This window comes from Dama dama, chromosome 22 (genome assembly GCF_033118175.1).
Source record: "Dama dama isolate Ldn47 chromosome 22, ASM3311817v1, whole genome shotgun sequence".
NCBI lineage: Eukaryota > Metazoa > Chordata > Mammalia > Artiodactyla > Cervidae > Dama > Dama dama.
In genome coordinates, this window is record NC_083702.1 from 6935339 (window position 1) to 7004747 (window position 69409).

The following is a 69409-nucleotide window of genomic DNA, read 5'->3' on the forward strand; positions in this document are numbered from 1 at the left end:
CAGAGCGAGGATTCAGCACCACCCACCTGCCGGCTGCCATGTGGTGCAGAAAGGGGCCCCCAAGGCCAACCCGGGTGTTGCTAGGAGGGGAGGGAGGCCGCCCTGCACACCACTCTCTCTCTCTCCAGTGTGCGGGGTACCCGAGGCAGAGGATGGAAGAAAACAAGATCCATCTGCCCCTGGTGCCCTGGGCAGTGGGGTCACGGTGCCCAGAGGAGAGCCACATTCTCCATCCCGATTACCAGGTCACTTCAGAGGTTGCTCTCAGGGGCCCCTGGCAGGCTCCTCCTGGTGCGAGGATCTACAGGGAGGAAGGAAATGACTTCCTGCGGGTGGGAGAGGAGGAGAGTGGTCCCCTTCCGCTTCCTGTGCCCCCACGGCTCACAGTGCAACCTGGAGAGGACATGAGGAGGAGACATAGCAGATCCTGAGCCAAACGCGGCTCTGGGGCCCCACCTCGCTCACTCACTCACCCTTGTTTCACTCACTTGGGGCAGCTGGAAATCCTGTCTGGGGGTTCTGTGTTCCTCCCTAAATGGGGAACACCTTGAGGGCAAAACTGTGACTTATGTTTTGTACCCCTACTGCCTGGCACACAGTAGGTACTTAATAAGTGTATGGAGGCCAACAACATGTGGTCTCATTGGGAAAGCTTTAGTCTTTGTGTAAGCAAGGCGCTTTAGGACTGCAGGGGACCTGTGTGCTCCCCCATGGCCTCCTCCTCCACAGCTGCCACCTCCTCCAAGAAGTCCTCCTGGTCACCCCTTCCTCCCTCCACCCCGAGTAATTCACTTCTTCCCCTGCCTCCCTCTTTGCTCTGTACACACTCTGCTATTGAGGCAGGCTGGAGCAGAGGCTGGAGTCATCCTCAAAGTCACTTCCCCTGGATGCATTTCTTAGCTGTGTGACCTCGGGCAAATTTTAACTTTCTTGTGCCTCATCGTCCTTATGTGTAAAATGGGAGTGACTATAAAATCTGTGTGTGTGTGTGTGTTAGCTGTTCAGTCATGTCTGACTTTTTGCAACCCCACAGACTGTACCAGCCAGGCTCCTCTGTCCATGGGATTCTCCAGGCAAGAATACTGGAGTGGATTGCCATTCCCTCCTCCAGGGGATCTTCCCGACCCAGGGATTAAACCCGCATCTCATGTCTCCTGTGTTGGCAGGTGGGTTCTTTACCACTAACACCACCTGGGAAGCCCGATTATAAAACCTACCTCATGGAATCGCAGTGAGCATTAAATAGATGTGTAGATTAAAATCATCTCATACAGTGTGTCTGGCATTGGTTGAGTAACTGCTCTCAACAGCCATGCAATTGTGTAATTGTGCGGATGGCTGCTCTCCCATCTGAGATGTGGGCTCCTCGAAACTGGGGTCTTTCACTTCTGCATCCTCCTGTTGAGGCCAATGCCTGGGGAAGAACAGGTGCGCAGCAAAATGCGAAGAGATGGATGGATGGATAGAAGGATGGACACACGACTGGGCGACAGCAGGAGCTGAAATGAGCAGGCCCCGGGGCCCTCGCCTGCAGACTCAGCTGCGGAGGCCTGGCCCAAAGGCTGCGCCCCGGAGATGCCAGTGGAGCCTTACATGGTCTGCTCTTCCTTTCACCCACTGATCGCAGCTCCCCTCAAAGGCAGGGGAGAGGAGAAGGCTGTGGCCCCAAGTCCAGCAAGTTCACCTCCCGGCAGCCGCTTCAGGGAGAGGAGGTGGAGTCTCAAGGAAACTGTGGTTCCTGAATGTGCTGTGACTTCTCTTTCATCACCATCACTGAGGCCCAGATGGCGGGGCCTGGGCCCCTGGGTCCCCACCCAAGGTCTGCGCCTGCCTCTCCCCAGGGGCTGGGTGGCCCCAGACTATCTAGGAAACTCAACAATGACCCTGGACTTCTGGCCACTTCCTTTCACGTCATGTCTGCCTGGGGAGGGTGCCCACCTCCTCCCGCCCTGGAGTCCAGCCTGATGCCCTGAGGCGCCCACCTCCACGGCCAGCCTGGAAGGGAGGCGCTTAGGCTCATCCATCCTTCATTCATGCACCAGGATTTATTGAGCACAGACCAGATGCCGGCCCTGTGCTAGGCTCAGGGGAGTCAGAGGTAAAAGAAGACAAATGGGAGGCCCCCAGGCAGGCAAGAGTCTGCAGGCTGGACTCGGGCCCAGAGGCAGCCAAGTTCCTAGGACCCCGGGGCATGCAGACCCAGGGCGTGGGTGGCACCGTTAGGGGGCCGCAGGCTCTGTGTTGGTGGTCGCAGGGGTGAGGGGGGCAGAGCGGCCCCAGAGGGGACAGGCAGGGGTCCCTGCTCCGAGGCAGCCTGGCACTTGGCTGCCTCCTGATGCCAAGTCATAAAGAGACTCCTGGAGGCGCAGACCAATGCCTTTATAACGCTCCCTCCGTGCGTGGAGGCATTAACATGACGTCTATCACCATGGCATCGAGGTGCTTAGACAACCTGCTCCCCCCAGGAGTTCGGAGACAGCGTGAAGCCGATTATCTGTGTCTCACTGCGACATCTGCGATCATGTATCATGGTGATGGATCCACAGTCAATACCACTGAGGTTCCTGCCGCCCCCCAGCCCGCAGGAAGTGTCTGCTGTTCATACGTCTTCCTCACCTGGCGGGCGGGCCCTGCTGCCTGCCATCCTCCTGGCGCTCCTGGAGTTGGTAGGAAACAGCTTTCCGGTTTTCACTGTTCGTGTGCTCAGCGGCTGAGGGGAAAGCATTCAGACCAAGGGCAGAAACTGGACCCAGTGCTGCCATCCCTGCAGGCCGGTCAGGGGTGGGAAAAGAGGCTCTGGCTTCACCCAGCTGGGCTGCCCCTATCGTGGGCATATTGCTTTGCCTCTTGGGGGCAGAGTTTGTCAGATTGGGATAAAAGCCTTGATCTTGAGGATTGATGGGGTACCAGGGGCTTCCTTGGTGGCTCGGCAGTAAGGAATCCACCTGTAACGCAGATGACTTGCAGGAGACTGGAGTTCGATCCCTGGGGTCGGGAAGATCCCCTGGAGTGGGGCATGGCCACCCACTCCAGTATTCTTGCCTGGAGAATCCCACAGACGGAGGAACCCGGTGGTCTGCAGTCTATGGGGTTGCAAAAGAGTCGGACACAACCGAGCCACTGAGGAGCACCAACAATGACGGGGGAAAAAAGGGGGTATGCTCAGCTTGTGCTGAAACTTACCACCTTCAGTGCCCCCCGCCTTCCTCTGCGGGCCGGCTGGCTGCTCACCCCCACCCCAGACCCCTTCCCTCTGCCCCTCTGGACAGGCAGGCACACATCTGTCCCCATGCCATCCGGCTCTGCCCGATGCGGGGCTCCAGAATGCCAGGCCTGCACCACTCCCAGTCTGCTGGGGAGAGGGGTCCCAGGAGGCAGGTAGTCACTGACCCATGTTGGGGGCCTGTGGAGGGGAGGACAGGGACTGGGGTTCCCTCCTGATGGGGAAGCAATTCCTGGGCCTCCTGGTGGCAGAGGGGCGGTTTGAGTTTAGGGGAGCTGTAGCAGGTAAGACATCTGAGGTGGGTCGGAGGGGAGGGGTCTGCTGGGCCTCTCAGGGGGACCCCCACGGTGGCTGTTGCTGGGCTAAGGAGAGACAGCAGGCTTTTTGGTCCCCGGGGAAGGCTGGGAACTTGGGGCTCCTGCCCACCACACCCCCACCAAATGCCTGCCCCTCCCTCATCCCCCTAGCCACTTCCACCCCCCCTGCATCCCAAACCATCCTCTATGAGGAGCACCTTTACCCAGGGGGCTCCTGGGCTATTTCCGAGGGGCAGTTTGTGTGAATGGGGTTGGTCTGTTGTTTTTTTAAGAGTTTCAGACCTGAGCAGCTAGACCAGCCCTCCTCTGGGCTAGTTTATCCAGCAGAAAAGGGGCTCAGAAGGCGAGAAGCCGCCTCCTCAGGGGTCGGGGTGGGGGTGGGGGGGACAGGAGGCCTAGCCCCTCCCTGTTCTTCTGCGTGTCGCTGTTATTGTTCAGTGCTAAGTCGAATCCAACTCTTTGCTCCCCCACGGACTGCAGCACACCAGGCTTCCCTGTCCTTCACCAACTCCCGGAGTCTGCTCAAACTCATGTCCATTGAGTCAGTGATATCATCCAACCATCTCATCCTCTGTCATACCCTTCTCCTCTTGCCCTCAATCTTTCCCAGCATCAGGGTCTTTTCCAATGCATTGGCTCTTCGCATCAGGTGGCCAAAGTATTGGAGCTTCAGCATCAGTCCTTCCAATAAATATTCAGGGTTGATTTCCTTTAGGATGGACTGGTTGGATCTCTTTGCAGTCCAAGGGACGCTCAAGAGTCTTCTCCAGCACCACAGTTCAAAAGCATCAGTTCTTCAGTGCTCAGCCTTTCTTATGGTCCAACTCTCACATCTGTACATCCTGGATGGGTGGGAGCCCCAAATCCTCGCCCGGCGGCGCCCTGACCTAAAACTGTTCCCACCTGGAAAGTCCGGGGTCATTGAGAGGACAAGGCGGCCAACTAAGACCTGGAGGAAGCAAAAGGCCGGCCGGGGAGGAGCCTGTTAAGGACGCCAAGGGCAACCGTGGCTACTAGCAGGCTGTCCCCGCCCGCCTCCTAAAGAGGAAGGAGGCCCCGATGGAGAGCTGGTCTCCGCGGCGGCGGGCCCGGCGGGGCCCCCTCCCGGCCCCCGGGCTGCTGGGCTTGATCCTGCTCCCCTGGACCCTGCCGCTGGCAGGCGCAGGTACGCGGTTCTCCCCTCCTCCAGCGCTCTCTGCCTCGCGAACATCACAGCCGCTTTCATCCGCCGCGCGGCTAATTCCCCGGACCCGTCTCTGGGGATTTGCTGGTTGCGTTTGAACATTGCAGACTTCACAGGGGAAGCCTTCGGGGACCGGGAGATGTTTAGCTAATGCCTTGCCGAGGTGGCTTTTGAAGAGGCGGGGCCGCGCCCCCCTCTCGCTGCTGGAACAGCCTCCCTCCCGGCTGCTCCTGACCCTCTGGCCCCTTGGCGAGGTGGGTGGGCGTTGCTGCGGGCGGGGGGCGGGGGTGTGGGATCTCTGGGGAGGGGCAGCCCTAGGGGCCAGTTCATCCAGGCCGGGGAACTCCCAGGAGTGTCCCCCACCAGGGCTGCCCACCTTGGCTCGGGGGTCTCTGAGGCTGTCTCACCTGGGCAGTGCCCACTTTCCTGTAGCCCCAGCATCCGCCCACCCCGCTGGGCAGGCTGGGTGCAGGCTGGATGCTTTCCTTCTCATTCACCTTGATTTTTATGAGCCTTCCAGGAGCTGCTCCCACCTTTCTGCTCCATCCTCTGCCTTTCATTCATACCATAAGCAATAACAGCTATATTTGTCAACGTATTTTTTTTTAAATGTATTTATTTGGCTGTGCTGGATGTTAAGTTGCGACATGCGATATCTCTAGTTGCAACATGTGAATTCTTAGTTGCGGCATGTGGGATCTAGTTCCCTGACCAGAGAATTAACCCGGGCCCCCTGCATTGGGAGAGCAGAGTCTTAGCCACTGAACCATCAGGGAGGGTTGACATCTACTCTTATCATAAATTAGCCTCTCTGCTCGTATAAGCTGGGCTTCACACTTGTACTCAGGCCCCTTTAAGGCATCCTTGGGGCGCTGTTCTCACTGGCACCATGTAAGCACTGAGAAATTGAAGCCCAGAGCAGCCAGATAGCTGGCCCACAGCCTAGAGGGTGAGTAGAGGCCAGGTTCAGCTATGCACTGTGGACTCCAGGGGGCCTCTTGCCTTTCTTTGTAAAGAACATCCTTCACAAAAGATCTACCCCTTTGGGAAGGCAAGACTGAACTGGGTGTACCCACCCCTACCGCAGGCCTGATGGCCCAGCCCCTGTGAGGTCATCTCCTTTCATCTGTGCACCTCACACCCCCCACCCCGTCACCAGCCCCCCCCCCCCCCATGCAAAGAAGGCTGAGAAAATGCAGCTTCTTGGTGACAACGTGTTGAAACTCATTCGTTTTAATTTTCCCCCCAGTTCCCATTATTTCTCTTTGTGTGGTCCCTCCTCCCCAAAAGGGACCCCCGCACACCCCAGTAACTGAGTAGAAGAGACTTTTTGGGGTGCTGCTGTGAAAAGTGCTGTTTGTAACTGTCTTGACCACGAACAAACAACATATTCCCCGCCCCCGCCCCCAGGATTGCAGCAAACATTGTACCCAAGAGAAACTCTGCTCTTTGGCAAGAGGTGGAAACACCTTGTGGTCTCCTCTTGAAGCAGCAGACAGCACCGCAGTACTGCTGGTCCTTCCCCTGCGGGTCCTGGGTTCTGTCTCTAGGCTATGCCATACCCCTCCCCACCTTCTTGTCTCTGAGCTTTGAAAGTTTGATGGAGGGAATCCAGTTTCTCTCACATCCCCCAAACCTCCCCTCACTTCACCTACCCGCCTGGTGCAGCCAGCTCCATCAACCACCGGCACCCAGACCCAGCCTGCAGCCTCAGCAGTGTCCATGGGGGACCTTGGGGAGCGTCGTGGTTGAAGCTTCAGCTCAATGCACTGTTTCCCTGGACCACCCGATGTAGGGTTGTGTGCAGGCCAGGGTGTACAGAGTCTGGATCTGAGCTCTACTTTGGATCTGGGCCCCTGGGCAGGTTCTTTCTTTTTTTCCCCCAATATTTATATTTCTTGTTTATTTGGCTGCAAGGGGTCTTTGTTGTGGCATGCGAGATCTTTAGCTGTGACATGAGAACTCTTTGTTATGGCATGTGGGATCTAGCTCCCTGACCAGAGATCGAACCCAGGCTCTCTGTATTGGGAGTGAGGAGTCTTAGCCCTTGGTTGTTGTTGATGTTTAATCACTAAGTCATGTCCTACTCTTTTTGCAACCCCAGGGACTGTAGCCCACCAGGTTCCTCTGTCCATGCGATTCTCCAAGCCAGAATACTGGAGTGGGTTGCCATTTCCTTCTCCAGGGGATCTTCCCGGACCAGGGATTGAACCCTTGTCTCCTGCATTGGCGGGCAAATTCTTTACCACTGAGTCACCTGGGAAGCCCTTTAGCCACTGGAACACCAGGGAAGTCCCCTTGGGCAGGTTCTTAATGTTGCTCGATGGCCTCACCTGTCAAGCGGCTGCAATAGTAATGCCTGAAGGTGCACGTGATGAGAGCTCAGAGAATGTCAGCCACCTGCCTGCCTAGAAGAGCCAACAGACAAGTAAGATTCAGTTGGCTGGCTCTACCTCTTGGGGAGCCCCTGGGCTCCTTGGGGTCACTCTGACCTTTCCAGAGGTTTCTAGCAACACCCTGGAATGGTATTTCAGGACAGTTCTTGCTCCCAACCCTCTTCCTCCTGCTCTCCTCTGATCTCTCTGCAAATTCTGCTTTTCTCAAAGGGTCTAGCGGCTACCTCCGGTCTCAAGTTCACCTCCTTAGAGGAGAATCACCTGAGTCTGAGGCTCAGCTTTCCTGAGAGCAGCTACATGCCTGCTCTAGCCCTGCTTCCACCAGGCTTCAAGTCACTTCCAAGGACTTTGAAGCCAGACAGAGCTTGTTCAAATCCTGCCTTCTTCTATTAACTGCTGTGTGACCTCAGGCAAGTTACTTAACCTTTCTGAGCCTCGGTGCCCTCAACAAACATCAGTCTCCATTCCCTCCCTGGCTGTGTTTATTTCTCAACTATTCATTAAAGAGGACCAGTTCCAGGCACTGGGGGGAACTGGGGGTGAATAAGCCACAGCCACTACTCCCAGCCTGGCAGAAACTGTGAGACTCACCCGCAGAAGCACGACCCCAGGGCCAGAGTCCTGACGCAGGCTCGCCTCCCCGCCCCCGTTAGCTCTGGACTCAGGTGTAACCGCTTCCTTTGTTGTCCAAAAGATGTTCGGGATCCTGCTGCCTCCCTCCCCGCAGCTCCGGGCCTCTGTCAGGACTGGCCTCTGCTTTTGATCTTTGTCTAATCCCAATAAAGAGCTTCCGAGGCAGGCGGAGGAGAAGACCTCCCTGTTGGAGGCGGGGCGGGGGGGTGCTGGAGGGGGCGGTGGGGAGGAGACGGAGCAGGTGGGTGGGTGGCAGGCACAGCAGGAATAAAGGCTGGGAGGCCAGAAGGCAGAGCCCGGGGGAGGGAATGGCGAGAGGTTCAGACTCGCTGGGGAGGAGGGTCTCTCAGTAGAGCTGCGGGATACGATTCCCACTGGGATGTGGGTCCAGGTGGATCATAAACGCCTGTCAGGTAGGAGTGCAGATGCCGTTCCAATGGGGCATTGTCAGTGCTTCCTCTTTTAAAATTGCGAAATAGAATACATATACAGAAGAGAACCATAAATATTATAAAGCAAAGTCTGGCATGTCTACCACCCAGGTCAAGAAAGAAAACATTTTAGTGCCCCAAAGCCTCTGGACACCTCCCAAGACACCCCCTCTCCCCCACTCAGAGGTACCACCATCCTGAATTTAGGGCAATTGCTTCCTGGCATTTTTTTTTTTTTTTTTTTTTGTACTTTTATCCTTTGGTTTGTGTCCCTAAACGATATAGATTAGCCTGGCTTTGTTTTTGAACCTTGTATAGTCCGAATGATGTTGTGGGTGTTCTTTGCGACCTACTTCTTTCACTCAACATCTTTCTAAAATGTACTTATTTACCCACTTTGGGCTGCACTGGGTCTTTGCTGCTGTGTGGCTTTCTCTAGCTGTGGTGCGCAGGCTTCTCCCTGCCGTGGCCTCTCCTGTTGCAGAAAACAGGCTCTAGCGTGCGAGGGCTCAGTAGTTGTGGCACACGGACTTAGTTGCCTCTCCGTACGTGGGATCACCCTGGACCAGGGGTTGAACCTGTGTCCTCTGCAATGGCAAGCAGATTCTTAACCACTGGACCACCAGGCAAGTCCCAACATTATGTTTTTTAAGCTGCATCCGGTTGACAATGTGGCTGAAATTTGTTTATTTTGGTTGGTAAAGAGCAGGGGTCCCAAACCCTGGCCAGTGGGGGTTAAATCCAACCCACTGCCTTTTTGTATGGAGTTATGAATGTATTTTTCTAATGGTCAGAAAAACATCAAGAGAAGAATACATACTTCACAGTGTGAATATGAAATTATACAAGAAAGTATAATTTTATACTAAGCCCTCTGCATCTGCCGGTTCTGCATCTGCGGATTTAACCAAAACCAGATTGAAAATATTCGGGGGAAAAAAAATTTCCAGAAAGTTCCAAAAAGCAAAACTTGAATTTGCAGTTCTCATGGCAACTATTTATATAGCTTTTACATTGTATTTACAACTACTCACATAGTACTTACATTGTATTGTCTTTTTTTTTTTTTTTTGGCTGCACTGAGTCTTAGTTGTAGCATGTGGCACGTGCAACTCTTAATTGCATGAGTGAGATCTAGTCCCCTGATTGGGAATCAAACCCGGGCCCCCTGCATTGGGAGCACAGAGTCTTGGCCACTGGACCATGGGGGAAATTCCTGTATTAGGTACTATAAGTGATCTACAGATGATTTAAAGTGCAGCTAACCTTCGGACAGCATACATTTGAACTGCTCAGGTACATTTATACACAGGTGTTTTTCAGTAGTAAATACTATAGTAGTAAATACAACAGCTACACTGTTGGTTGACTCTGAGGATGTGGAACCTTGGATACGGAGAGCCGCCTGTAAAGTTACACTTGGATTTTCAACTGTGCATGGATCAGTGCCTCTAACCACGTTGTTCAAGGGTCAGCTGTATATGGGAATCTTGTACCATTTTACAAATCCTATGTCATTATATTATGAAATATAATTTTTGTGGTTGTCATTTAGTCACTAAGCTCTGTCCTACTCTTTGTGACCCCATGGACTATAGCCTGCCAGGCTCCTCTGTTCATGGGATTTCCCAGGCAAGAATACTGGAGTGGGTTGCCCTTTCCCACTCCACAGGATCTTCCCGACCCAGGCATCAAACTCGAGTCTCCTGTATTACATGCAGGCAGATCCTTTACCACTGAGTCACCAGGGAAGCCCCATAAAATATAATACAGACACAGAAAAGTACAGTACGTATTAAATAAATATTGTCCTATATGTCCACCATCCAGCTCAAGAGAGAGAATATCCCAGTGTCCCAAAGCCCTGGTATAGGCTTCCCTGGTGGCTCAGTGGTAAAGAACCGACCCGCCAGTGCAGGAGATTCGGGTTCAATCCCGGGTCAGGGAGATCTCTTGGAGAAGGAAATGGCAACTCACTCCAGTATTCTTGCCTGGAAAACCCCATGGACAGAGGAGCCTGGTGGCCTACAGTCCAGGGGGTCACAAAAGGGTCAGACATGACTAAGCAACTGAACAACAACAGCAAAGCCCCTGCCAGACAAGTACACCCATCACTCTCACAACACCCCGTCTCTTGAGCATCTGTGGATTTCGGTGTCTGTAATGGGTGCGGGAACCCGTCCTCCATGGAGAGTGAGTGATGACTGTGTTCCCATTTCCGTGTCCATAAATAAAGTTTTATTGGAACACAGCCATGCCTATCCATTCATGGCTCATTTATGGCTGCTTTTGCCCCCACAACAGCAGAGCAGAGTAGCTGAGATAGAGACCATATGGCTCACAAAGCGGAAAATATTTACTCCCTGGCCCTTTACAGAACACGTTTGTCAACCCCTGCTGTGGAGCGTCCCACTGAATGAACATACTGCGATCTATTTAGTTATGATTGACGTTCCAGGTGTTCCCGTCTCGGAGTGCTCATGTGTGGTCTCCAGGCACACGTGTGTTCCATGCCTCCAGCGGGTATGTTCCCGTTAAGCCTGCTTCTCTCTACACTTTCCTCCTCCCTGTGTGAACTGCGAGCTTCGCGAGGACAGGACACACGTGGACTTACTTGGCTTCAAATCCTTGGCTCCCAGCACGGAGCCTGGGGCCCAGAGGATGCTCAGGAAATAGTCACAGTAATAGGCAGAATTCAGCTCCCAGCCAGACAACCCCCCACAGAGCGCTGAGCAGGGTGGAGATGTCATGCCACCAGGAGAGGAGTGAGAAAACCCTCCTGACTTGTGACTGAGGGAGTGGGTGCCCGAGAGCCCGGAGACAGGATCTGACCCCCTCCAGCTTCCCTGCTGAGCCCCAGCTTCCTTCCCTACGCAGGCATCTTGCCCGAGGCAATAGGAAGGCACGTCCAGGACACCGATGACCCCAGGGCGGGCACCTGGGACCCCTCAGGGAAGGTCTGTGGGCCTCAACCTTGGGGACAGACTGTCTGGAGAAGGTGGGGGATCTGGCAGGTACCTGTTCCCACGCCCCCCCACCCCTGCCCCAGACCCCAGGGTGGGGGGCCCCTGGAGGCTCTGGGCTCGTCCCTGCTTGCTGCTGACGGGGAGGTTGTGGGATGGTGGGCAGGAGGGAGGCACCAAGTGGGTGCAGTCCAAGCCCCAGGGCAGGCGTGCCCTCCCATAGGGCAGCCCGTCCTCGGACAGTCAGGGGAGGCACTCACTCCAGCGTTGGTCATAGGGTCCAAGGACGCGCGTGTCTGAAGGCAAGTTCATACATGGCCACACACACCAGACTTAAAACATCTGTTGCTGTTCAGTCGCTCAGTCGTGTCTGACTCTTTGCGACCCCGTGGACTGCAGCACGCCAGGCCTCCCTGTCCCTCACCTTCTCGCAGAGATTTAAAACAGGCACACTCTCTAAATCAGAACCTCCCCTTCTCAGACCTGTCCTAAGGAGCTGGGGCCCCAGGAGACAGCCCCTGGTCCTTTGGAGCACAGCTCAGCCTGGCTGCCAGCAGCTGGTTCACTGCTGAGCATCTCGATCTGCCCTGCCCCCTGCCCCTGCCCTGGGCTGCCCTTTCCTCCCACCCCCTGCCCACACCCCACTTCCGAGCCCACACCCCACTTCCGAGCCCACACTGACGACTGCCTGCCCCGGAGCTTTTGCTCCTGCTGGTCCCTTGGCTTGAAAGGTGTCCTCGCACTTGCCCACCTGGTGACTCCAACCTGTTGTTCAAGGTCAAACCCTGGTGCTCTCTCTGGGGTGCCCCTTCGGGTCCCCTCTTTTAACCCCTGACAAGCCCCGCCTTGCTCCCCACAGCGTTCACCCCCGGTTCTGAATGTGCAGGAGCTCAGAAGTGTGGGACAGGACTGAGCTCACTTGAGGCAGGTAGAGGATAGAGGCGGCCCAGGAACAAGTATTCAACTTCTGGGGGTGGGCTGTGTAAGGAAGAGGGCAGGGCGAGGCTGGAGAGGAGGGGTCTGCAGGGTCGGGTCAAGGCTGGAGAGGAGTCACAGCTTAGTCTCAGGGTTGACTGACCTCCAGCGTGGGAAGCATCAGGGGTTGGGGGCTGGGAGGGGTGGGGTAAGGGGGCGGGGTGGGATGGGAGGGGCGTGGGGGCGGGGATGGGGTGGGAGGGGAGGAGCGGTGGGGGCGGGGATGGAGTGGGGTGGGAGGGGCGGGGAGGGGTGGGTGAGATGGGGTGGGTGGGGCTGGTGCAATGGGAGGGGCGCTGGGGGCGGGGCTGGATGGGGTGTGATGGGAGGAGCGCGGATGGGGCGGGAGGGGAGGGGAGGGGCGGGGATGGGGTAGGGATGGGGCGGGAGGGGACGGCCAGGCTGGCAGACTGGCGGATGCGGAAAGGGAGGGAGAGAAGGAAGGAGCGCACTGAGTGATCTTGTGCCCGGAGAGGGTAGGAGCTTTGGGGAGGTGGAGATCTAAAAGAAGTCGGGGTAAAGGTGATCTGGCAAAGGCGTCCCCAGGAAGGAGTTAGTGTGTTGTCCTCCAGAAGCATTTATATATTAAAAGGAGGCTGGCGCTGGTTGGGGGCGGGTACTGAAGCCCACGTAATGAAACCACCGATGCGAGGGTTTCAGGCTGCTGAGGAAGGCTGTTTAGAGCTCTCTAGTATTTCTCTCCTCCTCTCCCTAACAGGAAGTGTGATCATGTCATTTCCCAATTTCGAAGCCTGCAGAGGTTCCCCAGGTTTCTAGGTCAACATTCAACCCCCAATCTCCCCCTGGCCCCTACCCGAACCCTTTCTTTCAACTCCACCAGGGCTCTGGAGCCCCCAGACTCCCTGCCCTGGCTCAAGGCTTGTAGAAGCTTCACCCGAGAGCTTCCTTGTGCTTAAACCCCCTCGCTTGGACTCTCCCCTTTAAACTTGGCTCCTACTCTTCCTTCAAAGTTCAGCTCAGTAAAGAGGTGGGAAAGAAAGATCAAAACGCTCACAGCTGTGATACCTGTCGGGGGAGGACTGCACAGAAGCTCCAAGGCCTCCTTGATCCCTCACTGGCTTCTAGAATGTACACAGGGAGCGTGTTACATGCTTTTATAATGGAAGGGGGTGTCCTGAAGAGTTCTAATTTAAAAGACAAAGTGCCGGCTCCCTGGGTTGCCTCTCCAGGAAGCCCCTACCCGCTGCCCGCTCCGGCCGGGCTGGCTCCTGTCCACTGGGCTTCTGTCACCCCTGAGACTTCCCTTTATCTCACCACTTTCAGTTTTGTCGGGCAGCCCCCTTCCCAGCGGCAGTGGGACTTTGAGGGGCTGCAGACGCCTGGTTGAAGGGGGAGTCCTGGTGGGGTCTCTCCCCTCAACTCCATTTCTCTCCTTTCAGAGACAGGGAGCAGCGCCTACTCCACACGTGGGCTCCCCCACACCTTCACCCCGTCCTGACAGCCTTCTCTGAAGGTAAAACAGGTTGTAAAGGGAGAAACAGTCCCACATTCCCCCAGGCCACACTCTCAAACGAGCCCCCAAGTATGAGCAGCTTGCCTTTCAAAACAAGCCAGAAGGGAAGTGACTGCTGAAAAAATACCAATTAACACCAGTGAAGCTTAGACATTTCTGGACTAAAGACTCGACGGTCTGCCCTTGGCTTGTGTCCCCACGTGGCCGCTGTGCACCCAGGGGCCAGAGTCTAGAGGTCTGAGAACAGGATGCCTGCGGCCGTGGAAACGCCCACCCCCACCCCCAGGCAAGCCACATCCGTGAGCATCTTTGTCATTCGGAGGTGTTGAAAGATGTGACAGCCAGTCTGATGGCAGTGTTCCGGGGGCATGAGCGCTAAAAAGCTCCAGGATACACACGCTCTGTTCAAAGACTGCCTTCCAGCGCCCGCTCCGCGCTTCTCCCTAATCAGCCGCTCCGTCCACGCACCTCGGTGTTTGATGCGCGTGCCCTGAAGGACTCGGCCGTTTTTCGGTGGCGTCCTGGGATTCGTGCTCGGGCGAATGGCCAGAGCCCCGTGATAAAACCAGCAGCCCCACACCTGCAGCCCTTCAGAAGGGCCTGGAAAAAGAGGCCCGGCTCTGAGAGATGCCAGAACTAAATTGGAGGGCAGAGCTCATGCCTAAAAGAAAGACCGTGGGAACGGCTTTCTTCTGTAGCCGGAAAATCAAAGTGTTTTCATTTAAAATCAACCTAAGTTGGAATGGATACCTTTGATCACCACCTCTGGGCTCTCAGAGCCTTGGCTTGGTGCCCTAGAAAGGATGGCGTTGGGGGCAGAGGGGGAAGCTGGGGCCAGGGCCTGGCTCAGGGTTGGTGGGAGAGAGGAACAGAGATTGGGCCAGGGTGGCTGGATCAGGGGCGGTGCTGGGGAGTGTGTCAGATCCTGGGAGTGAGGGGATGTTGCTACTGCCATGGGTGGGGTTGGGCGGGCTCTGGCTGGCCTTGCCACAGGACCAGCTATGCGGGACTAATGGGGCCCACCAGTTTCCATTTCCTTCTCCAGGGGAATCTTCCTGACCCAGGGATCGAACCTGGGTCTCCTGCATTGCAGGCAGATCTTTACCATCTGAGCTATAGGGAAGTCCCATCTGCCTGTTAGATGACCCAAATTTAGGGGAAGGGCCTCTAAATTTTTGTTTCCCTTTAAAAGAGGGCAGTTCTTTCATGTGAAAAGTGTTTTCTCTTTTGCTTACTTTGAGATTTTAAGATGGTTGCCTAGAGTAGTGGTTTAGGGGTTAGGGCTTTGCTGGTGGCTCAGTGGTGAAGAATCCTCCTGGAGGAGGGCATGGCAACCCACTCCAGTAGTCTTGCCTGGAGAATCTCATGGACAGAGGAGCCTGGTGGGCTATAGGCCATGGGGTCGCAAAGAGTCTGACATGGCTGAGCGACTAAGCAGAGCCAGTGCAGGAGACATGGGTCTGATCCCTGGTCCGGGCAGGTCCCACACGCCGAGGAGCAACAGCCCAAGCCCCGCAACTATTGAGCTTGTGCTCTAGAGCCCGGGAGCTGCGGCTACTGAGCCCATGTGCCACAACTACTGAAGCCCGGGTGCCCTAGAGCCTGAGCTCTGCGACAAGAGAAGCCACTGCCGTGAGAAGCCTGCAGGCTGCGACGAAGAGTACCCCTACTCACTGCAACTAGGGAAAAGCCCGAGCACACGAAGACCCAGCACAGCCAAAAATAAATAAATAGATTCATTAAATTAAAATAAGAGAGAGAGAGTTGGGGGGTTAGGGACTTCCCTGGCGGTCCAGTGGCTGAGACTCTGTGCTTTCACTGCAGTGGGGGACAGGTTCCATCCTTGGTTGGAGAACTAAGATCTCACATGTTGCAGTGCGACCAGTTAAAGAGAAAGACAAAAATAAAGAGGGTGGGGTTATTGGCTCAAAGAGACTCAGCTTAAAATCCCATCTCCACCACCAGGCTCCCCTGGTGGCTCAGAATCTGCCTGCCATGCAGGAGAGCCAGGTTCCAACCCTGGGTTGGGAAGATCCACTGGAGAAGGAAATGGCAATCCACTCCAGTATTCTGCCTGGAGAATCCCATGGACTGAGGAGCCTGGAGGGCTATAGTCCATGGGGTTTGCAAAGAGTCAGACACAACTGAGCGACTAACCCTTTCCACCACTATTAAGTAACTGTGCTGATTGGACAAACCTCTCCATTCTCTGAGCCTCAGTTTTCTCCCATGTGAAAGGGAACACGTCCAGAGGAGGTTAGTTCTTATCATCACAGGCTTGACTGCGAAGCCTGAGGGTCTGTGCTGCATAAACAGAACATGTGCACACAGGAGCGGCTCGGGGAGGGGCTGAGCGAGCCCTGCACACCTCGAGGCTGACTGCACAGTCTGTGGAGGAGAAGGGCACAGGAGGGCGTGCTGGGCAGGGGGAACAGTGTGAGCAAAGGCTCGAAAGCCTGGCAAGCTTGGCATGTGTCGGGGAGCGAGCGAGTGAGAACCGAGGGCAGCTGAGTTGGGCTGCACGGGGCCTGGAGGAATGGGCTGGATCCTTCAGGCTAGGGAACCTAAAAAATAAATTCCTTAACAGTGGCCCCAAGTTAAGGGATACATGCTTATAGCGTGACCCTGTCTGAACCCAGCTGTACGAATGTAACAAGCCAGAAGGTCATAAACATTGACCTTACTACAAACGAGATGCTCTCTGTTCTATTTCTTTTTTTTAATTGTGTGTGTTGACCCTGTAAATTGATTTCAGACTCCTTCCTGGGCCTCCCCTGGTTGGTTGTGGGGGGGGGGGGGGCGTTCAGGCAGGGTCAGGCAGAGCAGGAGCAGGATGGCAGGTGGCTCCCTCGGGGGCAGTGCCAGGCTGGCTGGGCAGGGGAGGAGAGGAGGCTGGATGCTGGAGCTGTCAGAGGAGGATGTTGTGCTGGGAGCAGGAGGTCTGGTGGGATGGGCACCCCTCCCACACCCGGTCAAGTTCCTTGATTGCAGACCCGCCCCCACCCCACCCCCAGAGGACTCAGCTTGGAGTCCCTGGGCCAGGGGTGGGAGTGAGGCGCCTCCGACTGCCAACCAGCTCTCAAACTCACAGTTCACGCGCCCACAGATTCAAAAGAAGAACGGGAAAAGGAAGGAATCAGGCGCCAGCGGGTGGTAGATAAAGTCTTTCCCAACCAGGGCAGCAGACTCGCGGGCAGGATGGGGGAAGGGCGGCAGGAGGCTCCTGGCGGGGAGGGCTCTTGGGCACACACTGCTGAGCCCACGGGGCAGCCTCAAGGGCCAAGCCCAGGATCCACGCCCCAGGGTGTCGCCTACCCCCATGTCCAGCCCAGCACAGGACCCGAGGCATCAGAGAGGCTTGGGCAGGAGGCACGGGGCCCTCGGGGGGTCCTGTCATGCCCGGAGACTACCCCGTGCTGCAGTGCCCTGTGCCGAGGGCCTGTCACTTACATGGGCAGAAGAGTCAGGCTGGCATTTGCCCTTCCAGGTTCCCAGCAAGGACTTAGGACTGGTCTGGCTTCCCGCCTCCTGTCACTGGGGAGAGACAGCCCAGCTCTGTGTCAGGCGTGCTGTGTTCTCGGACCCATTTTATTGCATGACAGCCCTGTGAGGTTGGCCTTGCTGTTCTCCTCTTGTTGCAGGGAAGACGCTGAGGTTCAGAGAGGTAAAGTCACTTGCCTAAGTTTGCACAGCTTTTTAAAAAAAGATTTATTTTTATTTGGCTGCGCTGGCACACACGAGATCTTTGATCTTTGTTGCAGTGTGTGGAATCTTTTAGTTACAATGTGCAGGCTCTAGTTCCCTGACCAGGGATCAAACTCGGTCCCCTTGCAAGGGGAGCATGGAATCTTAGCCACTGGACCAGTAGGGGAAGTCCCAAGCTTGCACAGCTTCTAATGGCAGAGCCAGGATCTGAACCGAGGCTGGGTGCCTCCAGAAACTGGTCTTCTCCCAAACACCTCCTGCCCCCTCATTTCTGGTCAGGCCCCTGGCTTTCTAGCAGTCCTTGGAGCTGCTGATAAGCGAGGGAGGAGGAGGTGGTTGTTGTTTAGTTGCTAAGTCCTGTCCGACTCTTTGTGACCCCATGGGCTCTTTTTTCCCATGGGATTTCCCAGGCAAGAATACTGGAGTGGATTGCTAGTCCCTTCTCCAGGGGATCTTCCTGACCCAGGGATCGAACCCACGTCTCCTGCATGGGCAGGTGCGTTGTTTACTGCTGAGCCACCAGGGGAATCTGATAGTGGAGGTACCATCCCTGAAAACACCATCTCCCGCAAAGCAGGAGTGGGCGGACTTCATGGGGGTAGCTTGGGCTGCCCAGTGCAAGCTTCTGTCCTTGCAGTTGTGTGGGGGTGGGGAGAGGAGGACTCGGGGATTTGTCATAAGCAGCCAAACTCTCAAGCGGGGCTGAGCTGGGGTGGTGGCCCTGGGGATCAGGGCCCTCCCAGACACCCCACTGCAACTGTCTCCCAGTCCCTCCCTGGCTGACCCTGCTCCCAGCTGGCTCCCACTTGCCATGGACCTCACCCAGCAAGGGTGCCCCTCCTCCGGCCCTGCACCATCCACACTGACACAGGCTCACAATTCTCCCGTCAGAAAAACTCCCCCTGGAACCGACCTTCAGATTCTCCCTGCGTCTTTTAGATCTGCGCCGGAAAGAGCAGTCGCCTCCAGCTCCTCCTCCCTTCTGCCACCAACCTGTCCCCCCTGCAGAAAACAACGCCAGACTCCTTGAAGCGCTTCCCTCCCGGTGCCTGTCCCAGACTAGGCTGCACTGGGGATGCACAGAATAATCCAAAATCTACTCTGGGATGCTCCTGCAGCCCAGACCTCTTGCGGAGATGCTCCTGGAGATGCGCCAGCCGTTCTGAGCGAGTTCGAGCGCTGCGGTCATTTACAGCCGCAAATGAGTCCTAGTTCTTCGAATCCCAGCCAAGATTCAGAGCCAGTTCCCACTGAACTCATCCCTGGCGCCATCTGGGGTGAGAGTAAGGGGTGAGGGCCCTCTTGGCTCTCTCTCTCTCCTCAAACCCCCTCTCCAGCCTCCCCCACCCCCGCTACAGGGTCCGCCAGCTGGAGGCAGGAGCCTGGAGGAGCTGGAAGAAGCAGAAAAGCCCTGCCCATCAGGTGCTGAGGACATGGGGCCCTGTCTCTGGGCACTTGCAGGGGTGTGGAATGGACGCCCTTGGGCGCTTTTGTGGCCACTCAGGGGCCCCCAGTTGGGCTCTTGCAGCTGTCCCTCCTGCCACTGCCTCAGGAATCCAAGGCCCACCCCTGTCCTCCTCTCGGGGCCCTTTGCCCCTCTTGGCAGCCTGTGAATCTAAGGGAACCCCTAGGCTGGCTCACGTGGCCCCAGCCCGCTTCGTCTGCTGGGAGACACACTCCCTTTGCTGAATTAAAGGCAAAGCGGGAAGCAGCAGCTGACACCAGGCTTGAGACAGAACAGACACCAGCCAGTATGCCATCCCTGCGGCACTCAGCGTCACACCTCAAGCTCAGTGAGGGTCCCCAGGAGCACCCCCCCCCCAACACACACACTGCATCTAGGGTGAGAAGCAGGCCCCCGCAGGGCAGGCTGGGTGCCCTGGCAGCTCTGTCCAAGCCCCGCTTCACCCGTGCTCTCTGGCCCGTGGTTTCCATGTAACCTTGCAGCCTTGCAGCCCCTTGTTAGCCTCCAACTGTGAGAACGTGGGCCCCCTGCCAGCAGCCCCCTCTCTATCATCTGATGTCACTGTGCTTGGCGCCACCCCGGAGCACTCACAGCCCAACACCCGTCACACTTGGCTGGGTCTGACCTCACCTCCTAACCTGGCAGCTGGCTTTTCTTCCTTAGCACGGTCAGACAAACCTGGGTTCAAATCCCAATGCCACTGCTTAGGAACTCTGGGGCTTTGGACCTCTAAGACCCTCTGTTTTCTTTTCATCTGCAACATGGGGTTGCCGTAGTTGCCTCATAGGAATGCCATGATGTTTAGTTGACATAGGGCCTGGGTCACACCCAGCCAGGGGACAGTTTCTGCACGTTTTCTTTCCCCTCTGTCCCCGGGCCCACTCTGGCCTCACTGGATGTGTGTGTTCCTGCTCCCACGCTCTAGGATACCACTACCCCTTCCTGTCCTCCCCAGTCTCAATTAATGGTGTCCTCCCCTGGCTCCCTCTGCTGCCCTGTTAGACTGGGGACGTTGTGAGGGCAGGGAGCTCCTCTGGGCCTTAAAGTACTCTTTTTATTTTTTAATATAAATTCATTTATTTGGGTGCTCTGAGTCTCAGTTGTGACATATAGGATCTTTGAGATTCATGACACTTGCAGGGTCTTTAGTTGCGGCATGCGAACTCCTAGATGTGGCACTTGGGCTCTAGTTTCCTGACCAGGGATCGAACCCGGGGCCCCCTGCATGGGAAGCACAGTGTTAGCCACTGGACCACCAGGGAAGTCCCTAAGTGAAAGGACGAAAGAAAGTGAAGTCGCTCAGTCATGTCTGACTCTTTGTGACCCCCATGGACTGTAGCCTGCCAGGCTCCTCCATCCGTGGGATTTTCCAGGCAAGAGTACTGCAGTGGGTTGCCATTTCCTTAGGTACTCTTAAATGTTTGTTGGAGGTGTAAACAGATGGTAGCTGAAAAGCCGTTGTGGACTCGGAAATCACTCTGAACCTGACTGTGGCTCTGAGCCTGAACTGTGGAATGCTTCAGGTGGCCACCAGTTGGAGCAGCCTGGACCCCAGAGGGGCTGCTTGGAGGCACTGGTCCAGGAGAAGAGGGGGGGAGCTGGGCTGCTATGGTCCAGGCTCTGGGGTACTGACACCCCAGTAAAAAGAAGGGACGCTGGAGGCAGTTAGCTCCATCATCGGGTCAGAACCCAGTTGCCTTCCTCCAACAGCAGGCCTTCCTCCTCTCTGTTCTTGGCCCGCCGTCTCCTGACTGGCCACCCTCACTGGTCCACAGAGACGGCCTCATCCCTCCACATTTTTGGAGACAGATCCACCCCAGATCTGGGGTTTTTTCTGCGGCGGACCTGAGCCAAAGCCATCCCCTTCCACAATCCCATCCCTCTGACCTTAAAATAACGAATCCCAGAAGAATACAGAACAATGGTCATCTATTTTTATAGATTTCCCCAGAATTATAAAGACGGGTTTAATTGCACTAGCATTTTCTAGAAGCATTCCTCAAATGGGGATCATTTTTTACGACACTTGGATGGATGTCTTCCTGCTGGGACAAACAGGAAGGTGGCCCCGACATGATGACCACATGGCCAGCCTCCCCGGCCTGGCATAGCCTCTTGGATACGGGAGAGGAAGAGGTGCTGGGGGAGGGGGCGAGGCCTCGGTGCGGCCACTTTCCTGGTGGCTTTGGTTGGGTTCCGGGCTTCCCTGGTGGTTCAGATGGTAAAGAATCTGCCTGCAATAGGAGAGACTTGGGTTCGATCCCTGAGTCGGGAAGATCCCCTGGAGAAAGGAATGGCTATCCACTCCAGTACTCTTGCCTGGACAATCCCATGGACAGAGGAGCCTGGGGGGCTACAGTCCATGGGGTAGCAAAGAGTCGGACACGACTGAGCGATTATCACTTTCACTTCACTTTTGGTTGGGTTCCAACCTCCCAACCCCCATGAGGAAACACCAGGCTGTCACTGTGCTTGCCGGGCTGCCTCGAAGCTTCATTGCGAGAACCAGACGGGAGGAGATGTGTAAAGGTTGCAAGTGGTTCCTGAGCTGACCTCAGGGGACTAGGGAGGCATTGGCCGGGGGAGGGGGTGGTGGTCTGGGCAGAGGGGACAGCAGAGGGGGCTGCAGAGCGGGGCGGTGGCCTGTGTATGCAGAAAGGACACAGGGCGGGCTTGCTGGGGGGTGGTGGTGAGCACTCTGCATCTCCCCCCTGTCCTTCCCAGCCCAGCTGGGACCCTGGGGGATCACTGACCACCCCTTCCTGCAGCTGCTGCAGCCACACCCTGTCCCTGCTGTGCCTTAAACCTCAGCCCTAACTCAAGGCTCCTTGTTTTATGACAAAACTAAAATATTATTATAGTTAAACAGTCACCACCACCAGCCCAGAGATAAAGTGCAATGTAAAGTCCTCTCCCCTCCCCCTCTCCCGAGGGTCAGTGGGGTCTCCATGCATGAGCATCACGTGTGACAAAGCCCACCCACTGTGACATCCAGACATGCCCGTGATCCCCTGGGACTAGCCTGAGTCCTTCAGGGGAGAGGGTGTCTAGCTTCTTCCCTGAAGCTCCAAATACCAGTGTGGCCCGAGCTTGGAGGAATTATCGGGTGTGGAGGGCCATCGTCCCTGTCCTGGGGTCCCCCAGGGAGCCTGACCTCACTCCCCTGGGGACCTGGCCCAGAGCTGAGCTAGAGACCTGAGAAGAAACCGGCCTGGCCTCTTGCCAGCCTCACACCCCCTACAGGCAGGCAGGGGGGCCCACGCCTCACTTCCGCAACCAAATAAATCCTGCTGCTCGCTCCGAGTGGCTCCAACGAATGATCTTCTCCCGATTAACAACCTGGCCAGCATGTTCTCGGTGGCTTGCTGCCGACCTCAATTTAGCACTGTCTGCTGGCTGGCTGCGGGCGGAGGAAGGTGCGGGGCGGGCGGGGGGACAGCACACTGAAGCTGGGGGGCTTGGGCAGCTGAAGTCCGGGGATGGGGAGGTGGCCGCTGCTGACCCAGCCCAGAATCTGACGGGCACCTCAGGGCCTGCAGGAGGGTGGGATGCCCAGCCAGGCAGACTGCCTTAGGGGAGCTTTCAGACTGTTTTCCTAGGTGCCTCTGATGAAAGGCCCTGGAGAAGGAAATGGCAACCCACTCCAGTCCTCTTGCCTCGAAAATCCCATGGACAGAGGAGCCTGGTAGGGTACAGTCCGTGGGGTCGCAAAGAGTCGGACACGACTGAGCAACTTTCGCTTTCACTTGCTGTATTTTTTAAACACTTGTCAAGTTCTTCTCCAAGCTCGGATTCAGGGAAAGGTTTATCTCTCCTCACTGATGCCTCCTCCAGGCTGGGGAGAGCATGCCTATGCCCAGAAGGGCTTCTTCCTGCCAGGAAGCGTTTCTTCATTTGGTTTCTTGCCTCCTTCCTTTTTGCTCCTCCTTCTCCAGCTTTGGGTCATCTCAGGCCTGTGCTTTTTATCCAACGTGGCTTCTTGACCTTTGAGAAGGAGGGTGGCTGGGAGCATGGGGTCTGGTGTCTTCCAGCTCCCGGGGCGGGGTTGCAGCTGCCCTCCATACCTCCTGAGAAACTGAGAGTTAGCAGTTGGACCCCCTGAGCCCAGACTCCTCCTGCAAAACGGAGCCCTTATGCACTTGGCCTTGGGCGTGTTGGGAAGTGTAGAGTTGTATGTGAAAAGCGCTCAGCATGCCACCCGCACCCATGGAGCGCGTGGCGAGCATGAGCCCCGGTCCTCATGGGAACACAGGGGGACTGAAGCTGCCACTCTGTCCCTTTTCTTCCCCGGCAGAAGAGCGGTCCGTGACCCACACCGGCCTCCCCATTCTGGTCTCTCTGGCCAACAAGGCCGTCTCCTTCCACTGCAGCATCACCTACCCCTACACCCCCGAGTTCAAGAACTTCACAGTCAGATACTTCCACGTGGACCTCCAGGGCCGGACCAGCTCTGAGGAGAAGATCAGCTGCCAACCTGGCACGGGCAGTGAGAACCAGACCCACACCACTGTCTGTCCCATCACCCTCAAGCCGCCTAACGCGTCTGCCACCGGTACCTACTACTGCTCCGTGCTCTGGCCGGACTCCAAGATGATGGGCGAGGGCACCTTCATCCTGGTCAGAGGTGAGCTTCCTCTGTGGCTATACCCCGGGCACAGGGTCCGGCAGACTTTGGGGGCATAGGAGCGAAAGTGGGGGATGTTTGCCTCACCACTCGGCTGTGGCACAGCAGAACCGAGCCGCCTCCGGAAGCCCCTGGCCACACACGTGTACCGAGATGTCCGCCTTCTTGGGAAAGGGCAGAGTCTGGGATATGGGTCGACTCTGGCCACCTCTGGCAGGCCGTTGTCCTCGGGGTCCCTTTGACACCATGGGTTGTGTGAGTGCAGAACAGAGCCCGGGGGCCCGTGTGTGTTTGTGGAGACCTGTGAGCGAGCACGCAGCTCGTGGACCCCTTTCTGGGGTTAGATTCCTAGTTTTCATCACATTCTCAGAGGAGTGAGTAATGACTCCCAGAAGTTAATAAGAACAGCCCATCACCGAAGTCATGACCCTCTGACCCAACTCTGCCGCTCCCACTGGTTGTGCCAGGGTTTCAGAAGGCCACGGACCTGGCCTTGGGCCCCCCAGTCCTGCGGCTTGCCAGGATGTGACCTTGGACTTGCTCTTCATGGCAACACCCCGCCTATCAGAGGCTTTTCTTGGGATGAGAGGGATTCTGAATGCAAGGGCTGGTGCCTGGTGGCAGGATGTTCTGGGTGAGCCCCAGACACACATGTGCCTGCCATGTGGTTGGCGTTCCGTCATTCTTTGGTCCGCCACATGGAAGGAGGGATGGAGAGAGAAAGGGGTGGACGAAAGGATGGGTGGCTCAAGGGAAACGGCTGGACTGTGCCCTCGCCTACCCCTGATGCAGGGCAGCACCTGCCAGGCCTGGTACAGACTCCCCCACACCCCTGCCTCACCTCACCGCTCCTGCCCGTGTGATCACTACATCATGGGTGGAAAGGAGGAGGCCCCAGGAGGGGACGTGACTCACTCAGGCCCCAGAAGTGCCTCTCAGTGGAGCCAGTGCCCTGAGGCAGGGGCACCTAAGGAGCAAAGGATGTCGTCCTTGCCCTTGCCAAGAATCAAGGCAGCGAACACAGGAAGGGGCTCGGCCAAGCCGAGTGTGGGGTGGTGGAGGGCCTCAGCAGAGGTGGGGTCCAGGGGGTCCTAGTCGGGGAGAGTTGTAAGGAGGGCTGGGGGTGGGGTGTGCCTCTCCAGACAGCTGACCTCTCTGCTTCCCTGCCCTCACCCAGACACAGGATACCAGGAGCCCCCCCGGGGCCCCCGGAAGCTCCTGCTCTCCTGCTTCGTCGGCATCCTGGCCGTCCTGAGCATCCTGGCCACGGCCCTGCTTCTCTGGAAGAAGGTAGGGGACGTGGACCCACGGCAACCCCGCCCCCACCCCACTCACCGTGGCTTAGGGACACCCCCTCCCCCAGGAGGGGTGCCTGGAATAGGTGCTTCTCGGGGCCATTTGCCCCAGGGACCCCCGCTTCGCCCCACCCCCCACCCCCATGGCCACCAGGTTCTTTTTGATCTTGTTGCGGGAGGTCAGGACTCTTGAGTCTTTTCCGGGGTCGCAGGTTCCTTCGAGTGTCTGATGGAAGCTGCAGGCCTGCATTTGTACCATTTCTAGCTCTCTAAGGTTCTAAAACCTTATCTCATATTTTCTGTGCGTGCATGCTAAGGCGTTTCCATCTTGTGTTCCACTCTGTGTGACCCTATGGACTGTGGCCTGCCAGGCTCCTCTGTCGATGGGTTTCTCCAGGCAAGAATACTGGAGTGGGTTGCTGTGCCCTCCTCCAGGGGATCTTTCCCACCAGATTCGACCCAGGGGTCGGACCAGCATCTCTTATGTCTCCTGCATTGGCAGGCAGGTTCCTTTTCCACTAGCGCCACTGTGAAAACACGTATTCTCTGAACCCCTGGCAACCCAGAAGGAAGGAAGGAAGGAAAGTTTCCTCAGGGCCGCTGGGTGCTGGGCACCCTCCCCTGTGTGCTCTGGTCGGCCCACCTCTGTCACTTCTTCCCATTCTATGGCTCTGAACAGTGAGGCTCAGAGGACCGGCCCACAATATGTTTCTTCCCCACTGTGACTCTTACAAGGACAGGGACAGGCGGGAAGGCTCTGAGTCTGTCTTCCAGAGCAGCCCCCGGGCAGCAGCCTGGGTATTGAACACAGTAATCTGAGGCAGGGGTGCCAAGGGACTCACCCCCACCTGCGGATGCCCAGCCCGGGCATAGCTGTGTGCCTTCCCTTCCAGGGGCGGGGTGAGGGCAGAGCTGTGTCAGACCAAGAACTTGACCTGCTTCAGCACTTGCTCTGCAAAAAAAAAAAAAAAGGATTTTAATGATTGGATCTCAGTGTCCAGCGAAGCCAGGGAGGCCGCGGTGCAGAGTAGGAGGTCACTAAAGAGGGGAGGACAGGAGAGGGCGGACCTCAGAAGCCTCAGCTTGACTTCTATCCCAGCCTCTCCCCCTGCCACCCTGCCTCGGAGACCCCTACCTCCTTCCCTGTACCCTCCCGCCTTCCCTCCACTCCCTCCGGGAATAGATTCTGAGTGCCTAGTGTGTGCCAGGCTCTGGCCTAAGTGCCAGACCTGGTGGAAAGCAAGACAGAGGCAGCCCCTGCCCTCTTGTCAAGCTTCCACCCTCTCCGAGCCTCAGTTTTCTCCTCCAGAAATGGGGTTAAGAACGGATCCCCTCCTCCATCTGAAAGGGTGGGAGAGACCACATTGGCCAGACGCCAGCTGGTGCCTGACCCCCATGGGAGCTAGTGCGAGGGCACCTCAGACTGTCGTCCATGCACTTGGGGGCGGGGGCGCTGGGGTGAGAGCCCGGCCTTGAAGTGGAGAGGACTCGGAAGGTCGGGAGCTACCACAGGGGAAGAATTGCCCAGAGTTCCCTGGAGCTGCATCCAAATCCGGATGTGGACCCTGTAGACGCTGCCCCAGAACTGGATTGCCCACGTCGTTTGAACCCTGAGCTGAGCACAGGAACAAAGCATGCAGCGGGGTCCCCGGCCAGAGACAGGCCAGCCGGCCCGCCACGGAGGCTGAGGAGGAAAAGGCACGGAAGACCCCAGGAGCACATCTGATAAACGCATCAGAGCTGGGAGCTACCGACTCAGAAGGGGTAGATGAGTCCTGTCCTGAGAGCGGGTTCAAGGGCTCCCACTGAGCGTGAGGTCAAGGTGGGCTTCCCGGAGCAGGCAGCCTCCAACGTTGGTCCATCCATGCCCCTTGCGGGGCTTCAAACACAGCGGGTCTCCCTCCTCCAAGGCACACTCCATCCTCGGTTCTGGACTCCCCGGGGGAGCTGTGCACTGGGTCACCCACATTTCTGTGGCCTCTGTACATGGGCACGTCCCAGGCCCCTTCCTCGGAGCTCCCCTCATCTATCCACACTCTTCCGTGACTGCTACGCTCCAGGGATTACAACCCCACCCAGCGTGGCTGCCCTGAGCCCTCCCGCGCTCCAGATCACGTCTTCTCCATGCAAGTGCCCACGGGCATCTGCACCCACCTTGTCGGGAACAGCGCTCCTTAGTCCCCAGCAGCCAGCATCATCCCAGCAAGTAGCACCACGCCCAGATGTTCAGACCGGAAGCCCTGGTGCTGTGTTTGTCCCCCCGCCGCCCCACGGCCGATCCCTGGGCCCGTCCTGCCGGCAATCTGCCCACGATCCGGCCGCAAGCCCCAGCCCAGGCCTCCGTCACCCCTCGCCCAGAATCCAGGTCTCCCTGTTTTCTGCTTGCTTCTTCTCACTCTGCCCCCCTCAGCCTTGTTTCTGTGTTACCACTGTCTCCCCCAACCAGAGCGTTAAGCCCCGGAAAGAAGCCCCAGACTTGGTGTCTGGGGGAGCCTGACACGCAGTGCTTGTGGCAGGAATGATGGAGTAAGTGACCGCTGAGACCTGAAAGATGAGTCTGAGGAGGCCGGGCTATGAGGTGGGCAAGGTGACAGTATTGCTCCCACCTTACAGAGCGGGAAACAGAGGCTTTACAGATTTCCCGAGCAGCTGAATGGCTTATCCATTTGAAAATCACAGTCAGAAGGGTACATGCTGATGGCCCGGGACAAGCGGGCAAGGCTGGCTCCAGGGAGCGTCATTTCCTCCGTAACACAATGCACTGTTTCCAGGACCTGGATTCTCTCTCACACTCCACTCCTGTCTTCAGACAGACAAGCAAGCCCTGAGAAGTCCGTCCCAGCCCCTGGCAGACTTGGACTCCTTCTCGTGACCCCACAATGTCTCTTACCTTCCCAGTGGCGCCCCCCCTGCCCCAGCCTCAGTGGAGCACCACGAGGCCAGGCCTACCTGGGTCTTGTCACCACGGGGTCCGGGAGAGCCCCCGCCCATGAACCCACACCCACCAGCCTTGGCAGGGAAGCAGGTGGTACAGAGGAGTGGCTTTCTATTTGAGAACAGGGCACCTGGGTTTGATCCAAGCAGTCACCGACTAGCTGGACAAACTTCAATCTCCCCCTCTGGAAAGCGGGAACTCCATGCCCACTTCCTCAGGCAATTATGAGAATTAAGTAACAATAAAAGATGGGTAGACAGCATCACTGACTCAAAGGATGTGAATCTGTGCAAACTCCGGGAGACAGAGGACAGGGAAGCCTGGCGTGCTACAGTCCATGAGATTGCAAGGAGTTGGGCTTGATTTACTTAGCAACTTAGCAAGAGTAAGTCCTAAAGTTCTTTGTAAACTGTAAGGTGCTGCCTGAATGCCTGCCCCTGTCTGTCTGGGAGACCTACACATCCAAACAAAACAGAAGAGCCAAAACCCCAGGTACGGTCAGGGCAGCATCTTGGTCAATCACACAGACCTGGGCTCAAATCCTTGCCCCAGCCACTTCTGGCTCTGTGGCCTCAGGCAAGTTGCCAGCCCTCCCCGAGCCTTCATAGCCTCCTGTGTGGAACAGGGGTGCTGTGAAGACTGGTCTTGCAGGTTTGTCGAGGGGCGCAGGAGGTCAGGCAGGTCACGCGTTTAGAGCCCCACCTGGCACCCAGTGAGGCTCTGGCCTAGTCCTGAGCATTATTGTGCTGTGACTGGGGATGGCGCTGGCTTCTGCCTGAGAGTTAAGTAGCTCTCGAGAGCTAATCCCGAGTAAATGGGCTGGGGGCTGGCAGGCGGCCAGGGTTTTTAATTAGCTCCTGCCCCGAGATGAGGCTGTTGTTGCTCCACTGTTGGCAGCACGGTGCCTGCGATGAGAGGGGGGCGTGTGGACAGCCTCCTCCTGCCTCTGCACGGCCTCCCGGCTCCCAGAGCCCCCGCCTTCTGGAAGGCTCCCCTCCGACCCCACTGTCCCTGCACCCTCGACCACTAGAGTTTCTCGCAGCACCCAGCACGGGCTTTCTGAAACCGCCTTCTGATCCTAGCGTGTCCTGCTTGCAGCCTTCAAACGTTTTCCACCATCCACCCTCTGCTCACAGCCCAGCACAGCTGCCCTCATCCATCCCAGACAGGTTCACATTTCGGACCACATCGACCATCTTTTCATTTCTCCAGACCTTCAGGCCCCGGCACCTGCTGCTGCCTCTTCCTTTCCTTCCTCTCTTCCAATCTAAGAGGATTTAAAAAAAAAATCTTTGGCTGCGCTGGGTTTTCGTTGGCGTGCCTGGGCTTTCTCTAGCTGCGGTGCTCAGGCTCTAGGTTCAACGGCACGCGCAGCACGGGGATCTTCCCGCGCCCCCTGCATTGGCAGGTGGGTTCTCAACCCCTGGACCACCGGGGAGCCCCAGCCTCCAGGTCTTTAAGGCCCCTTTCTGCCGGGCGAGGCACTTGTTTCCTCCCATGAGCCAGAGGCTCTGTCCCTGTTGGTCAGTGTGGGAACCACGCTTGGGAAAACTGCTGGTTCATCATCCATCTCTCCACTGGGTCCTAAGCTCCGGAGGCCAGGGATGGGGCCCCCGTGTCCACGCCGCCTGGTTCACCAGAGGTGCCTGGCAAGTGTGTGTTATTGGCCAAGGGCCACCTATGTGACACCCACATGGTAAGCACTTACTTCCTCGTCGGCTCCCTGAATCTGTGCAACATTCTATCAAAGGAGGTGATTGCTGAAGAAACTGAGGTCCAGAGCGGGGTGAAGGCAGAGCCCGTGAGGGACAGAGGGGACTGGACACCTGGTCTGGCTGGTGCTCACTCTGCAGCCCTCCTCAGTAATCGGCCCTGTAGCCGGGGCCCCTGTCTCCCTGCAGCACCCGCCTCCCCAGAACCAGGCCCTGTGTGGAGGGCAGGGTGCCTCGATGGAATCGTTATCGTTTCCGGTATCCCCGAGCAGGTGAGTGACTTGATGTAGGTCTTGCAGGTGTTTGGGTTTCCCAGTTGGCACTAGTGGTAAAGAAAAAAAAGAAAAAACGCCTGCCAATGCAAGAGACATTAAAGACGGAGATTTGATCCCTGGGTCTGGAAGATCCCCTGGAGGAGAGCATGGCAGCCCACTCCAGTATTCTTTCCTGGAAAATCCCATGGACAGAGGAGCCTGGTGGGCTACAGTCCATAGGGTTGCAAAGAGTCAGATACGACGGAAGCGACTTAACATACATGCATGCATTGCGGTATTTGCCACGCTTCTCGGGAGAAGGTGGCTGGAAGGCGCTGAATGATCAATTTCTGAGTGGCCTCATGGATATCTGCCATCCTTTCCTCTGTGGGGTCTGGTGGGGTCTGGGGAGAAAGGAGCTGCTGGTCCCCAGCCTGATGACCCTGATTCCTTTCCCCTAGGGACAGATGCAGGCTCTGTGGAAGCATGTTGCCAAGAAGTGCCCGGGCCCCACTGCCACCAGCAGCCCAAGGCAGCCTCCATCGGAATCCGTCTACACGGTGAGTCCTCCACCCGCTGAGGCCTGACTTGGGGACTGGTTCCCCAGCTTGGTCAGAGTTCCAGCTGTGTGACTTCTCTGTGAAATCTGAGCCTCCGCTTCCTCATCCGTGACCTGGGGACCAGTATCCCCGCCCTGTGGGGTTTCTGTGAAGGTGAGTCGGGGTTACAGGTCTGCCGCCTTGGCCCCTGGCAGACACGTAGCTGGGAGGGGCCGCTGGGGTCCCCTCCGTGGCACGCCCCTCCGCTTCTGGAACGAGGGGGTGGCCAGGGCACAGTGGTGAGGTATGAAGAAATCTCCTCTGTCTGACCAAATGACAGTGACCAGCTCACCAACTCCTTCCTGTTTTTATTGCACAAACAACATTGGAGCAACAAGAAGAATCACAAAAAGAGGAAAAGGTCGGGCAGTGTCCCACACCCTAAATATAGCAAGGAGTTTCAAATCTTCACTCTCCCCTTCCCCACCACACGAGTGCGCGCGCACACACACACACACCACACACACACACACACACACACACACACACACACATTGTTTTATGTCCTTACAGCCAGGCAGAGGCATAGCCGGGTGCTGTTTGTTGCCCAGCCGGGCCCGCCCACCTGGTCAACACGCAGCCACTCTGCCCAGGGGCTGGGGTGGTGACAGATATTCCTTTTCAGTTGCATCTATTTTAGCTGAACAAGGAACATATGCTCATTGTCGAGAAAGTGAAGAATAAGGGCTACCCAATGTCAGCTGCGGTCTCAACTCTACGGGACTTTCGGGTCCCTCCAGGTGCGGGTCTTGGCCTCACACCTGGGAGGTGCACAGCCGTGCCGGGGGTCCTGCAGGGCCCCCCAGGGCATGTTCTGGGACTCTGCCAGTACGAGCTTCAGCTGTTCCTGTCCCCACCACCCTGACCCGTACATGAAACACGGGTCTTTCCTCAATGTCCGAAAATCCCCACACAGAGGGTGTTCAGAATATGACCCCGATTATCAAGGATGAGGTGGCTGGGGATGAGGCAAAGATAGGGTTCCTTCAGGGCAGCACCAATGACCCCAAAGGGGACACAGTACTACCAGCTCTCCTGGGGCCTTTGTCCCCACTCCCACCCCAAGGAATTTCCAGCAGTCACTGCTTCCCACATGGCCCCAGACTTCCCCATAGTCTCTCTTTTCTCCCAGCAGCTCATCATGGTATTTTTCCCTAGGAGGAATTCTGATGTCAGCTGTTAAATAAAAACACTTCTCTCTCTCTCTCCACACACACACACACACACACATACACACAATCTTTCTATATATATCAAATAGAAGAAAATAACCATCATCCTAAACCTATCTTCTTCCAGGATAAATACTAGTAACATTGACTTCTATACCTTCCAGTCTTTTCTGTAAACACATACAGAGAGACCCATACACACACTCACACACACACATTTTTTTTTAAAGACAATTGGAGTAGTACCGCTATTTTTGTTACAATATCTCATGAACGTCTTTTCACATGAATAAATATCCTTCTCCAAGGTTATTTTTAATGGAAGAGACTCACTTTTGCATGGAGCATCTCTCTTGCCTTGTGTTTAGACTTCTCGGAGACTCAGGCTAACTTTGCTGGAGTGTGGGGAGGAGGTCTGATGGCTCTGCCAGGTTGCTGGGTGGTTCCAGAGGCTTCAGGGCTGGAAAGGAGCTGGGAAGAGAGGCCACAGACTCTGCTAGCCCTTGAGACCTGTCCCTAGTAGCTAGGGTTGGACCTGGGCAGGTAAGAATGACATGAACAAGCGTGATGATGATGTCAGGGGTTGTTTGTTGAGTACTTACTACATGCCTGGTGCCATGGTACACCTGTTATCTCATTAATACTCATAATGGGGCTTTAGGGGATGTGTGTTGTCCCCATTTTATTTTCTAGTTGTCTATTGCTGGTAAGTTGAGATATGATTGATTATTTTTTATATGATTGATTTTTGTATGTTGACTATATAAAGAGTAACCTTGCTGAACTCACTAATTAATTCTAATTCTTTCTCTGTGAATTCCTTTGTATTTTTTACGGACCCAGCCATGTCATCTATGAATGATAGAAGTTTCATTTCTTTCTTTTTAACCTTCATACCTTGTATTTCTTGTCTTACTGCACTGCCTCAGACAGTGATGGTAAATAGGATTGGTGACAGTGGACAGGTGAGGACCTTTGTGTACTTCCCCTCTCTACTTTCTTTCTCTGATTTGTTGTATTTATTTATTTGGCTGCACTGGGTCTTAGTTGTGACATGCGGGATCCTTAGCTGTGGCATTCGAACTCTTAGTTGCAGCAGGTGGGATCTAGTTCCTTGACCAGGGATTGAATTCAGACCCCCAGGATTGGGAGCACGGAGTCTTAGCCACTGGATCACCAGGGAAGTCCCTCTCTATTTTCTTTGGATACTTTGATCATTGATTTTCAACCTTCCTTCTTTCGTAATTCATGCACTTAAAGCTATGAACTTTCCTTTAAAAGTGGCTTTAGCTGCATCCCACAAATTTTGATATGCCATATTTTCGTTATGGTTCAGTTTAAATTTCCCACTGAGATTTCCTTCTTGCCCCATGAGTTATTTTTAAATGGTTTGCTTGATTTTCAAATGTTTAATTATTTTCTAGTTTTTGTTGTTTTTTATTTCTTACTAATTCTATTGTGATCAGAGCATAGCTTCTGTATGATTTCAATCCTTTGAGGTCTGTAGAGATCTGCTTTAGGTCAGCTTACATTTCAAATGCATTTGAAAAGAACTTGCATTGTGCATGGCTGAGTGAGTGAGTGTTCTGTGTGTGTCAGAGAGGTCAAGCTTATTGACTGTGTTGTTAAAGTATGCCATATCCTTATTGGCTTTTTGTCTATTAGATGTTAAGTGAATCAAGTTAAAATCTGCCCATATGATTGTAGATTGTATATTTCTCCTTCTACTTATGTCAACTTTTGTTTTTCATTCATGTGGGAAAATGCTCATGATATGTGACAAGAAAAGAAAAGGCTATCCTACTCCAATTTGCATGGGTATGTGTGTGTGTGTGAAAATTGACCGATTAAGGAGCATGGATTTGGATTGAGCCAGAGAGACTGGGGTGCGAAGCTTAGTTTTTTTGTTCATGAGTTCTGCTACTCAAACTTTCTGAGTCCTGGTTCCATAATCTGTGATACAGGGCTGATGTACAGTTTTCCACTTACAGTTTGCAAATATGTTACGATTCCTTCCATCTTAAGTTTCTCATTTTGAGCCAGCAGCCTCCTCCAGTGACCCTGCCCTTTCTCCATGACTCCTTTTAAAAGGTCTGTCAAAATTCTGTCTCCAGTTTCTCTCTCTCTCTCCTTTCCGATCCACTGAGTCAGACTTTCTGCCCACCAAAGCCTTCCTTCTAAAGGTCACTGTTGACCTCCCTGATATTAAACCCAGTGGTCCACTGGGTCCTCCTCTTCCTTGATGAGCCACAGTGTCTGAGGCCGGCGAGCACTCCCTCCTCCTGGACACGCTTTGTCTACTTGCTTCCAGAACATTCCACCCTCCCGTGATGCCTCTCTGACTCACAGCCATACATCCTCAGCCTCCTTCACCAGAGGAATCCAGAGGAATCCTGACCTCTAAACGCTGGAATCCAGGCCTGGAGCCCTTTCTCTTTGAGCTTCTCTCCCCTCCCTGGGTGATTTCATGCAACCTCAGCCTTTTGAGACCGTCTACACTCTGACAGCTCCCTCATTTCTATGTCCAGCCCAGACACCTCCTCTGAACGCCGGAACCAGCTCTATTTGGACCCCTCATCAGCTTCTCTCTCAGACCAGTCTCCGGTTCTTCAGCTATGGAACTGCCTCTTCCCGCAGTCCTCCTCACGCAGGGAGTGGTTGCTCCATCCTTCCTGTTGCTCAGGCTAAACCTTTTGAAGCTGACCTTTCCTTCTCTCCTTCCATCACTGCTCCTGTCAGGTCTATCAGCACAACTTAACTTCAAACATACCCGAGATCTGAATCTTCTCACCCCTCCAGGGCTGACGCTGGTGGGAACCACCACCATTTCTTGCCTGGAGCCCTCCACTTGGCTTCTCTTTCTTTCTTCTTTCCTTCCTTTCTCTCTCTCTCTTTCTTTCTTGTATCTGGCTGTGTCAAGTGTTAGCTGTGGCATCTAGTTCCCTGACCAGGGACTGAACCTGGGCCCCTGCATTGGGAACGTGGAGTCTTAACCACTGGACCACCAGGGAAGTCCCCCTGCAATTGGTTTCTAATCAGCTGGCCTGTTGTTACCCTAGCCCCACCGTCTGTGCTCCAATCAGCAGCAGCGGAGTCACCCCCTCCAAACAGAGCAGGTCCCATCCTGCTCTGCTCTGAGCCCTTGGTGAGCCTCGGTCCTCTGAGCAGCAGACACCAAGGCAGGAGTAAATGTGTGATAGTGGTATTCCGGGAACCACCTGTGAGAGCAAATGGAAACAACTGGGAGAGCTGTCTGACTGATGCTGATCTGGTTCTGGGTAAAGAAAAGGGTGAAGGAAGGCAGAGAGAATGTGCTGACCTCCGCACAGTCTGGGGAAGCTTCAGCAAGGCCCCTGGGAGCCGGGTCAGCGGGGTCTGGGGGTTTCCCAGGGCGGGAGAGGCAGGGATGGCATCCCTGCCGGGCTCAGCCATTGGCTGGGGGCAGCCCACAGGGGTGTGGCCTCTGTGCACATGTGGGTCTCACAGCCCAGCAGCCGGGGCCCTGGGTCGGTGCTGATGGGCCCTGGAGCTGGAGGTCTGCGGATCACATTCTCACGACAGTCTAGTGAGGTGGATTCTGCCTCACTCACAGTGGGCACTGGAACCCTGACTCTTCTTGGAGAGCTCTGCCCACAGGCCGTCCTGCCGGGGCACTCACTTGCTTCCGGCACGCTGGTCTCCTTGCTGTTCTCCAGACACGCCAGGCTTGCCCCCGCTCCACCCTCTGGTGGGGCCTTGGTGTTGGCTGTGTGTGCGCCGCCCCCCGGCTCCGGGGTTCTGTCTGGAGCTGTCCGTGGGGCCCCTCCCTCACTCCCATCTCTCCGCTCGGGGGCACCTTTGCAGGGAGGCCTTTCTGACCTCCTCACCCCCCACCCCCCGCTGTGACCCAGCCTCCCTGCCTTCCTTCTCCAGGTCTCTCCGTGGCCCTTACGGCCACTGTTTACTTTCCGACTGTGGTCTGTCTGGGGTCCCGGGGCCCAGCACATAGCAGGCACTCAGCAGTCAGCTGAGTGGAGGCCTGCTCTTAGCTCCCGGGTGCCTGGGGTTCCCTGGGGGGCTCTGTGCTAGGCAGAGTGGGCACTCCGTGGCGAATGTGAGGCGTCAGCGTTGTAGTTGCACATTCCCCAGGGGCATCTGGATGCCTCCCCTCAGCGCTGCTCCAGCTTTCACCTGGCCCAGCGCCCTCATTCTCGCGCTCAGCCTCCAGCCCTCCCACTCCTCCTGGCAGGAAGAGGGGCCTTTCCAGCACACCCCTGATGCTGTCGCTTCCCACCCAGAAACCTCCAGTGACTCCCCACTGCCAGCTCCTCAGCCAGCACATGAGGCCTTCACTGGAGGCCTAGCCCAGTCCTGCCTTCCCGGACTTCTGTTAGTGCCGTGGACCATTTGCTTCAGACATGCCAGGATCCTGACCTAGAGCAGAACTGCTCTGTCCCTCCTGAGTATTGCTTCTTGCTGAACAGGACTCCCAGATCTGCCCCCAGAGTGAAGTGAGTAAAAGTTGCTCAGTCGTGTCCGACTCTTTGCAACTCCATGGACTTTACAGTCCATGGAATTCTCCAGGCCAGAATACCAGAGTGGGTAGCCTGTCCCTTCTCCAAGGGGTTTTCCCAACCCAGGGATTGAACCCAGGTCTCCCGCATTGCAGGCAGATTCTTTACCAGCTGAGCCACAAGGGAAGCCCCCAGAGGGCACCAGGCAAATCTCAGGTGTCCATGAGACACAGCTCTTGTGTTTCCTTGGTGACAGTTGTGGGTATTACTGGGGGAATCAATGTCCAGGACCCTCAGATTAGGTCTTGGTCCAGGGCTGCTGACTTCTGACCTCAGTCCACCAGGACAGAGGCCTCGGTGCTGACTTGACCCCTCTGCCAGGGCTGACGACCACTCAGCTCAGCACACTGTCCATGCAGGACCGCAGGAGGCAAAGGGCTCAGGGGGCCTGGATCCCAGACAAGTGGCCCAGCCCGGCCCAGCCTCAGCGCAAAGCACAGCACAGCAGCGTGGCACCTCCCAGCATCCAGGCCAGCCCTAAAAGCACAGCATCAGCCCAGCCCAGCCCAGCAGCCGGTTCAGAGGCCTGGCCCTCTCCCCGCGGAGGGAGGCGGCCCCCATCACCCCCTCCCCGGAAGGCCAAGAAGGTGTCCTGTTGACAAGGTTGCCTGCATTTCACAGCCTAGTGATGCAGGTCCCAGCCGGCATGCAGATGCAGCCCAGCAGGTCAGGGCTTGTCAGAGGCTTCACTCAGCAGCTGCTAATTGGCAGCAGCTTCTGCAGCCGCCCTGTCCTCAGCCCCGCAGCTGCTCCCGCCCACAGCCTGACCACCGCCAGGGTGGGTCAGAGGCCTGCGGGGCCCCCGGGTCAGGATGCTCTTCTCTGGCTTGGAAATCACTTAGCCGCGTGCCCAGGCCGGTGGGAGCACACAGCATGGAGGGCAGGAGGGGCTGTGTGACCTGAGACAGCTCCGGGCGTCTCTGGGCTAATAAGTGGTGGGCGGCCCATGGACACTGGACCTGAGGGAGAAGGGGACCCTCTGGGGGGCCCGAGATCTGGTCTTCTGCCCACATGTCAGCAAAGAGGCCCTTTTTCTTGCTTCTGTCTGTGACCAGGAACATCCAGCTTGGTGGGAGGCCGGCTGTCAGATCTTCGGAGATCCAGGACTGGGGGGGTGGAGGGGGTGGGGGGCGCAGGGCCGCTGGGGAAATCCACACCCCGTGTGTCAGGCTTGCCGGTGGTGGCTGGTGCTTTGGGCAGGCGTGAGAGCCCAACAGGCCAGAGCAGGTCTCGGAAGATGCCTTTCACTGGAATTGGGGCTTCTCCCTGGGGCCTCCCTGCTCCCGCTGGCAGGTCGGAAGCCCCTCTTCCAAGACCCTCCCTCTTTCTGACTCGGAGGTCCCTAGGGCAGCCTTGCCATCCCTGTGTGTGATGCCCTTGAAGTGAGGGTCTCCCAAGTGCCAAATGGTTTATTACACAGGTTTTCATGCCCCGCTGCTTCAGAGCCTCCTCCCACCCCTCCTTACCTCCCCTCCCTTCTCTTGCCTCAGAGTACCACCTGTCTCTCCAGCCTTCCTCAGCAACCCCTGCTTGCCTGTTGCCAGGGAAACCACCTCCTTGGCAACGAGCCGGCATCCATATGACATGTACACGTGGGAAGGAAAGGTTCCTGCCTCTTGCATAGGCTGTTGGTGGCTCTGCTCCAACAAGCCCCAAGGAGCAGCATCTACCCTGGTGCCCATCAGGGTCTGAGCGAGGGTCTAGGCTGTGACTGCAGAGAGGGGAGGGAGGCCCCAAGCCTCCCTTGACGATCATTCAGTCGTTATTAAGCATGTGTGACTCACTAGACCCGATGCTGGGCCTTTTGTGCACAATATCTCATTGAATCATCCACCGAGCCTGCAAGATGGACATAGTTATTCCCATTTTACAGATGAGGAAACTGAGGCACAGGGAGGCTCCCAGTTGCCTGTGGCTGGCAGGTGTCAGAGCTGAGAGTTGAGCCTAATCTTGTCTGATTTCAAACAAGAAATCGTGTCTTTCTATGAATACCATCCTGAGGCCTCTGGTCAGGCTGTTCAGAGCTGGACCGAGAGTCAGTGTGGCCCTAAGACACACACCCGGGTGAGCGAGGAGCCCCCTCACCACAACTCATTCAGGGCTGTTCTCCAAGGGTCCCCACCGCAGCCACGGTGACCGAGAGACAGACCAGGCACCTCTGCGGGAGAGGAGTGTGATTCCAGTGTGAGCCTAGGTCCTCTGTGAGCACAGGCCGGGGGGAGGGGTCAAAGGAGAACTAGAGGGCTGGAGGGATGGGTGGGACCCTCCCGGGTGGGACCCTCCCAGGGGCCAGGCTTTGGTCCAGGGAGTGAGGGGGGGATGTCCACAGAGCATCCTATTGGAGCCTTGGCCATGGGAGTCACGTCAAGGGCCTGCTGGCTGCCCAGTGCCCGAGGCCCTAGGGACAGGCAGGGACGGCAGGCGTGGGCCTGGGCCCTCCCTCTTGCCCGTGAGCTGGAGGCCTGGAGAACCCGCCGGACTGAGCACAGTCTCCACGAGAGGCTCAAGGAGGCGGGAGGGGGTGACAGGGGGCACCCAGAGGAGTGGCACTGTACCAAGGGGGGGTGAGATGGCCCCAAGAGGGACTGGTGGGTGCGAAGGTGAGGCCGTGTGACCGTGAGGAGTGAGACTGGGTACCGTGGGCATCCCCTGACCTCACGGGTCTCCTGCAGGATCTACAGCACCGCGAGTCCGAGGTCTACGACTGCATCCAGAATGAAGCCGGCAGCCCGCCCGCCTCCCAGGGCCTGCTCTCCCAGGTACGCGGGGTCGGGGCAGCGAGCCTGGCTCCTCCTCTCCTTCCATGTGTCCTGCCCCTCACCTGGGAAGTGCCCGCCGTGTGCCGGGGGGGGGTGAGCCACCCGCTGCTGAAGCAGAGCCCTCGCCCGAGGCGGCTGGCCTGGTGCTTAGGAGGCCTGGTGGGTTTACCCCCCAGCCCGGCACCACCCCTTTCCAGCTCTGCCGCCCTGCCCAAGCGGCTAACCTCTGTGCCCACATCTGTAAACTGAGGACCCTGAGAGCATTCACCTCCGAGACTTGCCATGAGGATCACAGGCTGTACTGCAACCCAGTAGGCCTGTGCAAGGGAGCAAGCGTAACCGCCGCTGGGCACAGTAGAGTGTCTACGCCCGTCATTCAGGCAGGGGTGTGAGGCTTCTCACTGTCCCCAGGCTGAAAGTGGCTGGAGACTGTGCTGGCGGCAGCCAGGGCCGGTCTGGACAAGGCTTTGTTATCATGAAGGGGGCTAAGGTACATCCCTTGATCATGAGTCTCTCTTAAATCTCAGTCTGCTCATCTGTCAAGTGGGTGCATGACACTTTCCTGCAAAACCAACTGCCCATGAATTCAAATGAGTTCCAAGTTAAGTAGCGTCTATACCAGAGCTCTGGACACCATGAAGTGCAAGGGGCTCAAGGACTGTGGCTGGGCACCTGGGAAGAACCTTCTGGAAGTGAGGGGGACAGGTGCTTGGGCCCCCTGGCATAGGCTGACTGTTGAATTTCCTATTCTCAAAGCTCTTTCTGCAGTCATCTCTGAACTAGGCTGTGACTGGAGGCAAGGCTTCCCCACGCTGGGACCCAAGGATCCCTGGGCCGCCCCAGGGATTGACCACTGTATGCCAGGCCCTGAGATCCTGACCAGGACAACTAGACCTGTCCCAGTTCCCCAGCGTCCTTGGGTCTGCAGGAACAGGGTCATGGATTCTTACAGACACACAGAAACATCTGTGAACGGTGGGCTCTGGGGAGGGACTAGCCTAGAGTTGAGGAGGGGGCTCTTGGCATGCTGAGCTGAGCTCTGTAGAGTGAGGAGGAGGTTATCAGGGAACAGATAGGGTCCTGGGAGCACCCCAAGAGGAGAGAAGAGCATCTAGGGAGGCCCAAGGCAGGAAAGAAGAGGCCCGTGGGGCTGGAGGGCAGATAGTAGGCATGGGGTGGGGGGACGGGAGAGGAGGATGTTGAGGTGGGCTTGAGGACAAGGACAGGGCTCCCGGTCAAAGCTACTTAGAAAGCTGTCTATTTGTCTGCCTTTGCCTAAAACTAAATTAGTGCAAATTTATCATTCCCCTACCTACCATTTCTTTCTTCCTTTTTTTTCTTTCCAGGAGAAACAGCGAAAATTTGAGGGTGACGGTGAATTTAACCTGGTCTATGAAAATCTCTAGGATGAGCTCTGCCTGCCCGTGGGTCTTGCCCTGGATCAGAGGCCCTGGGGCAGCCTCTCCCTCCCAAGAACTTGATCTATCCGGAAGTGAGGCTCCAGGGCTTCCCATCACCTCGCCCCCACATTTAAGAGGCTGTCCCCCACCCTGTTTCACAGCCCAGTCACACCCCTCAAGCATGCCATGTCTCCTGGCTTTAGTCCAAGCTGTTCCCTCTGCAGGTGGGCACTCCCTCCGTCTCCAAGGGCTCTCTTGGACACCTCCCATCCCTGGGGCCCTCCTCACCCTGTAGGGATGCACGGGCTCTCTTGTACCAGCCTGAACCGCCAGGAGGTTCCAAAGGGGACACTTGTCAATACTGTGTGCACACACGTTGCCAAGTAGATGAATAAAAGAGCAACTATACAAATGCCCCCCACCCCTTGCCTCATGCCCAGCTAGGCCAAAGACAAAGCAGCCGTACAAAGTGGAACTGGGGGGCTGGCGTGGGAGGTACAGGGTGTGGGCAAGAATGAACCATGCGGAGGCTGGGCTGGGAGACCGACCTGGAGGCCCAGGGGCTGGTCATCGGTCTGGGGGCCTGGGGCTGGGAGGGTCAGGGCACACGCAAGTGAGGAGGGAGATCTGGGCATCAGGGGGGCAGGGGAGGAGGGGTTGCTGGCAAGACAGGTGCCAGACAGACTGACGCTCTCTGCCTCCCCCCACGAGGCCCCCAAGGTTGTTTCCCCTTCAGCCTGCCCCCGACACTCAGCATGCCAACTGCTGCCTCCCAACGCCCCCCTCCTCAAAGCTCCTCCACCCCCAGGGCCTCAGCGGTGCCTCCGTCCACCCTGCAGCCCAGTTCCCCAGAGCCCCCCTCCACCTGGCCTGTCCCCACCCACCCTTCTCCTCCTCTTCATCTGCCTTAGGCCCCAGCCCTGCCCCCTGGGGATTGGGGCAGACCAGTCCCTTCCCGGCTTGCCCAGCTGCCCGAGGCCACCCCTGTCCATCCAGGCCTAGCTGCACGGGTTGATTCCTGGGGCTCTCCCCCAGGAGCGCAGAGGGGTCCCTTTGTGTGGCAGAAGCTCAGGCCCGTGCCTCCTCAGTGTCTGATCCTGAGACCTTTCTGCTGCCCGAGTGTGTGCTCCTGTTACCCCTCATTTCACCTTCAGCAGCTCCCGCAGCACCCCGTCTCACGGGCAGACCAGGGCTGAGGCTGGGGAGCACCAGGAGTGCCCTCCTCCCCTGCTCCCCCCATCCCCTCCTCACCTCCCCTGCTTGCTCGTCCTCCCTCCCTACACCCAGGGCGGCCCCAGAGGTCCCTCAGGGGCTTGGGCGCCCAAACCCCAGCCTGCCCGGGAGGGTGGCTGTGGGCAACATCGTCCGCTCAGCAGGTCAGTACCTGCCCCACCCCAGGCCCTGCAGGGATAGAAGGGCTGGGGGAGTGGGGCCAGGGCCATAGACTGATGTCCAGAAGAAGCCCTAGCCCCTCTGCTAGGACAGCAGGGGCCCCCCACCCCAGGCTCACAGGACCCCCTCTGGGCTCACGGGACCCTCCTCCCGGGCTCATGGGGCCTCCTCTGGCTCACAGGAACCCCCTGGGCTCACAGGACCCTCCTGAGCTCACAGGAACCCCATGGGCTCACGGGAACCCCTCCTGGGCTCATGGGATGCCCCTGGGTTCACAGGACCCCCCCGGACTCATAGGACCCTGCCCCTGGACTTACAGGGCCTCCCCAGGCTCACAGGAACCCCCTGTGTTCACAGGACCCCCCGTGGGCTCACCAGATCCCTGCCCCCACGCTCAAGGGACCTCCCCCCAGGCTCACGGGACCCCCCCTGGGCTCACAGGGCCCACTGGGCTCACAGGAACCCCCTGGGCTCACAGTACCCCCCACCCCAGGTTCACAGGACAAGCCTCTGGGCTCATGGGACCACCCTGGGCTCACAGGACCCCTGGGTTCACAGGACCCCTCCTAGGCTCATGGGAACCCTGGGCTCATAGGGCCCCCCATGGGCTCACAGGACCCCCTCCTGGGTTCACAGTGCTGCTGGGCTCACAGGCCCCACCAGGCTCACAGGATGCCCCTGGGCTCATAGGACCCCCCCATGGGCTCACAGGACGCCCCCTGGGTTCACAGGACAACACCCCTGGGCTCACAGGACCCGCCCTGGGCTCACAGCGCCGCTGGGTTCACAGGCCCCACCAGGCTCACAGGCCAGCCCACAGCCTCCCAGCTCGGTTCCAGGGCCAGCCCCCGAGCACAGCAAGGAGAGCTCTGAACTGGATTACGGGCTGTGGTGGGGGTGGGGACACAGAGGTCCCTGCCCCCCCCACCGAGAAGGCGGTTTATTGAACTGCTTAAAGTGGAAAACTGCCTGGAGCAAAGCTGCCCTCTAGTCTCCTGACTCCCACGGCCCGATGCAGAGGCCAGGGCTGGCGTCGGGGTGAGGCAGACACACTGCCCACGGGGCCGCGGAGCTGCTCCTGGAAAAGCCAAAACCAGCGAGAACAGGAGGAGGCAGCCTGGCCAGGCCCTGGGGCATCCGCAGCCCCTGGACCCCAGACCTGCAGGCTGGCAATCTACCTTTGGCACGTGGCCCCGGGGATAGTGCGGGGAGCCAGGAGGGACGGCGACCCCCGCCCTGGCCCAGGCCCCCGCAGTCCCCTGTCCACGAGGTAGCTGAAGGATCCTGGTGAGACGTATGTGGGACCTTGACCCTCCTCAGGCTCAAAACCTTTCACGGTCCCCACCTCACCTGGAACAAAATCCCAGCTCTTCCGTGCGGCCCGTGAGGCCCTCAGGGACCAACCTGTCACCCCCTTTTTTTTAATATTTATTTTTATTAATTTGGCTGCACAGGGTCTTCATTGTGGCATGTGGGATCTAGTTCCCCACCCAGGGATCAAACCCAGGGCCCAAGCATTGAGAGATCAGAGTCTTAGCCACTGGACCACCAGGGGAGTCCCCTGTTACCCTTCTTGTGGACACAGACGTCAGTGGTGGCCAAGCTGGGTGCTCGCTGCAGTCTTCAGTGAGCAAGGAGAGAGGCAGGGAGGGGGAGGGGGGCACGCTCAGAAGAGAATGTTCTGAGACCCCCTACTTGGGGCCAGGAAGACCAAGCCCCCCATCCTCTGGCCCCCAGGACTGAGCCAGGACTGCGGAGATAGGTGGGGCAGGGGTGAGGGATGGCAGATGACTGCAGGGGGTAGGGGGCACAGGTGGCCGTGGGCGGGAGGAGGGGCCTCGGAGCCTGGACCTGAGCTCCTGGAGGGCAGGCTTGAGTGGACGCTGAGTGCGTGGAGAACAGGAGGGAGCAGCCGCCTTCAGGGGTAGCTTGGGGCTGGGTGCCCGCCGGCCTCTCTCGAACCCCAGCTCCAGCTCCGAGCAGCCACATCCACCTGAGCCCCGGCTTCAGTGACAATCAGGACATCGTGCGCTGCTCAGAGCGGACAGATGGGGAACTCCCTGCTCTGCGGAGGCTCAGCGGGTGTGTTTCCTTGTTTCAGCCTTCAGGAAAAACAGGCTGCTGCTGAGCAGTGCAGGGGCGGGCCTCCCCGGGGGTGGGGACCCCCTCTTTGGTTCCCCTACAGGGAGGACCTGGGAGTGGAGACAAGGCAAACGGAGGTGTGTGTGTGTGTGTGTGTGTGTGTGGTTCCAGGACCAGGAGGGGCCTTGAGAAGGGGGGACAAGGCAAACGGAGACGTGTGTGTGTGCCGGGCCCAGAGAGGGAGAGAGGCTCTTACCCAGCAAGGAGGATGCCCGAGGGGAGGAGCTGAAGAACCACAGTGAGCCCACCTGAAGGGGAGCCTTAGACCAGAAGGGTGGATGGCAGCCGTCCTGCGGGTGGACCCTGGGGCCTAGAGCTGGTAGGAGAAGCCCCTGGCAGCCCCTGAAGGTGGCCGCGGGCACTGCCTCCTGCTGCCCAGACCGGACCCCGAGCCCCTGCACAGACGGCGGGCGGACGTGTGCCAGGGCCTCAGCGGCTGGCCCTCTGCCTGAGGCACCCCAGCTCCGAGCCGGGATTTCCTGCCGTCTCTAGGTCACAGCCCCGCCACCCTCTTTGGCACCTCTGGGCGTCTGAAACCTCTCAGTACGGCCGACACCCTCGGCCGCCATGGCCTCTCCAGGGTAGTGGCTTAGAAACGGTCGGTTCTGCCCCTTTGGGTCGCTTTCAGCCTCCAGCCCTCCTTCGGCTCCTGTTCCTCGCAGCACTTAAAGACAAGCACTCCTGGAAACCAAGCCCAAGAACACAAAGTGGGTGTGAGAAGTGCTTTCCCCTCCTGGGGAATGATTTCCAAAGGAGTCTGCAAAGCAGGGTTTCCATGGGAACCCGTGCTGGTTACACTGGAAACCTTGGTGGGGCTGGGGTCTCCTTTATAGCAAGCGGCAGGACCTTGGTTCGGGGGGCGGGACCTTGGTGTGGGGGGCCAAAACCAGGCACAGCTGTTGCCTTTTGGCCACCAGCCCTCACTCACCTGAAATCAAGCTACAGGCAAATCTGCCTCCCCACGGCCCCACATTCTAATTTAAAGGCCACACTCCATTCCAAGGATGCCTCTGGGATTTCCAGGATGGATTTTTATGTCGTTCAATAGTTTTCTTGGCAGACCGCTCAGCAGGGAGGGGTGGGCCATGGCCTTGGTCTAGCCAGGCTGACAGCATCCTCTCTCCAGCCAGCCAGGGGATATCATTTGCCCGCCTGAGGGGCTTCTCCAGACAGAACCCAGACTCTGAGAGCTGGGGACATTGGCGGGAGGCGCTGAGACACCTTCCTTCCCAGGGTGCCTCCCTTGACCTACATTCAGAATTGTGGCCTCTGAGCCTTGGTGACGCGTGGGTCAGGCCTCTCTGGTTATGTGCTCAGTCCTGTCTGGCTCTTTTGCAACCCCATGGACCGTAGTCCACCAGGCTCCTCCTCTGTCCAAGGGATTTTCCAGGCAAGAATACTGGAGTGGATTGCCATTTCCTCCTCCAGGTGGTCTTCCCAACCCGGGGATTGAACCCGAGTCCCTGGCGGCTCTTGCATCGGCAGGTGGATTCTTTTAGGCTGAGCCAGCTGGGAAGCCCAGGGTTAGCGTGGATCAGGCTAACCGTCACGACTGTCTGCACTTGGTGCCGGCGGGTGTTTTGTGTGTGTGTATCTCCGCAGGGGACACAGGCATATACTACAGTGAAACACTTAGACTCCAGCAAAGTGAATTCTCTTTGTTGTTCTTGCCACCTCCCAAACCTCCACCCAGTCCTCTCCCTGGAAGTAACCACTGGGTCATTTGGTCATATTCTCTTCTTCCAGGGTGTGTTTATGGCATCTGCACGCACAGATGCGTGTATACGAACATAAAATATATAGCGCTTGTGTGGGGTTCCGAGAAGCTGAAACGGGATCAGCTGTAGGTGTTGTTTGCTCCCGCTTTGTTTGAGCAGCCCCACGTGGCGGGGATCTGTCCCTACGTGACAGCACGTAGGAGCTGCCAGCCTCTTTAATTACAGCGAAGGGGTCTGCAGGACTGATGGATCCTAATTCAATCAGGCCCCAATTAATGCCCTTTCCAGTTGTTTATGATTTTCCAATCTCACAGGAGGTATTGCAGGGATCACCCTTGGATGTATCTGCAAAACTTTCTCCACAGGAAATGTTAGGAAGAAATTGCTCGGGCCCAGGGCGTGGACATTAACTATTTTAACAGACATGCCAAATCTCCATGCATGGAGGTTGTCCTGACTTCTACTGCTCAGGCTCTTTATCTACAATATCTCATTTAATCCTGAAAACATGCCACAAAGGGAGGGGGCTTGTCTCCCCATTTTACAGAAGCAGAAGCTAGGATTCAGAGCAGCTGCCTGGCTAAAGGTCACTTGGCACAGAAGCGCAGTGCTGGGCTGGCTGCTGTGTGCAGGGGAGTGGGCAGCGGGGGAAGCAGAAAAGAGCCAAGGAGGGACTCTGTGCCCCCAGGGCTGGGGGGGTGCCCATGAAGGGACAAATTTCCTTAAGAATATTGCTCAGAACTGTGGGGATACGTCAGTGTCCTCCTGTCCCTCCGTGCTCTATTTCCTTGGGGAAACGAAGGCAGGTCAGTACGGGATGAAGCCAGGCCTATCCAGCAGCCAGTATCCAATGTGGGGCCTGGCTTCAGGCGGCCTGCGTGCTAGGATCCCAAACCTCCCCTGGAAATTTCCAGGCACAGCCTGCCTGGAGGTACGAGCCACCTCTTGGAAGCCTTCTAATCTGGGGTAATGCTGCTGTAATTGGCATTGTTTTGCACTTGCAATCGTCTCATTACCTGAAAACTCATTCACAGTGGCTATATCTGGAGAGGGTTTAATTTTAGCACTTTGTGAATCTTGAGAGGCTGAGGAGCCCAGGCTTTTTCTCCGTCATCCCCTCACCCCCATCCCGATTCCCCAGTGAATGCTACATTCCGGCAGATCTCTGTACCTGGCTCCCCACCAAGGTCCCCCCAACCCTGGCTGATGTGGGAACTGCTTTTCTCCCCAGTTCCCCCTCCCTCCCTCCCTTGAGCCCACCTGTAGAGTCTCCACCCCTCCTCTTTCCAGCCCGACCCGGTCTCTGCCATCAAACTGATCTTCCCATAGCACAGATCTGACTGTGTCACTCCCCTCTCAAAAACCCTGCAGTACTTTACATTTATGGTCAATTCATAAACAGGCCAAGATAATTCAATGGGAAGAACAGCTTTTTCAATTAACAGTGCTGGGAGAAATGGACATCCACATGAGAAAGGATGGAGCCCTGCCTTACAACCTGGAAAAAGCTCATAGTGCCTTCCACCGTCCACAGGTGGGAGGCTTGACCCCTCAGCTCTTACGACTCCTTCATTCCTTTGACATTTGTCCAGCTGTGACTATGTGCCAGGGCCCGTCCTGGGGCTGGAATATGAGACAGACAGTTCTGTCCTCATGGAGTCCATCAGCCTCCTTTCTGACCAGCTCCCACTGGTCCAAAGTCACCCCAATTGCTTTCCATGCTCCAATCACAGCTGCTGCTACCCCAGTGCCGAACTCCCTACCTCTGATCCTAGACTGGAGTTCCTGCTCAAATGCCACCTCTTCCAGGAAACCTTCCCTAACACGTCCTCCCCCACCAAGCAGTTTCTTCATCTCTCTGACTGCTCTGACCTCCTTGCATTGAATCGGTTCACACACATCCCCAGGAGGCTTGAGCTTCCTGAATATGGCAAACCCCTTACTGGGTTCAATCCCTGGGTTGGGAAGATCCCCTGGAGAAAGGAAATGCTACCCACTCTGGTATTCTGGCCTGGAGAATTCCATGGACAGTCCATGGGGTTGCAAAGAGTCGGACCCGACTACGCAACTTGCACTTGTCTCTCTTTCCGTCTGACTCAAGAGCCTAAGAGCAATTTGTTTAAAGAATAAATGCAAATTTTGCTCTGCTGGTGATTTAGAGCTGGCTCTTCTTTAAAAAAAAAAAAATTGTTTATTTTTTTTGGCCGTGCTGGGTCTTCACTGCCGTGTAGGCTTTTCCGTAGCTGCAGGGAGCAGGAGCCGCTCTCCAGTTGTGGTGCAGGGGCTTCTCATTCTCCTGCTGAGGAGCGTGGCCTCTAGAGCAGGTAGGTTTCAGCAGTTTGTGGCTTCTGACCCCTAGAGCACAGGGTTAGCTGCCTCGCAGCATGTAGGAACTTCCCAGACGAGGGACGGAAACTGTGCCTCCCACGTGGGCAGCTGGATTCTTATGCACTCAGCCACGAGGGAAGCCCTAGGGCTGGTTCTTGCTGGAAAAGAGAGAATGATTTTTTCCCTCCAATTTTCAGCACCTGTAATTAGTACGTGACCCATGTTACCTATGTGAAAACTGGGAAAGACAGGTAGCTGCCTCCATGCCCAGGAAGGGCAGGGCAATGAAAGTGCAGGTGTTGGAAAGGCAGCCCTCTTTTGTCTGATGGGAAGAGGCAAGCTCTGAGCTGGACTGCTGGAGGTGAAGCCCGGACACATCAGACAGGCCAGCAGCGGCCCCTCACCCCATCTCCCGGCCGTGGAGGCTGTCAGAAGCTCTAATCAATCGATGATGCTGATGCGGGCCTTTGGAGCACGCGGCAGGGGCCGTGAGCCCTGGTAGGGCGGTTCTGATAGTTCACCCCAGAAGCCTCTATCCCTGCCAGGGGATGCCTCGGCCAGCTCCGTGATGCCCTTCCTCCGCTGCCTCTAGTTTAGGCCAGACAACTCTGACCACGCGGGGCCCGGGACCGTCCAAGCAGTGGGCAGGGACTGAGCCCAGTGGGGAGAGAAGGGTGGGAACACTAGTGTCTAGGTTGGCTCACAGCCACGCTGTTAGTGTCTGGGTGGGTAAGAAAGGCTCTGGGGGCTCAGGCTTTTCAAGAACCCCTACTCTGGCTTCCTGGGAATGAGTCAGGATCCAGCCTCAAAAGCCCCCCACTTGCTCCAGCAGCCCCACAATCTCCTGCTTCCTATGGGAGGGGTTTGCATTGTGTGTGTTGGGGTGGACAGGGCAAGGTCGCTTCTGGCTCCCGGGGTCTGTTAGGACAAGTCTGTGCAGTTGAGTCCCCAGGGGAAGGAGACTCTGGAGATAAGTGACCAGGTCCAGAAATAAAACTGGTAACCACGGTGATGCAAAGCAAGCCCCGAGCTCCCCCGCCTCAGCCTGTACTGTGGGTCATCCCAGCCTCCCTGGATAAGATGAGGAAGCTTGCAGGGGCTGAGGAGTTGACCCCAGGTTGGTCTGGCCCCTAGGCCAGAGCTCATACCTGACATCTCAGTGCTGTAGGATGCTGTTGCCTTCTCCCTGGGTTCAAGCCCAGAGTTGGAGACTAAAGAGAGCTTTACGATGCTCCCCTAAAACTGCCCTGCAGGCACACACGTTCACGTACTCCTCCCTGGGACCTGGTCCGGCTCCACCCTCACCCCTCTGCCCCATCCTGCCCTGCCTTGCCCACTTTCCTGCTCGTCTTCCCTTATTTCTATAGTAGGGTCCTTCTGGAGTCTTCCACTCTCTCGTCTTTAAATTATTTATTTATCTATTTGGCTACATTAGGTCTTAGTTGCGGCATTCAGGGTCTTCAATCTTCGTTGCGGTATGCAGGATCTTTAGCTGCAGCATGTGGGATCTTGTTCCCTGATCAGGGATTGAATCTGGGCCCCCCTGCATTGGGGGCATGGAGTTTTAGCCACTGGACCACCAGGGAAGTCCTCTGGGGCCTCTCTTAACCTCCAGGCCCTGGCACATGCAGCTCCCTCCACCCAGTGGATGTTCCTTAAACACCTACTGAATTCTTGCCTGGAGCTAGGCACTGGGCTTCCCTGGTGGCTCAGAAGGTAAAGAATCTGCCTGCAATGCGGGAGACCCAGGTTCAATCCCTGGGCTGGGAAGATCCCCTGGAGAAGGGAATGGCAACCCACTCCCGTATTCTTGCCTGGAGAATCCCATGGACAGAGAAGCCTGGTAGGCTACAGTCCATGGAGTCACAAAGAGTCGGAGACGAGTGAGTGGCTAACGCCTTCACTTTTCTTTCAGGCACTGTTCCTGTTTCATAGATGAGGAAACTGAACATCAGAGAGCGGTAGCAACTTGCCCAAAGCCAGACAGCTGGCACACGGTGCTGCAGAGTTCAAGCCCCAAAGTAGCTTCAGAGCCTGTGATCGGAACCTTTTTGCTCAGTTGCCTTGGATGGTAGGCTGAATAATGGTTCCTCTTAAAATGTCCACTTCCGAATCCCTGGAATCCATGAATACTAACATGGCAAAGACTTTGCACTTGTGATTAAGGATTTTCAAATGGTGAGATTATCCTGGATTATTACACTCACAAGGGTCTTTATAAGAGAGATGCAGAAGAAGCTTACAGACAGAAGGCAGAAGCCAGTGTGATGGTGGAAGGAGAGACAGAGATTTAGCGATGTCACCTTCCTGGCTTTGAAGACGGACGTAGGTGCCGTGAGCCAAGGAATGCAGCCCTAGAAGCTGGAAAGGGCAATAAAATAGATTCTCTTCAAAGCCTCTGAAAGGGGCATGGCCCTGCAGACGCCTTGGTTTCAGCCTACTGAAGTCGATTTTGGATTTCTGGATTCCAGAAGTATAAAAGGAGAAGTATACACTGCTTTGAGCTACCAGGTTTGGGGCAATTGGTTATGGCAACCGTAGGAGTCAGATGCCCTTTTCCTCCTGGAAGAGCTGATTCAGCCTCCCAGGCCCCCAGTCGGGCGCTCACACCCGCTGTGTGTTCCCTGTGCTGACTCCTCATGGCTCTGACCCTGGAGGTTGCTGCAACCACAGCCCCTCTGCTCACCCCAGCCTGAGCCTTTCCTCTCACTCCCAGCACTGACCTTGCCAGGGTGGGATCACCCTCCAGTTGCCAAAGGACAGGCCCCAGCTCTAGGGCATGGCAGAGGAGGAAAATGAGGCTCAGAGAGGGTCAGTGAATGCCCGCGGTCACTCACCTGGCAAGGGGCAAAGCCAGATTTGAATCTGGGTCTGTCTGATAACAAAGCTGGTGCTCCCAACAACTCCTTTCCCGGTGGACACTCGGCAAATGTCCCTGAATGAGTGACAAGGCAGGCAGACAGTGGAACTCCAGGGAAACACATCACGGGAAGGGCTATGAGATCCTGAGCAAGCTAAGGAAGGCTTCCTGGAAGAGGTGCCCTTGAAGGATGAGGGTGCTCCAGGCAGAGAACATCATGAGCAAAGGCCTGAAGACAGAAGGAGTGAGATAGCAGGGACGGTGAAGCACTGAGAGGAGCCTGGAGAAACGACGCCAGGCCCAGGTTGTGACGGGCCTTGGATATCAGGCTGAAGCCTGAGGAGCCCACAGAGGTTGGGGAACAGGAGAGCAAAATCCCCCACATTGTTCTTTAGGTGACTTTGTTCAACTGAGAGACTTTGGGGAGGGTGACCTGTTCCATTTGGAGGCTGCTGAGATGGGTAAAAGCTTTGGGGTTGGGACTGAGACCAAGGAGATAGAGATTGGGACAGGGAACCAGACTTGAGAGCCACTTTGTGGAGGGTGGGGAGGGGGACAACGAGACCTGATGACCTACTGGTTGAGTGATGTCCATACCCCCATCCAGTGGACAGAGGCTGGTGTCAGTAAACAGAACCAGTGAAAGTGCAATTGTGAGTCGCTCAGTCATGTCTGACTCTGGGCAACCCCATGGGCTGTAGCCCGCCAGGATCCTCTGTCCATAGAATTCTCCAAGCAAGAATACTGGAGTGGGTTGCTGTTTCCTTCTCCAGGGGATCTTCCCGACCCAGGGATCAAACCTGGATCTCCTGCATTTCAGGCAGAACAAGAGCAGAGCAGCAATGCGGGGAGAAGTCCAGGTGGCCACCAGGGGGAGGTGTTCCAAAGGCAGCCGACACAAGGGGTCAGGAGACAGGCTGAGGCTGAAGACAGACGATGGGGAGAAACTGGGAAGGCTGCGGTGGCCACAGCGGCAGGAGGAATGAAGTAATCCAAGAAGGTGTGCTCAGAGGGTGACCAGGACACCCATGAAGAACGACTCGCAAGAAACTGACACTTCTCCTCGCCTGCTGCCCCTGGATGCCAACCCAGCACTCATCTGGGTCCCTGTGGAATGGGACCTTTCCTGGTGGGCTCCACTTTGGGGAAACCTGATAGCAAATTCCAAGCCAATAAGAGCAAATAAAAGAGGGGTGATTACTGACAAAAGGAGAGGGTACGCCACAGGGTGCCTCCAAACAGCATCTCCTCCAGTACGTTTTAAGTGCTCTATAGGTCATTAACTACTTGACAGAGACAGCCTGACACTTAAAGCAGAGGACTTTGCACCTCTGCCAGGGAAAAATCAATCAGAAATGAAGATAGAGCATCACTGGCGTTAAGATGTACTGGGTTGGCAAACGTGGTTTGATTTACACATAATTTTAAGGTCCTCTCCATTGTGTGAAGTGAGGTCATGGTATTTGAGGCCATTTATAAATCCAAAACTGAAGTTTGGAAATATTTAACCTCCCCTTGCCTTTTTGGGGGGTTGTTGTTAATGAAATATTTCAAAGATGGAAAAGTACTGAGACAGGCTTAATCTAAAGCCCACCACCTGATTCTGTCAAATAAAACTATACAGCTATGCCTGAAGCTTTTAAATGTTACTTGTTTTTTAAAATGTTTTGTTTGTTTGTTTCTCCTTCCTGCCTTTTCACATTCTATCTTCCAGCCCCACCACTTCAGGGAGACCTGAAGGCTGATCACCCACCCCTGTCTAAGATATCACTCCTTCCTCTGAAATCCAAGAGTAATTACTGCCTCTTTAATTAACTTGGCAATTAATCACCACCTGCTTGGGAAACAGCTTTTATTGTCCTTGTCGGTCTTGCATGTGGGATGCGGGTGGGGGTGGGAACCAAGCAGGCAGGAGAAGGGAAGGCAGGCTGGGCTCTCCTCAGGGTCCCAGGCTGAGCAGGGTCTGCTGGAAGGAAAGGCTTGATATTCAGGGGATCAGCTCCCTCCTGGCTCTGTTTAGGCGGCTGCCAGGCATCAGGAACTGAGATGAGCCAGAGATAAGCCCCAAAAGAGCAGTGGGTAGCTAGGAAGGTAATCTACCCCGGACAGCCTCAGGGTCCCTACTCTTGCTGTTCCTGTCTGACCAGAATGGTCCTTCCTCACTGGTCCTTGCAGGTTGAATTGTGTCCCCTCAAAAGATAGGTTTGAAACCCTAACCGCCAGTACCTGTGAATGTAACCTGATTTGGAAATAGAGTCTTTTCGGATGTGATGACATTAAGATGAGGTCATACTGGATTCGAGTAGGCCCTGAATCCAATGACTGGCATCCTCACAAGAAATCCATATGAAGACAGAGACTCAGGGAGAACTTGCTGTGCCACCAAGCTGGCTCCTCTGCAAACCTGAACCTGGCTGCTAAGGGTCTCAGCCTTTATCTGATCGATTAATACCCCCTACCCTGGTGGCTCAGTGGTAAAGAATCTGCCTGTCCATGCAGGAGACACAGGAGATGCGGGTTCAATCCCTGGGTCGTGACGATCCCCTGGAGGAGGAAATGGCAACCCACCCCAGTATTCTTGCCTCAGAAATCCCATGGACAGAGGAGCCTGGTGGGCTACAGTCGGTGGGGTCACAAAGAGTCGGAGCAGCTCCTACATCTTCCATTGTTAGGGGAAGCCTTCTCCCCACCTTATATCAGAGACCACCCCGCAATCAAAATGACTCTCTTGGGAAGCAGGGTGTTCCCAAGAATTGCTCTTCCCCCAGAACAGCATGCCTGCTCAAGTCAGTTTGCTTAATGAGAACCCCTGGGCCCCCCCAAGAAAATCCTCCTACATGGCCCCAAACCCTCAGAAGTGGGCAAGGTACCCGCAAGGTACCCCTGGTTTGAACAGAGTGCTTTTTACTTCCCCTGTGATTAGAGGGGAGGGGTGGTAAGGGAGGGAGAGGGGACAGCAGGCAACCAGGATTTTAACATGAAGCCCGAGCTGTCTCATTCTTACTGCCAAGCACAGCAGCACAGTATAATCTGTTCACAGAAACAATTCATCTTCTAACCCATGTTCGGCTCTAACCCAACACTGTCTTTTGACAGATGGGAAACAGGCCTGGACACCTCATGGGGATTCGCTGTGTAGGGATCTGAAGTCCACTGATGTAAGCACGTCCCAGGTGACAGCGTTTCTCAGTGCCTCAGTCTCCCCATTCTGGTGGTTTAGTCGCTAAGTCAGTCCAACTCTTGCAACCCCATGGACTATAGTCGGCCAGGTTCCTCTGTCCATGGGATTGTCCAAGCAAGAATACTGGAATGGGTTGCCATTTCCTTCTCCATGGGATCTTCTTGAACCAGGGATCGAACCCTGGTCTCCTGCCTTGCAGGCAGATTCTTTACCAACTGAGCTACAAGGGAAGCCCAAGCTGGGGGCTAGCAGAGGATGGTTTCGATCCATCAACCTCTGGGTTATGGGCCCAGCATGCTTCCACTGCGCCACGCTGCTCTACCTCCCCCTCTAAAAGAACATTAATACCCTCTTCTAGGGATGTTCCCAGCCTTAACAATAGCTCTAGAAACCTATATGTACATTTTCCATGAATGCAATCAACAAACACGTTTTGAGCACCTCCAGAGTACCAGGTCCTGGGGATACAGTGGTGAGCATCACAAACCCGGTGTCCTGACTTCAAGGTGCTACCGATTTGGTCAGTTCAGTCTCTCAGTCGTGTCCGATTCTTTGCGACCCGATGGACTGCAGCACGCCAGGCCTCCCTGTCCATCGCCAACTCCCGGAGCTTGCTCAAATTCATGTCCATCGAGTCGGTGATGCCATCCAACCATCTCATCCTCTGTCGTCCCCTTCTCCTCCAGCCTTCAATCTTTCCCAGCATCAAGATCTTTTCCAGTAAGTCAGTTCTTCGCATCGAGTGGCCTATTTGGTAGAAAAGGACAAAGAAAAGCATTACCTTCGAGATAGTTAAGTGTTAACTACAGAGTGTACAGAAGCAGTGAGGAAAAGGCTACAAATCTCAGGAGGACCCAAAAGAGTAGTGGCGGCTACAGGAAAAAAAAAAAAGTCAAAGAATGGATCCCTGTAACCCTCTACTCTTCTTTGCCTTAACCAATCAGGCGTCAGCATCGCCGGACCGGCCGACCAATCAGAAGCCGGAACAGGAGCTCTAGTCGCCGGCAGAGGCTTCCCCGGGGAGTGGGGCCAGAGCCCGGGTGCCCCGCCCCACTCCGCCCGGCCCCGCCCCCATGGCGCCGGGCCCCGCCCAGACCACGCCCAAGGCCCGCCCCGCCGCGGCCAGCGGTGCCTGCCCGGGAGTCCCCTGGCCAGCGGCCGGCTGCTGGGGCCGAGTATTGTCTTAAACGCCGAAAAAAGAAGAAAGGCGGGAGGGTGGGGAACTGCCAAGTGACCGGGAGAGGATTTATAACATGTTCTTTCACCATCGACAGTATTGCGCAATGTATGAAAGAGACGGTATCGCCTGGACAGGAGCGTGAGGGCGCGGGCAAGGTAAGCCGCCCCCGGCCGGCTGGTCTGGGCGTGGAGGGCACCAGGAGGAGATCCGGGCTCACCTCTTACGCTGAGCCGCTGTCTTTCGCGGGGATCTGCGTGCAGGTCCGCGCTCTGGAGGGTCTCGTGCGCCTTGAGCAGTGTGGACGCGGCCCCAAGAGCTACGGTGTCTCCGAGGCGAGGTGGACGCGGCTCCCTTAGCTGAGACGTGTCCAGTGACCTGGGGGGACTGCCGAAGTGGTGTAAACGAGAGCAGGGGAGCCGGCTGAGGCGTCCCCCCACCCCGAAATCCCGAGGTCGTCGATACTGATCCCTAAGGCTGGGGTTGATGGTCCTCCTAACTCTTGGCGAGTGAGACTGGAGACTCGGACTATGACTGAGCCAGCGACCCGGGGGCAGGTGAGGCCGTGGACACGCGCCGTAGAACCACGAGCAGGTGTAGACGCGAGCGGGTGGCAGACGCAGAAAGTTTGCCAGAGCGTGCGGTGCCGGCGGCGCAGAGGGAGGGTCCACGCTGGGGCAGGGCCCCCCCGCCCCCCGCCCCCTGCAACCTCCGCCACCGCCGTGGGTCTCGGCCGCTTCCCCTGGCGCGAGGCGCCCTCGGGGGAACCCTGGACCCCAGCCTCAGGAGTGACTGAACCGAGCCCTAGAGGAAAACCAGAGATTGATTTCGAGCCTCTTGGGCACACCTGTTCTGTCTCCGCGGGAGCTTGGGGCATCTGCTTGTCACCTGGGAGGAATCTGAGGGGCAGAGGCTGGCCTGGTGTCCAGACACACGCTGGTCATCGACCTAGGGGACACAAACCCATCTGGTCCATGCCCGGAGCCCTGCTCCTTCTCTCCTTCTACTTCTGCCTTAGGGAGGAGAAAGGGTGCCGGGCTGCTGGTGCTGGGGTGCAGAAGAAACCTGGGGGTGGGGTGTAGGGAGTCCCTGGATCTGCCTCCCACTGCCTCTCAGGGGCTCCGGGTGACCCCACAGGTTCACGCAAGGGAATGACTGGAGGAAGGAAGGCAATGGTGAGAGGCGGAGTACTGGGCAGGTGATGTGAGTGCTCACATGCCTCGACCCCAGGGGAGCGCTGTCTGGTGCAGATCAAGTCGGGCAGGACATCCCTGTGACACTCCTCCGGAGGAGAAGGAAGACACCAACCCCAGTCTCTGCCACCGGGGAAGGGCAGAAGGGGGCCCACCGTCTGGAGGAGATGCTGGTCGGTCCAGGGTGGTTCTTGGGGGTAGCGCTGTCTCACCTCCCACTACTCTCTGTGCTTTCCACCCCTCCCCCCGTCCTGACTCCTCCTGTGTCTCTGTGATTCCTCCTACCACAGGTCCTTTGCACATGTTTACTTTTTTTTTTTTTTTTGACCAACAAGTAGTCATCAAACATCTACTATGTCCCAAGCACAGGCAATTCAGTGGCGAACAGGGCAGACCTCTGGCCTCTCGGGGACTTCCAGACTAGTGCAGGGAAAGAGATGGTGAACAAGAATCAGGAAAGGAATGGGGACAGGAGGCAACCTTGAGTGGCCATCAGGAAAGGCTCCTCTACAGAGGTGACGTGAGTCGGAAGGGTTAATGCTTCATCATCAGTCACCTCCTCCAAGAGGCCTTCCTTGATCTCCCCTGACTCGACACTTCCCCTATGATGCACTCTCATAGCCTGGGAACCTCTCCTTCCAGGGACATTTTTATGGCATTACTGGGTTAACGTTTGACTCCTCCCATCGGTTGTAAGTGCCAGGAGGGCAGGAGCTGAGTCTCAGGGTGTTTGTAGGCAAATCAAATAAAGGATGAGTAGAATTTTCCCAGAAAAATGGGAGCTGCTCAGCCAGATCAGTCACCCAGATGGCAGAAATTTTTCTTTCCTCTTCCCTGGCCTGGGTCCTGGGCTCCACACCCCATTTGCTATCCACAGAAACAAATGAAAAGAAACCAGCAGGCTTGGTGAGGAAGAGGGCAGGGAGAGGCCTGGCACGGATAGCCCGCTGAAGTGCCAAGGCTGGCCCTTGGGAAGCGAAGAGACTCTCGGGGCGGGGGGGGCGCCTGGGGACAGGTGAGTGTCTTTTTCTCTGAGCTCAGACCAGCCTACCCTCATTTGTGTGTCCCAGCTCTGGGAGGCTTGGCTTCCTTCAAATCCCACTCTGGGAGAAGGTGGGGTCGAGGGCCGGGGTACAGGGCCACGTTAACCGCCCTCCTCCCCCACATCTTGGACAGACAGGACCCAGAGTCAGGCCTCCGGGCCACAGATAGCAGCCCAGGTAATCTGTGGTTCATTTAAATTCCGGGCTGGAAAGGAGGAATCAGGCTTAGAGGGCCAACTCTTACTTTCATTTTTTTATAGTTTCTGTCCTCAGTGAATTTCTCCCTCCCGGGGCTCTTCAGACCTGTGCGCCTAGCAGCTTTCTGGTGGTAGATTACCGCTCTCACAGACGCCTGACAAAGCTTTTAGCACCCCCCCCACCCCCCACTTCAGGGGAATGAATGGCCTCCACGCACAGCTAGACAGTGTCTGCATGCTTTACTGACGGCAGGGATGGAAAGAAAACTGAAAACGGCTCCCCACCCCCCCACCCCCCACCCCCCGGCCCTCCTGACTGGAGTCGCTTTAAAAAATTAATTTGCAATGATTTAATCCCTTCTGTTCTATGGGGATCACCAGCATTTTAAAGATGTATTTAAATCAGATCACTGTTCCCCATTAAACCTTCACTGCCTCCCCCCACCCAGCAGAAAGAGCACTGGATTTGGAGTCAGTGGTTCACTGCCAAGTTCTGCAAATGACTGGGCTGTGTGACCTTGGGCAAATTGCTTAACCTCTCTGCACCTCCATTGGCTCCTCTGGAAACTGCGGTTAATGATAATCCTCCCCTCACAGGGTGTTGCGAGTATTAAATTAGATAACGTTCCGGGAAGAGCCACGCAGTGCCAGGCCTGTGTTTTCCGTTCCCCCAGTACTAGCTGTCCCTCTAATGAGCCTGGTGACCTTGGGCGGGCCACTCAGCCGCTCCTGGACTTCGATTTCTGCATCTGAAAAGCTCAGGGGTTGCCCTAAGAGAGGATGCCACTGAACCCCCCACCTCCAATCCTGAGCCCCCACTCAACTCCTCCTGCCCTCTGTCAGACACCCCCCACTCCCAGTCCTCACCACCCCCTTCCTCGTTATCGAAGCTCTCAGTTCTAATTGGAAAGGGTTCCCCCTCCCCAGCTGCCTCTCCTCCTGGCTCCCTGTGAAGTTGCAGAGCTGGGACCCCAGGGGCCTGCAGTTGTTGGCTCTTTTTCAGGAGCAATTAGCCACAAGCCTTGGAGGTGGCCTCTGTGGGCGTGTGGCCAGGCCACTGGAAGCCGGGACTCTGCTCCGTCTGTGGCCTGCAGGGCTCCCCCAGGCGCTGGGGTCCCCATTGCCAGTGGCGGGGAGGCAGAGTCCTCGGCAGAACCATTTCCATTTCTGTACTTTATGACTCCTTGAAGCCCTGAGTCTGAGTGTAAATTAGTTCTACCCTGTGCTTTTGTTGGCAACTGTCTGTTCCTTGGAAGCGAGGGGCTTTGTCAGGAAGAACAAAGCTGTTTGGTGTTTTTCTGATTTGGGGGAAGCGAGCTCCTGGGGGAGGGCTCATCGCTTCTCAATATCAGGCGAGAGTCCTTGGTTCTCAGACTCCTCGGTTTTGTTTGGGGTTTTTAACTCCTATGGCTTCAGAGTCACATATGTTTGTGTGTGTGTGTTGGCTGAGGGATTTTTTTCCTCCTTTTTGGCTTGCAGAGTGTATTCCGTGGAAGCTAATTCCAGGGACTGAACTTTTCAAATCACTGCTTCAACAGCTTTTAAAAATCTGGACCTAGTTATGCCTGTCATCCATGTGTAAAGATTTAGAAAAAAAATTCCAAACCCGAGGGTGGACACTTGCTGGAGACCTGAGGTCAGAGCCGAAATGTCGAATGCCTCTTGGGACGGGAGGGGACTAGAAGGGAACGCGGTCTGCTCGATGCCAGACATCTGGATATTTCGAAAACATCTGGGTGGCTGGATTTTTCAGGTTTCTGCCTGACATTTAATATCACAAACATTGAAGCTGCCTCCCGTCCCCATGTCCCCCGCGCACCCCCCACTGCCTCCCAAACACACACCCAATCCCTTCCCTCCCCTTCCTGACGGTAAGAAACATCCATTCTTTCCAATTCCCCAGCGTTTCCCCCCTACCGGAAATCTGATGGGCTTATGACATCATGGCTGGCTGCTGAGCGATGAAGTGGATGCCACAAAGAAATCCGACATATCAGATGGATTCTGTAATCAGTTTCCCTCCGGCTGTAGTAACAGGCGCGAAGTCAGGAGGATCTGAGCTTTGTTTAAAAAACAAAAAATAGAACTAAGACTTAACCTGTATTCAATACATTTTTTTTTTTCAAAAGCGAACAGACCTTTTGGACATCATCCTATTTGAATAGAAATGCTGGTTTTTATGAAATGAAAGTGGCTAATAAACCAGACCTGAAACTGCCTGGGAATGCATGTTCCATCTCTGTTGAGTTTTTGTGTGTCCTTATTCACTAATAAAGGAGGAACTGGAGATGTTTTCTCTCTTCGTTATTCAAATGGGATAGCTTTTTTTTTTTTTTTTTTGGAAGCCAATAAAATTCACTGGGTAAATTGCTGGTTTATGTTTTTCTAGGAATCCATTTTTATGGAGTGACCTTGGACCTGACCCGGTCTGCAAACATTGTGTTTCCCTCTGCTGGTTTTTCTGGCTGTGAAACTGTTAAGTGGATGCAGTTAAGCCTGCTTTTCAGTCTCCTCTCTGCAGGGAAGGGCTGGGACCTGGTGGGTCAGTTCGGGGATGAAAAGCCACTTTGAGAGGACAGAGCAGGGGAAGAGGCAGTAAAGGGGGCTGGGACCTGAGCCCCAGGGCAGCTCGGCAGGAGGAGTCCACCGTCTCCCCCATCCTCCCAAAGGGGAGCGAGGGACCTCAGAAATGACTCCTGACTAAGGCAGCTCACCCGAATGCAGGCTCGGGTTAAAGGAAGCTCAGGCTTCCCGGTGCTATGCCTGCCAGGCCCCTCATGTGGGCACGTGGGTCTCACGGACCAGGGTTGGAGTCTCAGCTCCTTGGTGGACAAGCTGTGGGGCCCTTGACCTTGCAGCCCTGTGAGTGGGCATAAGGACCCCGCCTTGCCTGCTGGGAGGAGCATGGTGCTGGACGCTGCCCACAATGCCCGGCCGCTTCTCAGAGCTGGGAGAGGCTGGGGTAGATTCTGGAGTTGAGTCCACTCTGCTGGCCACGATCTGCATGATGACCTTGATCTGTGTGATGTTCTCTGTGCCTTGGTTTCCTCGTCTGTCAAACGACCATCATAACAGGCAGACCTCATGGCTGGGGCAGCTAAAAGAACTAACGCAGCACACGCTCACCAAACCTTAGCTCTCACAGGAGATGTGCCTTGAGCCCAGCAGGCGGGGTGCTGGGTAGGACTGCGGGGCCTGGGATGGGAAGGGGTGTGTCAGGCTGAGCGCAGGTAGAGGATAATCAAGGAATGAATACAGCCCCGCTCCCCTCTTGGCATAGAACTCTCCATGGCTCCCCACTGCCCAAAGGGAACAAAGTTCCCCCCTTCCCCGGGCCGCAGGTCCCTCACACTTGGGCCTCCTACGCTGTTCTCTCCCCTTGTTTGCTGTCCTCTCAGCTGAAGCACGCTGTCTTCTCCAGACTCAGTACTAAAGGGTAGGTCATGTTTTCCAGCACCTTCCATCACTTTATTCTGCGTACTTTGTCTGGATGAATTCATTTGATCCTCACACCAGCCCATGCAGGGGTTATCATTCCAGTTTTAGAGGCAAAGACAGAAGCTTCAGGGGTTAAGTTAAGCCCCAGCAGGGGTTATCATTCCAGTTTTAGAGGCAAAGACAGAAGCTTCAGGGGTTAAGTTAAGCCCCAGGGGTTGGGCTCCTGCACCATCCACTGAACACCCCCCCCACCCCGCTGGCTCCGTTGGGCCTTCCTTCTCCTGTTTCCCACCCCATCCCAAAAGCCACAGCATCTGCCTTCTCAGGATGCCTGTCCCACCTCCGCCTGCCGAGACTCTCAAGGTGTACCACCTTGTCCAAGAGATCCCAGCTCACCCTCCAGCTGTGTCATCCGATGAACGCTTTCAGGGTGGGGCTCTCCGTGGGCGGCCCTGGGGTCCTTGTCTGCCTCTCCAACAGGCCAGGAGCTTGGCTGTGGCCAGCCTCAGGTCCCTCTTGAGGCCCTCACTATGTTCAAGTCGTGGGGACTCCTACGGCAGCTACCCACACCCAGCCTGACTTCCCAACTCCAGGCCCGTCTGGCTGATGCCTTTTCCCACCACATCCCCATGTGGATGTCCACGGGACAGCTTCACTCAGCAGGTCACAAACTGAGCTCTTGAAATTCATGCCCACCGCCTTCCCTGTCTCAGATAATAGCACCTTCATTTTCTAATCACTTCCCCAGGCCAAAAACCTTGGGATGGTCTTTCACATCACTCTTTTTCATAATCTCGAGCTCTCTCTACCCCACCCCCACGCTCATTCACCATCAGCAAATACCGTTGGTTGTATTTTCAAAATATCCCAGCAGTTCGACCCCTTCTCCACCTGCACTGCCCATCCACGTGAGGGCAGCAGCCTCCTCTCAGCTCTCCTGCTTCCCCCTCGGTCCCTGGAATCCATTCACCATGCAGCAGCCGGAGTGATCCTGTTAGAACTTAGACCCTGCCCTCCTCTGCCCAGAACCCAGCAATGGCTCCCAGCTCACTGAGGGTCAAAGCAGAGTCCTGCCCCGGGGCCCCTAATTGGTCCCTCGCTGACCTCAGCTCCTGCCACTCCTCATTTCGCTCACTGTTGTTAGTCATTCAGCCATGTCTGACTCTTTGCGACCCCATGGATGCAGAACGCCAGTCTTCCCTGTCCTTCACGATCTCCTAGAGTTTGCTCAAACTCATGTCCATTGAGTCAGTGATGCTATCCAGCCATCTTATCCTCTGTCGTCCCCTTCTCCTCCTGCCTTCAATCTTTCCCAGTCTTTTCCGTGAGTTGGCTCTTCACGTGAGGTAGCCAAAGTATTGGACTTTCAGCTTCAGCACCAGTCCTTCCAATGAATATTCAGGGTTGATTTCCTTTAGGATGGACTGGTTTGATCTCCTTGCTGTCCAAGAGTCTCTCAAGAGTCTTCTCCAGCACCACAGTTCGAAAGCATCAATTCTTCAGGATTCAGCCTTCTTATTGGTCCAGCTTTCACATCTGTACATGACTACTGATCTCCTTGCTATTCTTCCATGTGTGTTCCCACTTTAGGACCTCTGCACTTGCTGTTCCTTCTCCCCAGTATCTACTTTTGGTTCTTAACACCACGCCCTCTCTTCCTTCAGAGATCAGACCCAATGTCCCCTTCTCAGAGAGTCTCCCTGACACCCCTCCCCGATCCCCCGCCCACTCTCTTGTCCTTTCTTCACTCTGTTGCTCCTCTGTTCCCACTTGCCCTGATGCCACATGTGTGTGTATCTGTCACTAGGACGTGACCTGCACAGGGCAGAGCTCCCCGCCCTGTCTTCTCACTGCCCTTTCCCTGATGTTCGTTAAACACCTGTTGAATGAAAAGCCAGATGGAAGGATTCCATGCCGGGACAGCAAGTACTGAACACCTGGTCTGTACCAAGTGCTGCGCTTGGTGTTGAAGTGATGCGTGTGAACAAGACCTCCTGTCCCACTCACAGAGCCCGAGTCTGCAGACAGAGCACCGAGCAAGAAATCACAAAGCAGGTGGAAGGGGATGGTGTCTGGGAACGAGCTCAGAGGAGGAACTGGTCCAGCTGGTCAGAGGGAGCTTCCTGACAGAGGGTCAACCTGGAAGATGAAGAGGATCTGGGCAGGGAAGAGGGCCAGGTGGATACATGGGCAGTGTGCTCCAAAGGCTAAAGATGGACCTGCTGAGCAGGTGACCACTGATTAAAAGTCAGTAGGGCCCAGGTGAGTAAGAGAGAAGGGCAGGTTTTCCAGGTTGGGGTTACCAGGTGGGGAAAAGCTCCAAGGTGGCCGTGTGTGTGGGCAGTGTGGCTGGCGGGGGTGTACTGGGGAAGGTCTTAAGTGCTGCCTCAAGAGGCGTTAGGAGGAGCAGCGGAGCCTGGGCTGGAACCTTGGCTCTCCCCACTCCAACGGTATGATCCTGGACGCATCACTTCCCCTTCCTTCAGCTCAGCTTTCCCATCAGTGGACTCCTGACTCCGTGCCTTTTCTGCCACATGTCCTGCCTCACAGAGATGGTGACTTAAGCCTGGAGGGAGGGATCCGGGGTACAGAGGAGAATGCCTGGAAGAGCACGATGAGCAGGGCGAACAGAATGTGCAAAGACATGGAGCCCTGCTCCCAGGTGTGTTTGTCCAGTGGCTCCCAGGCAGGGAAGATGATGAGGGGGCAGGCCGGCTCTCCCCAAGGGGGATAGCAGTGCCCGGTTCTCTAGCTGAGGGGCCACCCAGCTTTGGCCTCACTCTTGGCTCACGGTCCTGAGACAGGTCCAGGAAGCTGGAGAAGCCAAGGCCCAGAGCAGGGAGATGACTGACAGCCACACGGCCACAGAGCTGGTGAACGCAGACAGAGGACTTGAATGCAGACCCACCTGGCCCTTCGCCCTGCTGTCCCTTCCCAAGACTGAATCACGTCCTGTGGGCAGGCCAGGCCTGGGGGGAGCCAGGCCACACAGGTGAGAGCCTACTCATACCAGACTCCAAGCCTGAGTCCCACGCCTCCCATGGTGGGGCTGCCCTGCTCAAGGCCACTTCCTCCTTTGGGGAAGGTGCCTCAGGCCTTTGGAAACCCTCTGAGCCTCTCCCCTTGGCCGGGGCTTCTCTGAAGACTCTGGAAACTCCCAGAATGTTTCAGAATTATTGACTCTCTGAGCCTCCCAACTATCCCTCTCATAGAGGTTGCTGCTGTTTAGTCACTAAGTCGTGTCTGACTCTTATGACCCTATTGACTGTAGCCCACCAGGCTCCTCTGTCCATGGGATTTCCCAGGAAAGAAGACTGGAATGGGTTGCTGTTTCCTTCTCCAGGGTATCTTCCCATCCCAGGGATCGAACCCACATCTCTTGCAACTTCTGCATTGGCAGGCGGATTCTTTACCACTGAGCCACTTGAGAAGTCCATCCCCATTTTACAGCTCAGGAAACAGAGGCTCGGAGAGGCGAGTTACCCAAGAGAGGCACACTGGTTAATTGGGGATGTCCAGCTGGGTTCAGTCTCTGAATGCTGCTCTGGGGACAGAGGGCCTGCTTCCTTGTACAGCTGAGAGCTGGTGCTGGGGTCAATAATGGGAGTTTCAGGGAGCTAATTCCAGCCTACATGAAGAACTTTCTTCCAGATGTGCCCACGATGGCGTCTTTGCAGGAGTTACAACAACCTCTGCAAGTGGAGGGAGGAGAGATTAAGGTCAAAAGAGGCTGTTAGATTGAGCAGACCAAGTTTGTTTGACCTCTCCAAGTCTCAGTTTCCTTATCTGTGAAATGGGGATATTAATGCCTAGCGGTCAGAGGCATTCCCTGTTAAGGAGCCAACAGAAGGTGCCCACTAGGTGCCACTGCCTCTCCTGGGGCTCCTAAGCTTCCCCTATAACAGCCAAACTTGGAGGGTAGGTAGAGTGGGAATGGGGCCCCTCCAACAGCCCTGACTCTGGGGAGCAGCCCCCTAGACCCCACTGCCTCCTAGATATGGGGAGCTCGTGGGTGGCTCAAGCTGGGGTCCCCAGACGTCTACCTCCTGGTTGCATCTGTCAGTAGGGCCATGGGTTACCTTGAGTAACAGGGAAGTTCCACAATGCCTTGTTTTGGCTCCACAGCACAGCTTGTGGGAATCTTAGTTCCCCGACCAGGGATTGAACCTGGGCCCCCTGCAGTGAAAGCTCAGAGTCTTAATCAGTGGACCTCCAGGGATTCCCCCCATCAATGACTTTTTGAAAAGCACAGCTTTGTGGGCAGGCTCCAGCCTCTTGCCACCACTGACATGGGCTTCCAGGAGGCAGAGATCACATTTCATCTGTGTAATAACCTCACTGCGTCCCACCCAGGCTAAGCCCCGAGCCTCCCTGCCCTCCAGAGCTTCCTGGCTCCCTGGTTAGGAAATGGCTCAACGCCAGGACCCAGAGAGCGGGGGGGGGGGGGGACTCTCACTCCAATGGGCTCCGTCTCCGTCCTCCAGGCAGTTGGCATGTATAGAGCACCTCCTCTGTGCTGCAAACTGTCCTGACCTTGGCTCAAATAATTCTTGAGGTGGGCCTGAGATCTCATGTTGCAGGAGAGAAAACCAAGGTTTGGGGAGATGCAGGAGCTTGGCCGAGCAGCCTCAGAGGTGGGGTTCTATCCCCAGGTGTGAGTGCTCTTTGCATCCTGCGTCCCCCGGGGAAGGGGTGGCCGTGGAAGAAGCACTGGTTTCTCAGCCCCCGAGTGGGATGGGCTCGGGCTACACAGGAGGACGGATCTAGGTCCTAACTCTGCCCCCATGTCTTCGCACGTTCTGTTCCCCCTGCTCACTGTGTTCTTCCTGGCAGGCGCCTCCCTCCCCTGGGTCTCTCACGGCTTAATCTCAACCCTCTTCTGTGAAGCAGGGCAGTGCAGCCTCAAATCCAGCTGCTGCTTTTCAAATCCCGCCCTGCCCCCCACTGAACTTGGAAGGGAGAAGCATGCCTGCAGGAATGGCACGGGCAGAGGCCAGAGGTTGTGAGCCCAGCCTTTGCAAGCCACATCAGCGGCGAGGGTGGAGCCGGCAGAGAGGGAGGCCTGGGCTGGGCTGCCTTGTCCCCACTCTGGGGCTGGGCCCAGGCTGGCTTCTGTGCCCGACCTGCCCTTTTTCTCCTCCTCCTGTCTTAGCTTTTGTGCCTTTAAGTCCTTGCTCATTGGAGTTCCCTGTCCATCTCTTCCCGAGCCACGCCCCCCAACACCTTCCTTCCCCCTCCCCCCCACCCCCACCCCCACGTGTTCCCACAGCTCCAAGTGCCACCTTGATATGAGCATCCAGTGAGTGACCCAGGGGGTCATGCGGGTTTGTGTCCTACCCAAGCGTGGCGGTAAGGTCCTCAACTCATGTCCTGGCTCTGCCCCTCGCCCCCTGGGTGATCACCAGCAAGCTCCTTCACGGTTCTGGCCCTTGCTCTGCAGGATGAGAGTAGCTGCCCCCAACTCATAGGGTTCTCTAGGGGATTAAATGAGGTTGTGCTAATAAAGCAGCAAATCACACCACCTCTGAAAGTCGGCCGGCTGGGACACCCACGTTCATGCATGTCGTTGTTAGTATCTGTGAGTCTCTTGAGGGCAGGGCCTTGTGTCTGGTGTCCTGCTCGCGGCAAGGCAGAAGGTGGGGGCGCTTGGAGACTCCTTCCAGAACAAATGGGCAGCCTGTGCGCCCAAGCAAATGTGAGCTCTAATAAAACTACCAGTAACCTAAATCGTTAGCATGCCTCCATTACCTTTTTGATCCTGACTACACGTCAACGTGGGAATTGTTAGACCCATTTGGCAGATAATATAATTGAGGCTTAGAGAGCTTAGGTCTGAAACGCAGAGAGTGAGCAGTCGAGTTGGCTCTCACATCTGAATCTGGGTGTGTGTTGGTTAAGACTCTGTCCTGCTGTGTGCGTCTGTGCTCAGTTGTCTGACTCTTTGAGAGCCCATGGACTGTGGCCTGCAGACTCCTCTGTCCTTGGAACTTTCCAGGCAAGAATACTGGAGTGGGTGGCCATTTTCTCCTCCGTTGTCCTGCTATGCCCTTTGCTGAATAATCCATATGCCCCCTTCTCTCCCTCCTGGGTGCCGTTCCCCATCATAAGGTCACCCCTTCCCAGCCCCTGGGGCAAGGGAATGAGGATTTGGGGACCTGTGATGATCTGTCTGCTCATGAGTCCTGTGCCCCATGACACACCCACATGTGTGTGCACACACACACACTTGACCTCCGTGGTCAACAAGTTCCCCTGGGTGGTCTCCGGAGCCGTGTCTCCACCACGTCTCTGCAACCGTGTCCATATGAAGTCCGTGTGAAACGTTTGAGTCGCATTGTCCTTGTTCGTCGATTTGTCGGCCTCAGTCCCCAAGCCAGTTTCGCTGGCATTCTTGTCAGCTCATCATTCGTGGGGTCAGGTGGGGCTGGAGGACTCCCGCCCCCACTTCAGGGTCCCCAGTGCAGTGGGCATGGCAAGGAAGGGACCAGCACACTCCATCCAGTCTCAGCCCAGCACCAGGGAAGCCTGGGCCCTTGCTGGGGGCCCTGGGCAGCTCACATGACCTCTCTGAGCTCAGCTTCCTCATTTGTTCAATGACCCCACAACTCCATCCACTCTGTCTACTCAGCCAGCCTGGATTCGTGGCTCAAGAAGGACAGTGAACAGGCAGGATTAAAGAGGACAAGTGTGTGTGAGTGCTCAGTCGTGTCTGAATCTCTGTGACCCCATAGACTGTAGCCCACCAGGCTCTTCTGTCCATGGGATTCTCCAGGCAAGAACACTGGAGTGGGTTGCCAGTCCCTTCCCCAGGGGATCTTCCTGACCCAGAAATCAAATCCACGTCTCCTGTGTCTCCTGCATTGGCAAGTGGATTCTTTACCTGGGAAATCCCAAAGGGGAAGAGCAGGAAAGTGTAAAGCGGTGGCTGGGGGTGGTGTTCAGAGGAGTCCCTGCTGCTGGGCTCCATCTGGGCTCACTAGGGAAGACACTTTATAAACCATAAATGGCTCAGAACCAAGTGAGGGCTGGGCCAGCCCTGAATCATCTTCCCTGAAACTCAGATCTGGGAGCCACCCAGAGAGGCACCCACCTCCCAGGAGCCTTGGAGAGAGTGTGGGCAGCCCTCAGGCAGGGGAGGGGCTTTGTGTGCTAAGTCGCTTCAGTCCTGTCCAACTCTTTGCAACTCCACGGACCCCAGGCGCCTCTGTCCACGGGGATTCTCCAGGCAAGAATACTGGAGTGGGTTGCCCCTCCTCCAGAGGATCTTCCCAACCAAGGGATTGAACCAGTTTCTTAAGTCTCCTGCTTTGGCAGACGGGTTCTTTACCACCAGCGCTCTGAAGGGCTTTGGGACTTCTCAAAGTGACTGCACGTGGGCTACAGCTGCCAGTGGCCAGGGGACAAAGGCAGGGCTGAGGCTGGGAGGACCTGCATGGGTGTCGAGTCTAGGGCAGGCCAGTTCAGGCAGGAGCAAGCCTGGACCCTGGAGAGGTTCACTCATTCGTTCTTTCATTCTACACATTTAAAAAATATGTTTTTTGTTTGTTTGTTTTAATTTGGCTGCAGTGGGTCTTAGCTGCAGCACGCAGGATCCCCCATCTTTGGTGCGGCATGAGGGACCCCCGGTTGCAGCGTGTGGGATCCAGTTTCCAGACCAGGAACCGAACCTGCACCCCTCTACATTGGCAGTGTGGAGTCCTTAGCCACTCAACCACCAGGGAAGCCCCCTGCTCACTGCTGAGCCCCTCATCTGTGCCCTGCAGACCCCCTGCTCAGTGCTAGGCACGAGGCAGTGGGCAAGACCCCTGCCTTCATGGAGATCACTTTCGAATGGAGCAATATAGACCAAAAACATAATAAAGAAGTAAAACAGTCCAGGGGTTAAGACTCTGCCTGCCAATGCCGGGGACACTGGTTCAATTCCTGGTCCGGGAAGATCCCACATGCCATGGGGCAACTAAGCCGTGTGCCCTAACTATGGAACCTGTGCCCTAGAGCCCGAGAGCCACAACTACTGAAGCCTGCGTGTCCTACAGCCCGTGCTCTGCAACAAAAGAAGCCACCACAACCAGAAGCCTGTGTACCGCAACTGAAGTGTAGCCCCTGCTAGCCGCAACTAGAGAAAGCCCACTTGCAGCAACAGCCTATAAATAAACAGACTAAAGCGTTTCTCAGGGAAAAAAAAAAAAAAAGGAGTAAAATATATTGTGGCCCAGAGTGATAAGCACTAAAAAGAAAAATAAAACAGGAAAGGGAAACAAGGGGTAGATGCCTTTTTCATGTATAAATGAGGCGTCCAAGGAAGGTCTAATTGAGAAAGTGACATTTGAGCAAAGCTGGCAAGGAGGTGAGGAGGTGAGTCAGATGGCTCTCTGGGGGAGAGTGTTCCAGCCAGAGGGATCAGCCAGGGCAAAGGGCCGGAGCCGGGAGCGTGCCTGGCACGGCCGAGGAATAGCAAGGAGGCCCGCGTGGCTGGAGGGAGTGGGGCTGATGGGGTGGGGGGGGAGCTGGTAGCGGATGAGCTCAGAGAGGAAATGGGGGCCAGATGGTGAGGCCTCCTGGACTCACCGTTTAAAAGGATCCCTCTGGCTGCTGAGTGGAGAACAGACTGGGGGAGGGGCGAGGGCAGCACCAGGGAGACGGATAGGAGGCTGTTGAAAATAATCTAACAG

The 69409-nt window shown here is 56.1% G+C and overlaps 1 protein-coding gene and 1 long non-coding RNA gene across 3 annotated transcripts; both read left to right on the forward strand.

Moving 5' to 3' along the window:
• The first annotated feature begins 4561 nt into the window (after positions 1-4561).
• On the forward strand, positions 4562-40480 carry NFAM1 (NFAT activating protein with ITAM motif 1). 2 transcript variants are annotated; one of them, XM_061124024.1, is made up of 7 exons: positions 4562-4705; positions 23060-23389; positions 24567-24679; positions 29498-29603; positions 30047-30145; positions 38582-38668; positions 40015-40480. In XM_061124024.1, exons 1-6 carry the CDS (start codon positions 4600-4602, stop codon positions 38626-38628), a joined length of 801 nt encoding a protein of 266 aa, XP_060980007.1. In that variant the 5' UTR covers positions 4562-4599; the 3' UTR covers positions 38629-38668; positions 40015-40480. The 2 variants fall into 2 exon arrangements, with proteins under 2 accessions (XP_060980007.1, XP_060980009.1); XM_061124026.1 differs by lacking the exon at positions 29498-29603.
• A 14343-nt stretch (positions 40481-54823) lies between these two features.
• On the forward strand, positions 54824-59515 carry LOC133043201 (uncharacterized). The gene is made up of 3 exons (XR_009689665.1): positions 54824-55024; positions 58779-58935; positions 59203-59515. It is a non-coding gene; the product is annotated as an uncharacterized LOC133043201 (long non-coding RNA).
• Positions 59516-69409: the final 9894 nt, after the last annotated feature.

Bases quoted from the DNA above. Each gene is read 5' to 3' on its own strand.
- NFAM1 (XM_061124024.1), top strand. From the start codon at position 4,600: ATGGAGAGCTGGTCTCCGCGGCGGCGGGCCCGGCGGGGCCCCCTCCCG. The intron at 23,390-24,566 runs GTGAGCTTCCTC...GCCCTCACCCAG, and splicing joins CACCTTCATCCTGGTCAGAG to ACACAGGATACCAGGAGCCC. The intron at 30,146-38,581 runs GTGAGTCCTCCA...GGTCTCCTGCAG, and splicing joins CATCGGAATCCGTCTACACG to GATCTACAGCACCGCGAGTC.